At 37.9% G+C, this 72,089-nt stretch overlaps 3 protein-coding genes, 2 long non-coding RNA genes and 1 other non-coding gene across 10 annotated transcripts; all 6 read left to right on the forward strand.

Annotated features, from left to right (window-relative positions):
* Window positions 1-10,787: 10,787 nt before the first annotated feature.
* LOC107780738 (soluble starch synthase 1, chloroplastic/amyloplastic) lies at window positions 10,788-22,194 on the forward strand. Of its 5 annotated transcripts, none has more exons than XM_016601319.2 (16): window positions 10,788-11,075; window positions 11,260-11,547; window positions 12,782-13,149; window positions 13,525-13,602; window positions 13,700-13,824; window positions 17,645-17,726; window positions 18,502-18,675; window positions 18,881-18,962; window positions 19,213-19,304; window positions 19,598-19,660; window positions 19,743-19,832; window positions 20,440-20,564; window positions 20,649-20,757; window positions 20,838-20,893; window positions 21,644-21,683; window positions 21,770-22,194. In XM_016601319.2, the coding sequence occupies exons 2-16, from the start codon at window positions 11,274-11,276 to the stop codon at window positions 21,926-21,928; spliced, it is 1,917 nt and encodes a 638-aa protein (XP_016456805.1). In that variant the 5' UTR covers window positions 10,788-11,075; window positions 11,260-11,273; the 3' UTR covers window positions 21,929-22,194. The 5 variants fall into 5 exon arrangements, with proteins under 5 accessions (XP_016456805.1, XP_016456804.1, XP_075104702.1 ...); XM_016601318.2 differs by having other exon boundaries at window positions 10,854-11,075; window positions 11,257-11,547; XM_075248601.1 differs by lacking the exon at window positions 13,700-13,824 and having other exon boundaries at window positions 10,854-11,075; window positions 13,502-13,602.
* Window positions 22,195-23,558: 1,364 nt separating this feature from the next.
* LOC142178848 (U4 spliceosomal RNA) lies at window positions 23,559-23,710 on the forward strand. The gene has a single exon (XR_012707065.1). It is a non-coding gene; the product is annotated as a U4 spliceosomal RNA (small nuclear RNA).
* A 4,186-nt stretch (window positions 23,711-27,896) lies between these two features.
* Window positions 27,897-29,692, forward strand: LOC142178844 (uncharacterized). The gene is made up of 3 exons (XR_012707061.1): window positions 27,897-28,062; window positions 28,234-28,300; window positions 29,393-29,692. It is a non-coding gene; the product is annotated as an uncharacterized LOC142178844 (long non-coding RNA).
* A 1,577-nt stretch (window positions 29,693-31,269) lies between these two features.
* Window positions 31,270-32,793, forward strand: LOC142178843 (uncharacterized). Its single transcript, XM_075248594.1, has 3 exons — window positions 31,270-32,208; window positions 32,335-32,656; window positions 32,705-32,793. Exons 1-3 carry the CDS (start codon window positions 31,270-31,272, stop codon window positions 32,791-32,793), a joined length of 1,350 nt encoding a protein of 449 aa, XP_075104695.1.
* Window positions 32,794-35,210: 2,417 nt separating this feature from the next.
* LOC107780741 (uncharacterized) lies at window positions 35,211-37,062 on the forward strand. Its single transcript, XR_001646885.2, has 3 exons — window positions 35,211-35,416; window positions 35,961-36,047; window positions 36,750-37,062. It is a non-coding gene; the product is annotated as an uncharacterized LOC107780741 (long non-coding RNA).
* Window positions 37,063-53,038: 15,976 nt separating this feature from the next.
* Window positions 53,039-54,621, forward strand: LOC107780739 (phytolongin Phyl2.2-like). Its single transcript, XM_016601321.2, has one exon. It carries the CDS (start codon window positions 53,386-53,388, stop codon window positions 54,217-54,219), a length of 834 nt encoding a protein of 277 aa, XP_016456807.1. The 5' UTR covers window positions 53,039-53,385; the 3' UTR covers window positions 54,220-54,621.
* The last annotated feature ends 17,468 nt before the right edge of the window (window positions 54,622-72,089 follow it).

Here is a 72,089-nt window from a genome sequence, read left to right on the forward strand (position 1 = left end):
AATCCTTTCCTCTGCGTTTCTTATAAATTTTTCTAAGTTTTCTCTACCGATCATGAGCGCTCTGAGTGTTGTAATTCTCTCCCGAGTACCTACCATAATTTACTAGACATATTCTTCCGAATTACGCTAGCTGGCACTAAGTACGGCTCACTCGGATCGCACCATGATTTCGTTATTCTTAATCTCACCTTTAAACCCTCCGTATTGATCCCTCATATACATTAGGAGTGATGTTGTTCAACAACTACCTAAATATGCACTCTCTTCCGAGTAATACACACTAAATAGGCACAGTTGATTGAGAGCTCTTCAACCAACCACAATAATAACGTAGTTGAACAAATAGAGAAAATACTACGGCAAATCTATATTAACGTAACAGGAAAATCATCCTCCAATAGGTTCCATCAAAACCCTAGATTAGGAGTTTAGCTATTCATACTCATAGTAACAATATCCCAAATATTTTGCATAACTAAATTACAAAGTAAAGATGAAAGGATGTAGAAATCGATGATTCTATCTCCCAACTGGTATTCCACGAGCTATTCTTGCCTCTTGTATAACAACCCCTTCAAAAGTGGTGTTTAATGTCTATCTATATGTGTAGGAAAAGACCTAAACGACATAGCCCAAGTCCTAATCAAACAAGGAGACGAAATAAGCCTTCAAAATCTGGATCAGACTCGCCTCAGACCGTGCCTCGTGAAGTAAAACGCGGGATGAACCTCTCCCCAGACCATGCGACGCCTTCCTCCATGCGAGCTCAACCTCGCCTCATCCCTCGCATCGCCTGCTCCCACGCGAGCTCAAAGGCTCGCCTCGCCAGCTCTAATGCGAGCTCAATAGCTCGCTTCGCCAACTTCCTCATTTTTCCGCTGCTCACTTCTTTCTTTCTTCTTTTCAACTGTTTTCGAGCACGCTTTAGACTTTAAATATTCCTTTTGCTCTACTTTCATCTCCGATGTACCTACACATAAAATTAGACTCCATTACGTACAAATACAGTGTAGTTTAATATTAAAGCACATAAAATGTAAGGTAGATAATGTACTAAAATATAAAATTATAGCCACGCATCAATACCCCACACTTAAACATTGATCTCCTCGAGCAATCAAACTACACTTATATACACGGCCTTTTTAAGCAATTCCCTTAACTCGTCACACCGAGAATATTTAAAATAGACTAGGCACAAAGGTGTAACATCCTCACCTCAAGATTTGACTCACAAATACCATGCCTTATTCACAATTCACTTACTTACTCTAACATGGAGGTCAATGACATTACCTTTCCGTTATGAATCACGTGCCCTCACCCAACACGAGCTTAGTTCCACACATAATAAATTTTAAGAACGTAGGAACTCAAGATAGGAAAAATTCACTCGCTCTGAGAAATAACATTCATATGCCACAAATGATGCACCATAGGCTTGCCCGTAGTGTAATACTCTACTAATCGAGCTCGTTCAGTCTAGGATCAAGTAAGACTTTAATTGGTTGTAATGTAGGCTACGGGTCGGGTAGGATACATTTGGATATGAGTGACTACACCTCCCTTAAGCACTTTAATACATATACTTTAATACTACATCCCATACTTATGTCAAACCAAAACTCCACCCCTTCACTTCAATTTATATTACCCCATACTTCTTTAAGCACAAGTATATCACTAGCCACCACCATCAAAAATTATTTTTCACACAATACAACTATTTTTCTTCTTCTTCTTCTCTCTTTTTTTTTTCTTTTTCTTTTTTTCTTTCAATCCAAGTGGCTTTTATTGACATTTTGTTTCTTTCTTTCAAACGGTGCACCTTTCTCCTTATTTTATTTGTTCCACTCAAAAGCCAAACCACCACCCCACATGTTAATTTTAATATAATTTATCGCAATTCAAGTGCTCATAACAGGTGACTAAGATACATAACAATTAGGCGGGTAAAATATATATATTTGGCTCAATAAAGAAATGCCTATATCACTTCGCAGACTGAACAAGACTACTATTTCGCTTTGCACACACACGGGGCAAGTTCTAGACATCAAATGTAATGCACAGAATACATACAAACCTCACACAGACATGACACATAACTCACTCAGGATTGGTTTAATCACGACACTCCAGTCAAAGCAGTTAAGCACATTTAAGAATCTATGATTTAAGGTTCTTATACTAGAGTCAATGTGATGACCTAAAATATCATCTTTAAATTTAATAAGTAATTTTGTGTTCTAAGACCTCAAAAAGCACCATTTATCCTTCCTCGACTTGTGTGCGTAGTCCGTAAAATTTTTTGGAAAGTTTTCATGTGAAAAATGAATGAAAATGTGAAATAGGGTTTTAAAACTCAAGTGAGTTGACTTTGGTCAATATTTTTAGCAAACAGACTCGAATCAGTATTTTGACAGTTCCGGTAGCTCCGTATCGTGATTTGGGACTTGGGCGTATGCCCGAAATTTAATTTGAAGGTCCCTAGCTTAAGTTATGACCATTTAACGGAACTAGCAATTTAATGGCTAAAGATTTTCAAGTTTGACCACAGGGTTGACTTTTTGATATCGGGGTCGGAATCCGATTCAAAAAATTGAAATAGCTCCGTTATGTCATTTATGACTTGTGTGCCAAATTTAAAGTCATTCCGGATTCATTTAACATGTGTTTGGCACAAGATTTGTAAATTGAAAAGTTTGGAAACTCAAAAGATCGAATCGAGGTGTGAATTGTAATTTCAGTATCGTTTGACGTGATATCAGACCCCGAGTAAGTCTGTATAATGTTTTAGGACTTGTTGGTATATTTGGTTGAGATCTCGAGGGTCTCAGATAGTCAACGGAATTTAATTTTGGCATTTCAAGAACGTTCGACGTCGTTTCTTCAAGAATAAGTGGTATCCCATTAAGAAAATTAATTTCCAATTCAGTTTTGATGGAATCATTAGATCCGTATTGAAATTTTGGAGCCACAGCAAAAAGAATCGTCGAATTCGGACATCGTATGAGAGAGTTATGCCCATTTTTGTGTCGGGAAAGATTTTTCGTAGCCGCCAATGCCCAGGGTAGCGTGGGGCGCTAGCCCTGGCGCTGGGAATTATTGGTGTTCTGTAAAGTGCGCCACAAGAAGCGCCCCACGCTACCTGTGGCGCTCGAAAATGCCAGAAACCCCATAAAACATGGAGTTTAGCCATTTTACTCATTTTTGAGTTTGGGGAGCTCGATTTAGGCGATTTTTGGGCGATTTTTACGGGAAAAAATTGGGGTAAGTATTCCTTATCCTATATTAATTGTATTTCATGATTCCATACTCATTTACATCATGAATCTATGAATTTATGGAAGAAAAATTAGATTTTTACAAAACCTTCCAAAAATGTAAAACAAAGATTCGAAGGTCAATGCTTGTTGTTTTAAAATTTTATATTCATTATTGTATTTATTGGGGAAATTTATTCTATAAGAATCGGTAAATGAATATATTGGAGGAGCGGGTTGCGCGCCGCAACAGAGTTGATTGAAATAAATATATTAGAGGATCGGGTTGCACGCCGCAACAGACTTGTTTAAAAGTCCATATTGGAGGATCGGGTTACACGCCGCAACAGACTTGTTTAAAAGTCCATATTGGAGGATCGGGTTGCACGCCGCAACAGACTCTACTGGAGGATCGGATTGCACGCCGCAACAGACTTGTTTAAAAGTCCATACTGGAGGATCGGATTGCACGCCGCAACAGACTTGTTTAAAAGTCCATATTGGAGGATCGGGTTACACGCCGCAACAGATTTGTTAAAAAGTCCGTACTAGAGGATCGGGTTGCACGCCGCAACAGGCCTATTTAAAAGTCCTTATTGGAGGATCGGGTTGCACACCGCAACAGATTTATTTAAAAGTCCATACTGGAGGATCGGGTTGCACGCCGCAACAGACTTGTTTAAAAGTCCATACTGGAGGATCGGGTTGCACGCCGCAACAGACTTGTTTAAAAGTCCATACTTGAGGATCGGGTTGCACGCCGTAACAGACTTGTTTAAAAGTCTATATTGGAGGATCAAGTTGCACGCCGCAACAGACTTGTTTAAAAGTCCATATTGGAGGATCGGGTTGCATGCCGCAACAGACTTGTTTAAAAGTTAATATTGGAGGATCGGGTTGCACGCCGCAACAGACTTGTTAAAAAGTTAATGTTGGAGGATCGGGTTGCACGCCGCAATAGACTTATTGAAAATCAATATTGGGGGATCGGATTGCATGCCGCAACAGACTTATTTAAAAGTCTATATATATACTTGATTGAAATAAATATATGACATACTTGATTAAAAGAAAAATATTGGGAGAGCGGGTTGCACGCTGCAACAGAATTGAATGTGATTATATTGTGAGAGTGGGTTGCACGCTGCAACATAATTGAATGTGATTATATTATGAGAGCGGGTTGCACGCTGCAAAAGAATTGATGAAAATGATAATTGGTTATAACTGCTGAGTTGGCTTCAACCATTATAAATGAGTTACCTGATTTATTTCTATTATTGATGTTGTTACTAATATTGCGTACAGGTTAATGTAAGTGAACTGCCTTAGCCTCGTCACTACTTCGTCGAGGTTAGGCTCAACACTTACCAGTATATGGGGTCGGTTGTACTGATACTACACTCTGCACTTCTTGTGCAGATTTCGGAGTTGGTCCCAACGGCATACCATAGACTTGCTCGAATTTCAGCTATTCAGAGGAGACTTGAGGTATAATTGCACGACGTTCGCAGTTCTGAAGTCCCTATCTATTTTACTTTAGCTGTGTGTTCATTTCCAGACAGCTTCATTTTATTCAGACCTTTATTTATATTATTCTAGAAGCTCGTGCACTTGTGATACTAATTCTGGGATGGTATTTAGACACCGTTATTTTTTTGGATTATTCACTATATTTCGAACTTTGCTTCCGCATTTGTTTCTTTGATTATTAAAATTTGTTTAAAATTTGGTTAATATTATTCTAACATTGGCTTGTCTAGCAAGTAAAATATTAGGCGCCATCACGGTTCGAAGGTGAAAATTTCGGATCGTGACAGTTGGTATCAGAGCAGTAGGTTATATAGGTCTCACGAGTCACGAGCAAGCTTAGTAGAGTCTGAAGGATCGGTACGGAGACGTCTGTACTTATCTCTCAGAGGCTATGAAGTTTAGGAACAATATCACCTCTTATCTCTCAGGGTAGCGTGGGGCACTAGCCGTGGCGCTGGGAATTATTGGTGTTCTGGAAAGTGCGCCACAGGCAGCGCCCCACGCTACCTGTAGCGCTCGAAAACGCCAGAAACCCCATAAAACAGGGAGTTTAGCCATTTTACTCATTTTTGAGTTTGGGGAGCTCGATTTAGGCGATTTTGGGCGATTTTTACGAGAAAAAATTGGGGTAAGTGTTCCTTATCCTATATTGAATATATTTCATGATTCCATACTCATTTACATCATGAATCCATGAATTTATGGAAGAAAAATCAGATTTTTACAAAACCTTCCAAAAATATAAAACGAAGATTCGAAGGTCAATCCGATGTCGGAATTTGATAATTTTTTTATGGTTGGACTCGTCTCGGAATGGGTGTTCGGATTTCGTACGTTTTTCCGAGATTTGAGATGTGGGCTCCACTATCAAATCTTAAAGTGAATTTCGGATTTTTATCCGAAAAATTAGTAAATTCATATGGAATTAATTCCTACGATTTGTATTGAGTATATCGAATTATTTGTGAATAGATTTGAAGCTTTTGGAGATAAATTTAAAAGAAAAAGCTGTGGTCGAGTAATTTATTGGAATTTGCATAGCGAGGTAAGTGTCGTGGTTAACCTTGACTTGAGAGAATAGAACCCTTAAATTATTTATTATGTGAAATGCATGTGAACGACGTATAGGCTAGGTGACGAGTATCTATACGTCGTCAAATTAATTATTTGCATAATTATTTGAAAATCATAAATTGTTCTAAGACACGAATTAATTGTTAGAATGATTATTTCTTTCCTATTCCTTGACAAATATTAATTCTTAAATTCCTGCAATAATTGTTACATGCTATTTGATTTATGTGTATTAATTGCTACTTGACATTTAGCATATTAAATATTAGACTGTCTATTTTCTCCCCGATTTTTATAATAAATTGCTAATTATCATTGCTTGTTTCATAATTAAATCATAACTATTGAATGCTTGTTGTTTTAAAATTTTATATTAATTGTTGCATTTATTGGGGTAATTTATTCTATAAGAATTGATAAATGAATATATTGGAGGAGCGAGTTGCGCGCCGCAACAGAGTTGATTGAAATAAATATATTGGAGTATCGGGTTGCACGCCGCAACAGACTTGTTTAAAAGTCCATACTGGAGGATCGGGTTGCACACCGCAACAGATTTATTTAAAAGTCCATATTGGAGGATCGGGTTGCACGCCGCAACAGACTTGTTTAAAAGTCCATACTGGAGGATCGGGTTGCACGCCGCAACAGACTTGTTTAAAAGTCCTTATTGGAGGATCGGGTTGCACGCCGCAACAGACTTGTTTAAAAGTCCATACTGGAGGATCGGGTTGCACGCCGCAACAGACTTGTTTAAAAGTCCATACTGAAGGATCGGGTTGTAAAAGTCCATATTGGAGGATCGGGTTGCACGCCGCAACAGACTTGTTTAAAAGTCCATATTGGAGGATCGGGTTGCACGCCACAACAGACTTGTTTAAAAGTCCATATTGGAGGATCGGGTTGCACGCCGCAACAGATTTGTTAAAAAGTCCATATTGGAGGATCGGGTTGCACGCCGCAATAGACTTATTGAAAAGTCAATATTGGGGGATCGGATTGCACGCCGCAACAGACTTATTTAAAAGTCTATATATATACTTGATTGAAATAAATATATGACATACTTGATTAAAAGAAAAATATTGGGAGAGCGGGTTGCACGCTGCAACAGAATTGAATGTGATTATATTGTGAGAGCGGGTTGCACGCTGCAACAGAATTGAATGTGATTATATTGTGAGAGTGGATTGCACGCTGTAACAAAATTAATGGAAATAATAACTGGTTATAACTACTGAGTTGGCTTCAACCATTATAAATGAGTTACCTGATTTATTTCTATTATTGATGTTGTTACTAATATTGCGTACAGGTTAATGTAAGTGAACCGCCTTAGCCCCGTCACTACTTCGTCGAGGTTAGGCTCAGTACTTACCAGTACATGGGGTCGGTTGTACTGATACTACACTCTGCACTTTTTGTGCAGATTTCGGAGTTGGTCCTAATGGAGTACCATAGACTTGCTCGGATTTCAGCTACTCAGAGGAGACTTGAGGTATAACTGTACGGCGTTCACAGTTCTGAAGTCCCTATCTATTTTACTTTAACTGTGTGTTCATTTTCAGACAGCTTCATTTTATTCAGACCTTTATTTGTATTATTCTAGAAGCTCGTGTATTTGTGACACCAATTCTGGGATGGTATTTAGACATTATTTTTTTTTATGGATTATTCACTATATTTCGAACTTTGCTTCCGTATTTATTTCTTTGATTATTAAAAATTGTTTAAAAATTGGTTAATATTATTCTAACATTGGCTTGCCTAACAAGTAAAATATTAGGCGCCATCACGGTTCGAAGGTAGAAATTTCGGGTCGTGACAGTCAAAAACTGAGCCTAAGCGTCACAACCAGAGTACTCATTATTCTCAAGGTATAACAAAGTTAAAAGATATCGCTGCAATTCAATTCCTAGCCCAGTGGTTTCTACTCCTACAAATTAAAACTAACTACACCCGGTTCAACTAAAAACCCTTGGAAAAGAACCGCGGCCCAAAGAAAAACTAAGGGGGAATTACTACACTACCTACAAGAAAATCTTTTTGGTTTATTTTTAGACTTAATTCCCTCAAGAAAATTGTCTAGGAGATCTATCTTCGGGAAGAGATTATTTTCTTTTCCTAAAAGGCTAAGACGACCTAACTAAAAAAAAAAAACCTAAAAAAAATATAACTAAAACAAGACTAATATTTACAAGTTACCACCCCACACTTATTTCATGCAATGTCCTCAGTGCATATACAAATTGACAAAATAAGAGAAAAATGAGTAGGGTATAGGAAAACTCCCTGATCAAGCCGCGTCATCGCCTTCCTCCTCTGAGGCTGCCCACTCCTCATCTTGTGCTTCCTCTTCCTCATCATCATAATCCTTATCATCTGACTGCTCCAGTTCGGCCTCAGACTACTCAGGTGTGTTGACATCCTCATCATCTAGGAGTCTGTATCCATCACCAAGCCCAACCAGCTGCTGAGCATAAGCATTGAGTGGGAACCGCTCACCTAATATGGCCCTCTCCTCTGTAAAGGCCGGCCGTCCCCCGGTCCGAAACTGCAAATCTGTCATCCCATATAAATGGGCCATAAAACTATCATCACGAGCATTGTGCTCGGCACCTGTCAACGATGGCATAACAGTTTCCTCCTTAACCCGGATACTTATGATGTCCATTAGTCTTAGGGGCTAATCAATGATGTGATCGAAAGCTGGTTCCTCTTCAACCTCTTCTTGTCTCAAGAACTGAGCTAACATATTTGCAAATGGCATTCGATCGATCCTCTTGCTAGTTCTTACTAGAGACATCTGGTAGCGGATCAAATGACCCACATTCACCTTCTGACCAGTCATAAGGAAATATAGTACACACGTCCTCTCACGGCTAATAAGCGTATCATGATTGCAAGGTAGGAGCCGTGTATTAATCAGTTTTAGCCATACTTAAGCCTCTGCCCTCATCTTCTTCTTGGGGAATTTCCTGTGCTGATTTGTTTTCTTATCTCGAACCCAAGCTGCTACAGAATTGACACCACAAAGAGTGTGTCTCAGCTCTCGATTTGTAGGACGGGCTATGAAGTAGTCCAATGGCTCCTGAGGAACATCCGGAGCACCTAAGAAATTACATATCTCTAACGCGAGCTCAATAGCTCGCTTCGTCAGCTTCCTCATTTTTCCGTTGCTCACTTCTTTCTTTCTTTCTTCTTTTCAACTGTTTTCGAGCACGCTTTAGACTTTAAATATTTCTTTTGCTCTACTTTCATCTTCGATATACCTACACATAAAATAGACTCCATTACGCTCAAATAAAGTGTAGTTTAACATTAAAGCACATAAAACGTAAGGTAGATAATATACTAAGATATGGAATTATAGCCACACATCATGGTTCATATTTATTGACCTTAAATAGTGGGTTGTATGTTCACTTTCTTATCAAGTGTTACTGAAATATGTCTATCTCTTTGTTCTTCTATATTCATATCATATGTTAAGATCTATTAAATTCTTATATCTTTTTCGAATGTGAAGTGATTATTAATATTTAGGTATCATATTGATTTTTATATTTAATTACAAAATTCGGTTAACCTGAAAGTGTGCATCAACGAAAAATTATTGTTAGAAGACTTAAAAAATAACTATTACGTGTTACTAATAGAATTCTCCCATAAGAATTTTTTAATCGATAATATGTTTGTCAATTTTTTATATTTTTACTAAATATATATTTACTTATCAAATATTTAACAAAGTAAGATTGAAATAATATTTAAGTAACAAAAAATCCGAAAATTCGAAAAATCCGACAAAATCGAACCATTCCAAACCGATATAGTTGGTTTGGTTTGGTTTTGATAAAAACCGAATTAACCCGGTTCATGTACACCCCTGACCACGACCGTTAATATGAGAGTGAGGGAGTAGAAAAGAGTGGGAGATATAGAGGAAAAAGGAAAAAGAAAATGTACCCCTGCAGTAATTATGGAAAGCTAACCAATGCGCGTTAGACAATACACGCCAAAGAATACTAACCGTAGTGGCAAAGAATCTGACGAAGCTTTTTTATTTTTCTCTTGACAGCGTGAAAAATAAAATTAACCAAGAGTAATTTTGGTTTAACCAGTTTATGTTTATACTCTAAAATAATCTTTATACAATTAGGTTGATTATAAACTAAGTAGTATAAGTAATTGGAGTTAATAAACATGTGAATTAACAATTTGCAAATGATGATAAGTACCAATTTAATTTAATTATCAAGATTTTTTAAAAAGGTATCTTCTCAATTACTACTCAAACGTAGAAACAACAGTATTAACTAAAAGCTTGTTTGGGTGATTGTTATGTATCGTTTCATAATGTATTATATAATATTGTATTGTATCATTTTGATGTATATAATATTTGGATAGATTGCATTGTTTGTCGTCGTTTCATGATCTCATATACTAACAATATGAAGAATAAACTTATAATATCATAAAAAAAAAGTAAGGTATAAGGTAAAATTATTATATAAAAGGTATATTTTTTAAAAAACAATTCTCTCTATATATAGAGAAAGATTAGTCGACAAGACCTTGCAATCTAGCTAGTTGGAGAACATAGAGAGGAGTTTAACTTATATTCTATACTGTATAAAAAGTTGGGTAAATGATAAAATTAGATTATTTAATAATAATGAAGGGTAAGACGAGAGAAAAAAAAGGTAATAACGGGACTATATCAAATTGATCGTTCCATAAAGTAATATTTTTTATCATTACATAATGACAGATTTAACGATACGATACAATAAAATTTAAATAACAATCAAAACAAATATTACATTTAAAGAATTGTTACGATACAACACATATAATAACCCTCCAAACAAGTTGTAAGGTGTGAGTAGCTTGATTTACTGATTTTCTAATTGATGAAATGAACACCAATTGAATTTCTTAAATATGTAAACCGTATATAATTTCAGATTCTTTAAACCAATGGAACATGAGTGGCACAGGTGAGATAGTAACGGGGATATTTATCGGGGGTTTCTGGTTATCAATGAACACCGCCCCGTGATGGGGTTTGCTACCTTTTGGAGGAATCCCCTACTTGTCGGTCCCCCAAGATTTTTCGCGCTAACTGTCCATTAATATAGTACTTAGCTCTCCCAAGCTCAAACGCTGTCGTTTTGTGTACTGCCGACCTCCTAGGTACTTGTGTTTTCATCATCAGATGCTATAACACTACTGTAGTATTCTTTTGAGTGTCCAATACTACTACTACTAATAAAATTTCCTTTCACTTTTTTCCTTTTTTAGATTTTCTTTTTCTAATCTTTTTTTTGTCCCTTACATTATTATCTCATTCTTTGCATGATTGTTGATCTTACAGCAGGCGCCGGTACCCAAATGGGGTCACTGCAAACATCAGCAAATCTTTCTTGTTTATGTGTATCAGTTAGAGGAGGTGTACAGGGTTTTAGTACTGTAGTAAGGCAAGTGGGGTTCAATTCTTGGTTATTGCAGGGGCGAATTAGAAGCAGAAAGATCCAATCTTTATGTGTTAGAAGTTCTTTTAATAATGCTGGTGGTAGTAGTTCTTCAGAGGAGAAGGGTCTTCTTTTGGGTGCTGAGAGGGATAGCTCTGGCTCTGTTGTTGGTTTTCAATTGATTCCCCATTCTGGTACTTCCCTTTAGTTTTTTCTTTGAATTTAAAGTTAGGCATTCAGTAATTTCTTTGTATGTGTTCTGTTAATTTTATCTGGATTTGGTTTTCAAGTTGATCAAAACTGGTAAATATCACATCTTCAATATAACATAATCCATAGTTCTCCATTTGATTATACAATGCCCATTTCCTACCTAAAAAGTGGGTGGTCAGAGTTACTCGGTCGGTACTTGTGCTGGTGGTAAGTAGCACGTATCCAGTTGAATAGTTGAGTGGGTGCAAGTTGGCCCGGACTCCACCGTCATCAACAAAAGAAAAAAGGAAGAAGAGAAGTGTGTGCGTGGAAGTTGAGAAGATTTGCTAAATGGAAAGAGTTCCACTGTGTAGTTTGGACAAATGATCATTACTGCTGATGGCTAAGTTGATTGATATGACTTTGTTTATGCCAAAGTTTGTATTTGATGAAGTGAACAACGGCCGGGGACATTTACCTTCATAATTACACTGTATGAGCTCTGTTGAAATGTTCGGGGACAATGTTAGAATTCAACAATACGGTTATGATTAATACTATTGTTAGACTTGTGGATCAGCATCTCTGTATAGTAATTTGTTTTTTAGAGTGTAAGCCTGATGTAATCTGCGAGTTCGATGAGTTGGTCTTTCAATATGACAGAAAGGATGCTCAGCTATTTTCACATTTGCGGTGATATTAAGCCTGATGTTCTGGAACTTTACTTCATTGGCTAGCTAAGTTGTCATCCATAAATACTGCCATGCTGATGTTTGTTACTGTTAAAAAAAGATGTCTATACTTATTGACTAGTGCTATTAGGGGTCAAAGACTTAGCGTCTTGCTGCTACAAAAGGTTACAGTTCGTGGGACAATAAGGGGTGTCTGGTCAATATAAGTTGGGGTTTTGACTGGAGTGTGATTGAGGATAATGGGGTCATGAGCTCGACTCAACTATGACATTGCCTTTGTATGTGTGTGTATCTTTTGGTAGTTTTTCTCTTGGTTTCCACCGTATGAAGCTGAAGATAGGGTCCTTTTTTTTTTCTTTAATAAAATGATTTCTGTGAAGTAACGTGGGAATTTTTAATTCATTTACGCTGTTGATTCAGGCTCTTAACTAATTGTTTTTACACCTGATGTATTTCTGTCTCAGAATATGTAATGATAGTTTTATTGTCTACTCCATTTTTCTAGTTTCCGTTCAAAGAAAATGAAATGGTGTACTCAATTCAGTTACAGGTGATGCAACAATCGTTGAATCTCATGATATTGTAGCTGATGATAGAGATGACTTAAGTGAGGATGCTGAACAGAAGGAGAAACCCCCAACCAAATTAACATTCAATATCATTTTTGTTACTGCTGAAGCAGCTCCGTATTCTAAGACCGGTGGCTTAGGAGATGTTTGTGGCTCTTTGCCTGTAGCACTAGCTTCTCGGGGTCATCGTGTAATGGTCGTCTCACCCAGGTATCTGAATGGAGGTCCTTCCGATGAAAAGTATGCTAATACTGTTGACCTTGATGTGCGGGCTACAATCCATTGTTTTGGTGGTCCGCAGGAAGTAGCCTTCTACCATGAATACAGAGCAGGAGTTGACTGGGTAAGAACGTTTTGCGTACTTCCTTTTTCTTTTGGGGTGGGTGGGGTGGATAATGTACTTCTTGGTGCTTATTCTTCAGCTTTATTTCTGTTCCTCTCTCTCTCTAATGATTAACTGGCTGCTTCAAGCAAAGGACTGTCTGACTAAAGGATGATTTACGCAAACAACTTAAACTTCACTATTGTTATTAGGACGTCAAGCTGACTGATTCGAGGATGGTTGCAAACAACTTAATGTCCACTATGGTTATTAGGATGTCAGCCTGCTTCATTAATGAATAATTAGTTGAATGTGTCTGTACTTTAGTTAACAGAAAATGTTTCTTGTTAATATTATAATTTAAATGTTACAGAAGTACACTGCTCTTGCTATCAGGTATTTGTGGACCACCCTTCTTATCGCAGACCTGGAACGCCATATGGTGATATTTATGGTGCATTTGGTGATAATCAGGTAATATGTTACTCTTTTTTCATGCATGATGATCACATCTCCATATGGTTTAATGCGATGGCTAGTGATAATACTTCCCTATCTTTTTGGTAAGCAGTTTCGCTTCACTTTGCTTTGTCACGCAGCATGTGAAGCACCATTGATTCTTCCACTGGGAGGGTTCACTTACGGAGAGAAGTGCTTGTTTCTTGCTAATGATTGGCACGCTGCCCTGGTTCCTTTGTATGTGAACAAAATATTCTGACTTATCTCTATTTTTTATGTAACCTATTTTGATCTTTAACTGAATGCCAAGCATCTCAATGGTACTTTTGCTTGTGACATTTTTAGCATCCTTACAGTGGCATTAAAAAGTTCCTTACAAAGGCGTAACCTGTAGATGTATTGCTGTACATCAAAAAGAAAGAATTGTAGGTGCATTGCACAATAATGCTTCTGTGTTGGTATTGCAACTGTTACTATCAACTTTGTGTTGCTGCAACTTTGTCTAATAACTAGTATTAGTACCCGCGCATCGGTTAATATCAAAAGGAACTAATTATAGCATATTGGTATTCATATCTTATTTATTATATCATATCAAAATTAATGCTTTAATATTTTTTGTTGAGATCATTTATTTTATAGTATTTCTATTACTCCTACACATGAAAAATATATTAAAGGTTGTTAAAGTGATTCTTTAACATGCTTTCAAGCTAAGAAAATAGAAGAAAGCTTTGGAATCTTATTTTATAGTCAATTTATATTACAAATATTATTTCTAATAATTTATCCGTTCCCATCAATATAAATATTCTTTGAAAAAATATTATATAAATATTTTTCTCTTTTTCAAATTATCACTTTTATCATATTTTCTCTTTATACTAAAAATATTAAAATAATTATTTTTAATTAAAAAATAAACTAACCAAACTCAATCTAAAAAGTTTATCTTTCAAATGAAATTCAAAAAATAAACACACTCAATTGAAAAATTAACTACATTTTATGTTATTACATTGCCTATTAATATTGTCCGAAAATTGCCATGTGAATTTTTAATAATTTGTCACTTGACTAAATATATTGTTCATTACATAACTTCCCATCATCACTCTATTTCTATCTTCTCTTTGGAGATTTCAAATAATGTTAGTCCCTTCCTAGAGAAAATTAATAGAAAATCAACGATGGACCCAGGGGCGGCCCAAGGGTCAAGCCACTAAAGCAAAGGCTTTAGGCCCCCAAATTTTGAGGGCCCCAAATTTTTCTTTTGTTTTTCTACTTGTATATGTATTTAGACCCCGACTAATCTAGATTCGTACCGCGTAAGGCCTAGTAAAAGAGAGAACACGTTTTAACATGATTTTTTTAAACCGCAGGACTCGAACCCAATATATTTAATTAAGGTAAGTTGGATCAAATACATCTCACAACAATCTTTAGGGTAGGGTCTAAATATATTGGGTATGTTAAAATAAAAAATAAAATATTTTATAAAAAGTCAAGATAACTTTTAATTTAGTAGTGATGTAACCGTTTGAGCAAAAAATGCAGAAAGAGAATCACTCTTCCTAAACCCTTGTCGCGAATATAAAACTTTTCATTATTTAAATTTTACGAGTGACATCATTAGTGAGGTATCTATATGAATTTGGTTCTATTATCTAAGATCAACAATATCTTAGGAGAGACTAAATTATTTATAAAAGAAACTATTAACAACTGATGTTATGCCAAAATTCTATACTTTTAGCACATTACTCGCCCTATATTTTGTTGGTTTAAGTGAGTTATTGTGCGACAATTGCGCTAAATTGTGTTGTTCTATATGTAGGAACATCGGAATGAATCATCGATGTTATGATAATTTTTTTTTTTCCTTCTGAAACGCCCCAAATTAAAAATTGGCTTTAGGCCACCAATCTTCTTGGGCCGCCCTGGATGGACCGTCAATGTAAAAACCAAATGAATGAGCCTGCAGTGAAAAAAGTATAATGAATATTATTATGTATTCTTCATTAAATTATTATAGTTTCTAGTTTCAATATCTTATTTTCTTTACTTAGATCTTATATTCTGTGATTTTTTCTTCTATTCCAATAATATTCACTATTGATTAACACTTGTTCTCTCACTCTTTTCCCATATCTTTGAGAGAAAATACATATTCCTTCTTTATACATACAAATTCCGCTCTATTTCAATGCTACTTTTGCTTGTGACATTTTAGCATCCTTACAATGGCACTTCTAAAAAAGTTCCTTACAAAGGCGCAATCTGTAGATGTATTGCTGTGCATCAAAAAGAAAGAAGTATAGATGCATTGCACAATAATGCTTCTGTGTTGGTATTGCAACTGTTACTATCAACTTTGTGTTGCTGCAATTTTATCTAATAATAATGCCATCTTAGCTTCCATCTTTTTGATGAAGTAAGTGAATATCATTAACAAAAGGCATCAACAAGATGCAGAGGTTACAAAGAAACAGAAAGTATCAGCCCAAAAATATCATCAGACTAAGTAGCTGATAAATTCCAAAAAGGATTCAGGGTTATAAACAGGGGTAAGATTAACCGAGCTAAAAAGATTAACTAAACATTTGGCTTTAAGAGAATGATTGGCAGCTGAGACCCCATCAAAGCATCTCTGATTCCTTTCGGTCGATATACACCACAAAATACAAGCAGGAACCATAGTTCAGATCCTTTTGATGGTTTTATCAACTTTCCATGAGCACCAACTCACAAAAGCCTCCCTGACACTACATGGCATAGACCAATGCAGACCAAAAAGAGTTAGGAACATGTTCCACATGTCTGTTGCAACTGAGCAGTGAAGAAACAAATGGTTAATTGTCTCAGACTTGCAGAGGCACATGTAACACCTATTAGGTAGTTGAAAATTTCTCCTGATGAGATTGTCCTGTGTTAAGCAAGAGCCTTTTAGAGTGATCCAGATAAAACAGATGCAGCTTAGTTCTCCAGATTAATTTCCAAGGCCATTGATCAATCATTTCTTTATTGGAGCTCAGGCTATTTGACTGAGTAAGTACCCTCTTTGCTGTTGCCCCATTTAAGCCTGTCTCTTCCCTGGTTGGCGATTATGTTGTTGTGCAGGCTTCCAAGAAGTGAAGCCAGATCTTCTATCTCTCAATCATTAAGATCCCTTCTTAGGTTTAGATTCCATGTATTGTACTCCCTGTTTTGAGCAATAGTAGAGTCTGGATTGGTTGCACTTAGGAATAATCTTGGGTAGACCTCCTTTAGTATAGTGTGCCCCAACCATTTGTTCTTCCAAAATTGGATGTGTGCCCCATTTCCCACTTGCAGTGATGTGTTTCTTGAGAAATCCTCCCACAGTTTCATGATACTCTTCCACAGCACAGTTCCATATGGTGTTCTAACCACATTAGTGCACCAGTGACTAGAAGTCCCATACTTTGCTTGGATGATCTCTTTCCAGAACCCAGCTTCCTCCTGGTTATACCTCCAGTGCCACTTCATAAGCATGCTTTTGTTGTGAAGTGCCAGATCTTTAACTCCAAGGCCCCAAGTGTTTTGGGCATTGTAACTTTGGAACATTTGACTAAGTGTAACTTATTCTCTTTACCGTTACCTTACCTTAGCTTCCATCTTTAGCCTTTTGATAATCTATAAGGTAATGTATTAGTACGTAATATACTTTTCTGAAAATTAAAAGAAAAAGAAAAATGTAGACTAGTAGTCATCTGTTCCTTGAAGTGCTTCATGTTTAAACATTCATATCGTGGTTAACTGATACTATCAGTGACTGCCATCTGATTGTTATGCTTTATTTTGAATGTTCGGACTTGAGTGAGGGGTTATTGTACGGTCCTCTAGTGCGTGTCTGGATATTTGTACACACCATCATGTAACTATGTCATGCTATATCAATAGTAGCCTTGGTAACACTTCCCTCCATTCACCTGCAGCACCTTAACGTGCTGCGGAATATCTTAATTCTGGTTATATGTGCTATGGACCAGTTTATGACAGAATCCTTCTGCTGATCTCCGAGTGTTCTATGGTGCAGACTTTTAGCAGCCAAGTATCGTCCTTATGGTGTTTACAAGGATGCTCGTAGTATTGTCTTAATACACAACATTGCACATCAGGTACTTTCCTAGTTTACTTCTCCCTATTTCTGTGACAAGGAGGTATAGCTGCCTGCAAGTTTTGCATCTGTCTGAATGTCTCCTGTTTTGATGACTCTGAGTTACAGGCTTATATTTTCTGGTCAGACTGTAACATCCTCATGGTTTTCTTTTAATTCTTAGTCATCGGAATGTTTGTTCTTGGTTTGAATTTGATGTCTTTAATCACTCAACTCATGTTCACTTCCTGAATCTGTGAGTCTATTAGAACATGGGATTAGCTCAAACTGTTGATTCTCGGTCCACAAAGATGTGATTTGATTTACGATTCACAATTCCTGGGGACTGGTTGCTGCAGGAATATAAATGTCTCTCCTTTGGTGGAAATTTGATGTTTGATACTCGAAGCTGCTATTTGATAAAATCTTCTAGGCACCTTCCGTAGGTAGGAAAGTTAAAGAGAAACTAACCTAATCTTGTTAGCTCAGTTTGTTATTTTGGAATTATTCTGATTGGTTGAGAGAAAGTTAGTGGGTAATCACGAGGTGGATTCTACACTCCAAATGTCTGATTTCATTGCTTGTTGGTACTAGGATAGTTCATCATCTACCTTGTATTTGGTCTATCTCAACCATATGTCGTGACCTGTGGTTCATAATTATTTATTGATTGCTTGATGGAATTTTCTTGTACAACTAAGTTGTCCAGTGGCTTGTATTGAATTATCTGCACCTTGAGGTTATTAGTGTTTTATGTTATATCGTCATACATTGTCTTTTGTTTGATATTTTCATAGGGAGTGGAGCCTGCAGCAACCTACCATAATCTGGGATTGCCTCCAGAATGGTATGGAGCACTTGAATGGATATTTCCCACGTGGGCAAGGGCGCATGCGCTTGACACTGGTGAAACAGTCAATGTTTTGAAAGGGGCAGTCGCAATTGCTGATCGGATACTGACAGTTAGCCAGGTCTATACAAAAATTTCCACTTATGTATACTAATAGAAAAATACTACTGTAGGAATCATATCTCACTGATTATGGTTCATGAATTTCTTATGAGAAATCGACATGACTTCATGGTAAATTGTTGAACATTGTTATCGAATATATTAAAAAATTGCATTTTGTCTGTCTTTTTTTCTTTGTAGTTACCTTTTTTTTTGGGTGGCAGGGGTACTCATGGGAAATAACAACTCCTGAAGGGGGATATGGATTACATGAGCTGTTGAGCAGTAGAAAGTCAGTTCTTAATGGTACGCCTGTTAGTTGGTTACTTATGAGTTCTTTCTAATATTCTTTTCCGCTTATTCTAATCCTAGTTTGGTAAGATATATGTTGATTGAAGAGGCATCTTTACAAGCATTATCTTCATGTTAATCAAGTCCTTATTTTTGTTAAACGTCAAGACCAAAGCCAAGTCTAAGTGTAGTAATGACCTTAACATGGATTCCATTTTCTCTGAACTTTAGAATTACTAGTTAATCTATCTGAACTTTTATGCAGGAATTACTAATGGAATCGATGTTAGTGATTGGAACCCATCGACAGATGAGCATACTGCTTCACATTACTCCATCCGTGACCTCTCTGGAAAGGTAATTTAAGCTTCTCAGTTTCACAATTTTACTACTTCAGTGATAAGTTTTGCCATGAGAAAAGGACTGTCTACAAAACCTTCGTAACTGCTATGAAATTTGATCCAAATGAGGGTTCTTGAGGATTGTCCATAAACTTTAAAAAGGGAACAAACCGATTGGCATCAACATTAGTACTTTATTTCTTTTCATGTTTATTCTATATCCAGCTGTGCACAAGCGCACTCTCACTCACTCTCTTCCTTGTGATAACACTGCACAAACTGTCTGTGCTAACTTCCTTTTTTATTCAGGTTAAGTGCAAGACTGCTCTGCAAAAGGAGTTGGGCCTTCCAATTCGACCTGATTGTCCGCTGGTGAGAGTTTTGTTGTTTCTTTGAATTATGAAGAAAATTTCTTCCTTCTCTAACCAGAAAATTTGAAATGTTAATAATGCAGATTGGATTTATTGGAAGGCTGGACTATCAGAAAGGTGTTGACATAATCCTGTCAGCAATTCCAGAACTTATGCAGGATGATGTCCAATTTGTAGGATTTTCTACCCACATCTTTTTTTATATCGTTATTAATGCAGCTTGTTTGAGTCTGATTAGTAAACTTTTGGTAGATCCTAGTCCTTCCAATTGTTCATTAACGGTATTCGCTTTTGGACATGAGTTGACTCAAATTTCGTTGTCTGAGATTGTTTATGACATTTATGTTTTTGCCTTCTTGTTTTACTACGCACTTTGGATCTACAATCCTCTTCCTTCATGCCCCCTTACTCAGTAATGTGTTGATAATACTGAATTTTATTCGAATGAATGTGTTCAAATTGAAATTTTGTTACGGGTGTAATTATACAGTTTATAGAGAGAATTCCTAAAAGGGAACTGAAAATTTGAGCTTCAACTAGGTAGGGAGAACTTCTGAAACGGGTAGGGAACTGGAATTCAAAGTTCAGGTTACCCTTTTAGGAATTATCCCTTATTTTTTTCGTCATTACATGAAAAACTTGTTCATTTGATGTTGCAAATTATAAAATTATATCCAGGATTTGTTCTGGAGCATTTGTTTAGTCATCCTGTTTTTCTAGTATAAGTTTCTGCAAATTGTTTTAGTTTGGGGTTGAATTTATTATCTATTCCTTATCCAGGTAATGCTTGGATCTGGTGAGAAACAATATGAAGATTGGATGAGACATACAGAAAATCTCTTCAAAGACAAATTCCGCGGTTGGGTTGGATTTAATGTTCCAGTTTCTCATAGGATAACAGCAGGGTAATTCTAAATTTCATATGGTGGATTTAAATGCTTAAGTTAATAGTAATCAGTATGCTAACTTATTTATACTGTATTGTGCAGCTGCGACATACTATTGATGCCCTCAAGATTCGAACCTTGTGGTTTAAACCAGTTGTATGCAATGAGATATGGCACCATACCTGTCGTTCATAGCACTGGGGGCCTAAGAGTGAGTTGATTTCCGTATATAGAAATGGCTTTTCAAATGAAAAAAGCTCATGCGTTATACTTTCTCTTCCTTATCTTTAGGACACGGTGAAGGATTTTAATCCATATGCTCAAGAAGGAGAAGGTGAAGGTACCGGGTATGTGTTTTTCCTAGAAATGCTGTTGATATTTATGATGTACTGTGATGTTGCTGCTCATTAAGAAACTGGAAATAAATTAAACTGGTACTACCGCATAAAGTAGCTCCAAGGATTGTGCTTGTAGGGAGAATCACCTTGTCTTAACTACCATCTCTTGCTTCTTCATTTTTAGGACAGAATAGAATTTCACTCTTGAATGGAAATTTAGGGAGATTAAGATATGTTAAACTAGATAGCTTTGTACTTGTGCGCGGCCTGCAAATCCTTGTACCAAATTTTTTCCTTTGAATTCAAGTGGGTTTTGTGATGTCCACATAAGGAGGTCAATGCTCATTGCTTAAGAGTTAGAAACATATATGGCACCCAAGGGTGTGTCCTAGTGGTCAATGAAGTGGTGAGAACCATAAGGTCTCTGGTTCAAATCCAAACACTAGGAGATTTTTTCTCATTTATCCAAACCTTGGTGGATAGAGTTACATGATACTTGTTGCTGTGGTGGTAGGTGGCAGGTATCCTGTGCAATTAGTCGAGGTGCGCGCAAGCTGGTCCGGACACCACGGTTATTAAAAAAAAAAGAGTTAGAAACATATATGTACTGTAGTCAATGATCTGGCTCTGATCCTTCTTGGAGCTTGGTTCTTTTAATTTTTAGATATCCAACTACCAATAAAAGACAAGAATATTTTCCACTCTTATTGCTGAATTATTATGCACTTGTGCTAACTTTCGGTTTATGAAATTTAACAGGTGGACATTTTCTCCTCTATCGAGAGAAAAGTTGCTTGATGTAAGTTTCCCCATGATAGATACTAATTTTTTCTGTTTTGTTCGTGGACCATACTATAATTTTACTGTTATTTTAACTGTTTGCAGACACTGAAGGTAGCGATTAGCACTTACATAGAACATAAGTCATCTTGGGAGGGGTTGATGAAAAGAGGAATGGAAAGGGACTATTCCTGGGAAAATGCGGCCATTCAGTACGAGCAAGTATTTGAATGGGCATTTATAGATCCTCCATATGTCAGATGATTTATCAAGAAAGAATATAGTATTATTGAACAAAAGGGAAAAAGATACCAGAATACACTGAGCTTTTGGTGATATTAGCTGTGGCTTATGTTAGTGTGTAATGTTCACTTATCATTTTTTATTTTTGCTGAGAAACCAAGTTAGTTCTAAAGACATAGATGATCTATGAGGGAGAGAAAATGACAGAAACCAAGAACTGCCACTTTGGGAGAATAGTGGAGACATGTACAAAGAATTTTGAATTTAAATTAAGGTCCATTATATCCTCTTTTGCGTGTGAGGAGAGGCCAATTGATTAATATTGGTTCTCATCTTTTTAATATCTCATTTGGAGTATCATTATTGTTGTTATTACTTTGGCACAAAGGTATATTGAGTTGGTGGCTTCATTAAGCATGATTTTATTCACGGTTGATATGAGATACTCTTATATATTGTATTCAAATTGAACATGATTAGCTTGAAAAAAATGAAGATAATTATCGGAAATGGTTTCAATCAAAGTAAGCGAGAAAAAAATTGTAGCTTGGCGATAACCTTTTAATAGAAAATTGGTTAACCCATGGATTATATGGATACCTATATTATTTATGACTTCTCGAATGTGGTCACTTTTGAGAGAATTTTTAATCTCTCAAATTTGAGGAACCCTCAATTTGAGTCTTTGCAAATGTAAAAGTTAAAACTCATTGGTTGTACATTAAGTATTTATTTTTTAAGTAGATAATATGGATCTTATTCATATTGTACCCATTTTGAAATGGTTCATTATGCAACTTATTTTTAGTGGATAATATTGATGAATAGTTATTTTTTGTAATGTATTTTGCCATCACTGAGTGGGCGTTTGGACATAAGAATTGTAAAATTCCAAAATAGGGGGAAAATTTTTTTCAAGTGAAAATGATAGTTGAAATGTAAAGTTGTGTTTGGACATAAATATATTTTTGGGTTGTTTTGAAGTTTTGCGACTGATTTGAGTGAAAATTTTGAAAAATTATTTTTTGAAGTTTTTTAAATTTTCGAAAATTTTTAAAATGTATCTTCAAGTAAAAATTAAAAATTTTATGAGCAAAACGCTGATTTAAAAAAAAAGTGAATTTTTTTTTAGAAAAAAGAAAAAATTTCTTATGTCCAAAACGGACTCTAAATGTGAGCAACAAGGATTAATAATTTCTTGATAAAAATGGGGATATTTGAAACTTGAGATGCGTGACTATTTTTTCCCAATAACGACTCGTGGCTTCTTGAAAGGGTCATATGACATGACCAAAAACAAAAAAGGGTCATATCAAGCTCATTATTCCAGATGCTAATCAGCCAATAGGAATTTGGGGCTGAGTTGTATAGTTATGGGAAGCATCCCACCGACCCATTTCTCTGTACTCAATCATCTCATTGGGTTTGATCAGTTTTATTTTATCAAAGAAAGAACAATCAGAAAAGGCAAAGTAAAGTTAGTGAGGCGTAGGTGGGCACATGGGGCAAAGTAGTTAAACGCAAAAGAAATACTCCTTCCTCCTATTGATTCTTGTGTCGGTTGCTTCGATTCGTCCCACATCGACAGCAGGTTAAAGAGAGTGTACAATAGGCAAATTATAAAACGGGAAGGAGGCACTTGAAGTAAAGCATCTTTGCGCTTGGGGCAATGACGCAGCTAGTGAGGTATTAACCGAGGCGCGTCTATTGCTGGTTGAAAACTATTTCCAAACTCCCTCTTTGGCCTGGGTTCTGCCTTGGCCGTTGAGAATTTTTGAAAGGGCTTCCCTTATTGGTAAAGCCCTACAATTCTAGTTCTAAATTTCTTTTTTGAGATCTTAAAATTATGTTGAATTGCTTAATCGGGCTAGTGATTAATTATATCGCTTCTATAACAAAATAATTAAGGTTTGGATTAGTGTCATTTAAGTTTCAGCTTTACTTATATTCAATTTTTTATTTCACAATCATATATTGGCTCAGAGGTTTCAAGACAAAAGAAGTCCCGAAAAAGGGTCAAAAATACCACTATCATACCACTAATCTTGACACCATTAAATCACCATGCTTTTACCAAAAATCAAACTGAATCGAAAATTTTGATTTTTGGATTTCATTTTCCAATTTGATTTCAGTTTTTTTTTTTTTTTTTTTTTTTATGATTCCAAGTTTCTTAATACATCCACAGTAACATAAATATTTAGTCTTTTACTAGTACATATAATAAGCAAAGAGCTTCTGAACAATACTTAATTAAAGCTTAGAGATAGGAATAATCAAAGAGTATTACTAATTCTACACTAGTTACCATATTCTTAGATTCTTCATTGAGATTAGGTGTCTGTTTTCTTGTTGAATTATCCAATTTTTAAAGAATTTTTCTCCTTCTGTGTCTTCATATGTTCACACGAGAACGACAACAAATTGGAGGGCAAAGCAGAATATTCCCCGAGCTAAAACCCAATTATAGTCGACCTTTCCAACTTCAGTTTATTTTGGCGAGGCTTTTTCAGAGAGTGAGGAGCTTTAGCTGCCTCATCCTGTTGATTATTTTTCTGCTTCTTATCAATGTAAAGATCCTCCGTGTCCTGCTTCTCCATCTCCATCGCCGTGTTTTATTTGATTCAAATCATTTGTTGGAAAAGTATAGTTCATAAAAAAGCAAATTTTCGATTCAGTTTAATTTTTTGTGAAAGAATGGTGATTTGATGGTGTCAAGACTAGTGATCTGATAGTGGTGGAAGAATAGGTGCGTGATAAAGAAGTTGGCGGTGGTTGGGTAAAGATGGATGTGGTGTGGAAGAAGTAGGGGAAGGGTATAATGGGTGCAATGAGGTGGATGCCACAGCAATATATTAGGCCACATGGGATAATATTGGCATGGTGGAGAGTCCTAACGACAAAAGGGTATTTTTACACCAATTCTATGACGCCGGAGGCTGTAGTTGACCAATAGTATAAAGAGGGTATAAATGAGTATTTTTGATTAGTGAGGAGTATATTTTACCCTTTTTCGTTTTTAAAATTATTAAGATGTGCACTTAGAGATTTTTGTGCATATACTTTATCCATCCGATCCCCTTTAATTGACTTTTTTGGTTTCTTTCATATATTTGATAAGATTAACCTTTATTATCTCTTTAACTAAAAGAAAATATAACAAATACACTAAGTCTCTTTATTCTAAGGCCATCTTTGATAAAAGAAAGTAAATTTTTCTTGATATTAGAAATATTTAAATATTATGAACCACAAAAGACCAAAAATTAATTAAAATGGATAGGAAGAAGAATCTTTTACCACCATTATGTTTGTTATCATCGCCAACCATCAATATTTATCCACTACTTCCACAATCCACCATCATTACGAGCTAACTCCATAATCTACAACCATTATCAATCACTTCACATGTTTCTGCGATACAACTACAACTTTCAATTGTATCCTTCAACAACCACAATCATCATTATTGTGGATTACTTTCGTCATCGTAGCTACCACAACCGCTAGTTTTCCAAGTATGGTTCATAAAAAAAATATTATACGATATCATAAATTTATTTCTCCTAGCAATCTAGTCTGTTCTAAAAAGTTTGTACTACATTTGATTTAATATAAATATTTATCTAATATTACGTGAACATAATATTTATTACTAATTTTTAATAAACAATATACATATTCAATTGCTAAAAAAATATATTAATTATTTAGGTGTATAGAGTAAAATCGGTTCATATTGAATACTCGTATAATAGAGCGATATGTGAAACCAGAGATAGACGAAAAGTGAGACAGGTGGAAACCAAGACCGGGGGCAGCAACTTCGGTTAGCATCGGAGAGCCCCCAAAGGGAATATTGCTAATGAAGACAAACGAGTGCCTGCCACCCGGTAGCATTCAATGAAGAATATTCCGCAATAATAAATACACAGTCAGTTATAGAGACTTATGGCATTCATAGCCTACCGTTATACATTTTTCAATGGCCCCCATAATTATCATTTAAAAGGGGCTTGATCCTAGGACTTTGTTCCCTAGGTGCAACTATAAATAGTGATTTCAACGGCCATTGTCCAAATTTTCTGACAAACTTATGCTATATACTATTCAAAAGCTCAATAATACTTTATTTCTTGCCCACAAGTCTTGTAATTTATTTAATTTATTTATCATTTTGGGATCAAATCGATTCGCTTGTCTATAAATCACGAACAAATTCAAATGTATCGTGTTACGGGTAAACACTAGATTCATATTTAAATGCACTATCTTAATAATTAGATAGTCGATTTAAAACAAGATAAGTTCGAGAATCAACTTACCATGATTTTTAGCCTTCCACCCGTATTTAAGGGCCAGTTCTTTCCACTGGCGGGTCTCAGGCTTTGATGATGTCCAAAATCTTCTGGACCCATTGGTACAAGCTTTCAACCCTTGGTGGTGTCCATCGAGTTACTGAAATAATGAAAAGAGATGGATCAGTAATAACATGAAACAACCTTTAATCAGAAAAAAATGGACGTTGAACTTATGTATACAATTTCATGACTCAGGAAAAGATCGAGTTGTAGCCGCGATGATATCCTTGGTAGCAATTACAATGAACCGCTCCACCCATCCAAGCTCATTGTCATCATCCATGCTGGTGAGCAAAGCATGGTGACCACGTTTACTGAAGTTTATCATTCCCCCATGAAAAATCTTGGGGGAGTAAAGGTTCATCATTCGAGCCAGGGAGAGCTCTTCCCCCGTCTCCTGGCATAATCGCCAAAGACACGCTACCATCCGCCACACAGAAGGGCTCACCTGTGCCAAGCAGACTTGATAGCGGAAGCAAAATTCCAAGATTACGGAGTCAAGTTCCCCACTCAATGAGAATGGGCCCAAAGTGAAGGGATACATGTAAACATATGTAAAACGCTTCTTGGGGAAAGTTACACGCTCCGCCAGATTGGGAGCAATGATGTTCAAGTCATGGCAATCACAGTCTTTCTTCACAGCAGGAATGCTAGAAGGACGGATGGAAGAAAGGTACACACCAACAGCCAATGTGTAGGAGTTAGCAGGAGGAAATTTCTCCTCAAAATCCTTGGTTGTATTGAGCTTTCTGGGGATAATGACGCTCACTGTAGGAGGAGCAACATCATTGGTGCTTTCTTTATTTTTTGAAGAGCTGGATTTCTTGGAGGAGGAAACCATGGTTAGCAGATGGAAGTATGAGTTCCTTGAAGAGGAAGAATAAAGAAGAATGAAAGCTAGGAAAAGTTGGATGCAAAGAAGTTGAGAGAGTTTTGAAAAATTATGAAGTGTAAAAGAAGGAGTGTGAGGCGTATAATTAAAGGAATAGGCGGCTAAAATCGTGGCCATGATTATCTTGAAAATCGGTAAAAGTACTTCTAAATCGTACAGTGACGTGTATTCGGGGCATTAAATACGGAGAGACGTGCGTCTAATCAAGCGTCAGAAAATTTTCAGAGGAGATCAAAACATTTTCCGCCAAGAAAGGTATCTTCACCAACTTCCCGATGACACAAGAATGTGCCACCGGAAAGCAGGGGGCTATCTTTATAGGGTAAAATCGGTTCATATTAAATACTCGTATAATAGAGCGACACGTGGAACCAGAGATAGACGGAAAGTAAGACAGGTGGAAATGTAACACCCCAAATTTTTACTATTATTTGAATTTTCGATTGAGCATATTTGTAATGAGAAAATATTTTTATTTCGCACTTCCTAAACGTGAAATTTACAATACATAAAAATTTCTTACTCTAGGTTGTATTAATACTGACAAAGAAGTTCCATGGTGTTGCTATGCGTAACACTTAATATTATTTTGATGAATTGTTGTTAAATACATTATAATTAAGGTTTTGGGTTGTCACTCTTTTGTATTTATCTAAGTATATTTAGTAGTTGGGCAACTATTTATATTTTATATTTATCCAAAATTCTTAAAGACAACTTTGATTGACTTAGTCTTCCATAAACTCTCCATTTTCATTCTTTCAAGAAAAAGAAAAAAACACCCCTACCCTCTCTCTTTCTTATCACCTGAAAACTTTATGAAAGCCACCATAAATTTTCACTAAACCAACCAGCAAAATTCGTTCTTGGTGAAGCTCAAGTTGCTCCTCTTTTTTGTGGTAAGTTACTAAACCCGTTTTTACACTAGATAACTATTAGTGTTTTTTCATATCTTTTTATATAAAGATCTGTTTTAAGTGATGTAAGACTTTCTGGAAAGCTATTTCATAGATCTATAACTCTTATAAAGGAACTAAAACCTGGTTTGTCTTTTATTTACCCGAAAATAGGTAATGAAGTACAGGGCGGGTGCTGCCCAGATTTTCTGCTTTACAAACCCTCCTTGTACTACTGTTAGTAAGTTTAGCATAACTTTTTATACAAAATTGATATTGGGGTGATTCAAAATGTTCTGAAATGCTAAGACATATATCTACAACTATAAAGAAGACCACACAGTCTAGTTTGTCTTTTTTCATCTTCAAATCTGAGGCACAACACGAAGCAGTGATACTGTCCAGAATTTCTGTTTCAAACATTTTGGGTAATTTTCACCAATATCATGTTTAGTTTGACATGTTAAATCACTGAACTTATATAGATATTTTATTATGTATTAAGGTATATATATCCTTCTAAAAGCTAAGGGGAAGTGTTTAAGGAAGTGGACGGATTTGGTTTGTCTAGGGCGTAGACGATTCGAACGTCCTCAAGTTATGGTTGAACTAGTTTGTGGTAAAACACCAATGTTTGTGTATAAACTTTGTACTTTTTTTACTTTCTGGAATATTTTAAAATAACCTGATATTTTGTTTTTCTTCTCTTCAATTAATAGCATTGTATTCGTGTTATATCAAGTATTGCAAGATATTTGCTAAATCGCCCACTCGTACGGATTGTTTGATCATTCTGCATTTTTGTTGGGACTTTGTCCTTCTTATGGCAGTGACTTTGTTACTCATCTTGGCATGCCTCTTGATTTGGATCTTTTGCCATCTTGACTTTGGATTTGTAGTTCGTCTTAAATTATGGAACTTGTCCGTGTCAAGTACGAATTAGGAAGCCATTTTAATATGGTTCTTGATTCTCTTGACTATTGGGTTTTGACCCTACTTGATTTTGGATTTTGGTCCATCTTGATATCTAATTTTGCTTAGTGTGATGGCATGGCGTACATATTGGGCGAAAAATGGATATTTGACAAGCTTTCTTGGATTGATAGTATACGCTTTCTCAACTCTTGAATCTTGAACATAGTTATTGATAATTGAAAACACTTCAAGGGTTGATATTTGATACTTTTGATATATTTGTTCACTTGTTTTAAATTATATTTTATTTGAGCTACTTATGACTAAAAATGAGAATTGGAGAAGTTAATGGCTCCAAGCCCCCAAAGTTTATATGCCACTAAGCTTTATGCTTAGCGATAGTTATTTTCTATCGTAGGTAATGTACGAGATGGAATTTGAAGACGTCCTTATGAAGTAGTCTTTTTTTTGGGAGCACTTATGGAGATCACATTTGCATATGCAGTATGGTTTTGTATAGTTTTGGGACTTGTACATGATATATATGTCACACTTATGTATATTATTTGGAGTCTTGGATATTAAGACCAAAATCTTATAACTTGAATTTGGTAACTTATTTTGTTGTTTTAAGGTGTGTTAATAACTCAAGTCTTGTAATATGTTAAATTTACATTTTGTCTTATATATATGTACAAAGGAGAAAACTAGTTTTCCTTTTTATACTTGATAGTTTGAAATTTATGTACAATACAAACTTGCAGTGATGTCGAATGAAAGTATAATTTTGTTAAGAAGTTGCTTTAACGTGTTGATTATTCAAGAAGGGTTATATCACCTTATGTTGAAATTTTGACATTGTATTTCATTTAAAAAAAATAAAAATAAAAATTATGAAGAGTATTTTCGAAAATAAAAATATTGCACTTTGGACCTCATCGCATGGGCCTATTTCCGCTACTAAATTATTCTGAGTATTTTTTAAATTAATATCTTCTTAATGTTGTAAGTAGTAAATTAGATTTGTTTCGTAAGTAGCACCCTCCCAAAGGGGTTGCTATAAGTTTTAGTATCAGAGCCTAGGTTTGTGATTCTAGGATTCTTGTTGTGATCGTACCTAATATTTTTGTTATTTTTTTAAAAAAATAACTTGGAGATTATAAATTTTTGCATACTTGTTTAATGTAATTTGATGTATTACTTGTGCATATGCATCATGTACATATCCCTAATGCAGTGTGATCTTATCTTTTATAGGAATTTAATATGGCCTCTTCTTCGAATAGAGCTATTGAATCCGTTGATGAAAGTCAGGCCCATTATAATGCCCCACCTCACCTCCAAGAAGGATATGAGGTACCCTTGCCTAACCTAAATCATCATCGTATTAGTGAAAATGAAGTGGATAATAATCCAAGAGCAATGAGTCATAGTACTTCTATTATGACTCCTCAATTTCAGCAGATGGCTGAGTTCTTTCGTTACTTGGCTGGGACAATATCGGAACCTAGTGAAATAAATTTTGAGAAGATGAGGAAAATGGGTGGAGTTGAATTTGAAGGCACTACTGATCCCATGGTAGCTGAACAATGGCTCGAGTGTATGGAGAGAGTCTTTGAACAACTAGAGTGTACTAATGCTGCCAAATTTAAGTATGTTATCTCTCTTTTACAAAAAGATGCCTATGATTGGTGTGTAAGTGTGCTAAATGCAAAAGCAAAACCTCCAGTGCTGACTTGGGATGACTTTGTAAAAGCATTTCGTGCGAAATATGTCCCTCCTGTCTACTGTGATGCAAAGAAAAAAAAGTTTCTGAATTTAAGACAAGGGAGTGTGTCTATTGCAGAGTATCAACAAATATTTCTTAGGCTTTCTCGCTATGCTGGAGGTATTATTGATGGTGAAAGAGACAAGTGCAGAAGATTTGAAGAAGGTTTGAATGGTTATATTCGAAAATCTGTGGCAATCTTTCAACTTGAGAATTTTTTCAAGTTAATTTCAGCTGCTCTTACTTGGGAAAGAATTGACAAGGAAGAAGCTAGTAGGAGAGAAAACAAGTTTAGGAAGGGTAATTCAGATTATGGCGGTCCATCCAAGAAGAAAAAGTTTGACTATTCCAAGACTGAAAGTGCACAAAAGTCATCATATCATAAGCAGAATAAGCCAAATTTCTCTACTGCTAGTACTCCAAGTTATGGCCAAGGCAAAACTTATACACCTACTTGTGCATAGCGCGAAAAGAATCACTATGGTGTCTGCAGAAGAGCTTCTGGTGATTTTTTTAATTGTGGAAGCATGGATCATAAAGTGAAGGATTGTCCTAATCCTAATCCTCTCTCTTATACGCATACAGAGGGCTCAGTTCAAAATCCTATCACTACTCATTCTCAAGCTAATAGTGGTGCAAGACTTAGAAATATACAAACGGCGGGTTCGGATGGAGCTAATCAGGCTAGTGGGTCGAGATCTACTGCACGAGTCTATGCTATGAGACAGAAGAATGACCAAGATGGCCCGGACGTGGTTGTTGGTAAATTTCACTTATTTGGCATATCTGTTGTTACATTATTTGATCCTGGATCTTCGCACTCTTATGTTTGCTCATCACTTGCATTTCCTGATACTGTTAAATCTGTAAGACTTGACTTTGATATGCTGGTCATGAATCCATTAGGTCATCAGGCTGTTGTTAACAGGATTTACCGAGATTGTCTATTCATGATTCAAAATCTGGTCTTCCCTGCAGACTTGCTTGAAATGCCCTTCCAAGACTATGATGTTATTGTTGGTATGGATTGGCTCCATAGACATCATGCATTGGTTGATTGTAGGTTTAAGCAAGTGACTTTTAGAACTTTTGCATACTCACACATAGTAGTTCAAGGGGAAAGATCATTGACATCTAATATTATTTCTACGGTCTTGGCAAGGAAGATGATTTGTCAAGGTTGTGATGCCTATCTTGCTCATATAGTCGATACACGATTGGGGAGTCCTAGTCTTAAGGACATACCAACCGTGTGCGACTTTCCTGCTGTATTTCCTGATGATCTTCCTGGGTTGCCTCCAGAAAGGGAGATTGAATTTCCTATAGAGCTTGTCCCTGGAACTACTCCTATTTCTATCGCTCCTTATAGAATGTCTCCAGCTGAATTAAAAGAATTGAAGGATCAATTGCAAGAACTTCTTGATAAAGGTTTTATCCGTCCCAGTATTTTGCCTTGGGGAGCTCATGTTTTATTTGTGAAAAAGAAATATGGCACTCTTAGGCTTTGCATTGATTACCGGCAGCTGAACAAGGTAATAATCAAGAACAAATATCCACTTCCTAGAATCGATGACTTGTTTGACTAACTGAAGGGTGCCAGCTTGTTCTCAAAAATTGACTTGAGGTCGGGATATTATCAATTGCGCGTGAGGGAGCAAGATGTTCCTAAAACTGCTTTTAGGACCAGGTATGGACATTATGAATTTTTGGTAATGCCATTTGGTTTGACAAATGCTCTTGATGCATTTATGGATCTAATGAACCGTGTATTCAAGCCTTATCTTGATCAATTTGTGGTGGTGTTTATTGATGACACTTTAGTCTATTCCAAGAATAGAGAAGATCATGATAAGCATCTCCGGATTGTCATGCAAATTCTGAAAGAGAGGCAACTCTACGCGAAGCTTTCCAAATGTGAATTTTGGTTGAGTGAAGTGGCATTTTTGGGGCATATTGTATCAGCTGAAGATGTGAAGGTTGATCCTAGTAAGATTCAAGCTATTATTGATTGGAAACCTCCTAAAACTCTAACTGAGATAAGAAGTTTCTAGGGTTTAGCAGGATATTATAGGAGGTTCGCGAAGGGCTTTTCTATTATAGCTTCTCCTTTGACCAAACTTTCGGGGAAAGACGCCAAATTTGTGTGGGATGACAAGTGTCAAGAGAGCTTTGAAAAGCTCAAATCCTTGTTGACACAAGCTCCAATACTTTTTTTGCCAGCTGAAGGGAAAGATTATGTGGTATACAGTGATGCATCTCACCGTGGCTTGGGTTGTGTTTTGATGCAAGAAGGGAAAGTAATTGCTTATGCCTCTCGAAAGTTGAAATCGCATGAGTTGAATTATCCCACTCACGATCTCGAATTTGCTGCCATTATTTTTGCCTTAAAAATTTGGAGGCATTACTTGTACGGGGAGAAATGTCACATATTTACTGATCACCAGAGTTTGAAGTACTTGGGTACACAAAAAGAGTTAAACTTGAGACAACGTAGATGGCTTGAACTCATCAAAGATTATGATTGCACGATTGATTGTCATCCTGGTAAAGCTAATGTGGTTGCAGATGCATTGAGTCGCAATTCCCTTGCAAGTTTAACTCTAAGTCCTTTGCCCTTGCTTCTTGAATTAAGAGCCATGAATATTTATCTTTCATTTAATTCTAATGGTTCTATCATTGCTAATTTGCAAGTCAAGCCAGTCTTACTTGAGCAGGTCCAAGAAGCGCAGAAGTTAGATGAGAAACTTGTGAAACGAGTTGAAGAAGTCCAAAATGGAAGAGAATCAAATTTTACATTGAAGAAAGATGATACATTATTTTATAAAAGTAGGTTGTGTGTTCCTAATGATGATGAATTGAGGAAGCATATCTTGATTGAAGCACAAAGTTCGACTTATGCAATGCATCCTGGAGGTACTAAAATGTTCCGGACCATCAAGGAGCACTACTGGTGGAGTGGTATGAAGAAAGACATTGCAGAGTTCATTTCTAAATGCTTGGTATGTCAACAAATAAAAGCTGAGCATCAAGTCCCAGCTGGTCCTACTACAACCCTTGTCAATACCTGAGTGGAAATGGGAAAGGATAACGATGGACTTTGTTTCTGGACTTCCAAGCACTCAAAGGAATCATGATGCAATTTGGGTCATTGTAGATAGATTAACTAAGAGTGCTCATTTCTTGGCAATCAGAATGGACTACTCACTGGAACGTTTGGCAGAATTATACATTAATGAGATTGTGAGGCTGCATGGAATCCCTGTTTCTATTTTGTCTAATAGAGATCCAAGGTTTACATCCAGATTTTGGTCTAGCTTGCAAGAAGCTTTGGGTTCTAGGTTGAATTTTATTACCGCTTTTTATCCACAAACAGACGGCCAGTCTGAGAGGGTAATACAAATCTTGGAGGATATGCTTCGAGCCTGCATTATTGAGTTTGAGGGTAGTTGGGACAAACACTTAGCCCTGATAGAATTTGCTTACAATAATAGCTACCAATCAAGTATAGGCATGTCTCCTTATGAAACTTTGTATGGGAGAAAATGCAGAACGCCTCTTTGTTGGAACGAGGTTGGTGAAAGTAAATTGGCGGGTCCTGAGATTGTTCGACAAATTGAAGATAAGGTAAAAATCATCAAGGATCGCTTAAAAATTGCCTCAGACAGACAAAAATCTTATGCCGATCTTAAGAGGCGTGAAATTGAGTATAAAGCGGGTGATAAGGTATTTTTAAAGGCTTCTCCATGGAAGAAGATTATGAGATTTGGCCAAAAAGGTAAACTTAGTCCATGATTTATTGGACTTTATGAAGTGCTTGGGAGAGTTAGCCCAGTTTCTTATAAACTAGCTCTTCCACCAGAGTTAGACAAGATCCACAACATCTTTCATATTTCTATGCTCAGAAGATACCGCTCAGATCCATCTCATGTTCTTCCTATTGAATCTATAGAGGTCAATCCTGATTTGACATATGGAGAAGAACCAATCCAAATCTTAGCGCGTGAGTTAAAGAAGCTTAGAAACAAGAGCATCCCCTTAGTGAAAGTTCTTTGGAAAAATCATTCTGGTGAAGAAGCTACCTCGGAGCGAGAAGAGGATATACGAATTCAATATCTACATTTGTTTAGGGACTAGTACCAGGTAAATTTTGGGACGAAATTTATTTAAGGGGGAGAGAGTTGTAACACCCTAAATTTTTACTATTATTTGCATTTTCGATTGAGCATCTTTATAATGAGAAAATATTTTTACTTCGCACTTCCTAAATGTGAAATTTACAATACATAAAAATTCCTTACTCTAGGTTGTATTAATACTGATAAAGAAGTTCCATGGTGTTGCTATACGTAACACTTAATATTATTTTGATAAATTATTGTTAAATATATTATAATTAAATTTTTGGGTTGTCACTCTTTTGTATTTATCTAAGGATATTTAGTAGTTGGGCAGCTATTTATATTTTATATTTATCCAAAATTCTTAAAGACAACTTTGATTGACTTAGTCTTCCATAAACTCCCCATTTTCATTCTTTCAAGAAAAAGAAAAAAACACCCCTACCCTCTCTCCTTCTTATTACCTGAAAACTTCATGAAAACCACCATAAATTTCTACTAAATCAACCAGCAAAATTCATTCTTTGTGAAGCTCAAGTTGCTCCTCTCTTTTGTGGTAAGTTACTAAACCCGTTTTTACACTAGATAACTATTAGTTTTTTCTTCATATCTTTTTGTATAAAGCTCTGTTTTAAGTGATCTAAGACTTTCTGGAAAGCTATTTCATAGATCTATAACTCTTATGAAGGAACCAAAACCTGATTTGTCCTTTAGTTACCCGAAAATAGGTGATGAAGTACAGGGCGGGTGCTGCCCAGATTTTCTATTTTACAAACCCTCATTGTACTACTGTTAGTAAGTTTAACATAACGTTTTGTATAAAATTGATATGGGGGTGATTAAAAATTTTCTGAAATGCTAAGACATATATGTACAACTGTAAAGAAGACCACACAGTCTAGTTTGTCCTTTTTAATTTTTAAAAATGAGTCACAACACGAGGCAGTGATACTGTCCAGAATTTCTGTTTCAAATATTTTGGGTAATTTTCACCAATATCATATTTAGTTTGACATGTTAAATTATTGAACTTATATAGATATTTTACTATGTATTTAAGGTATATATATCCTTGTAAAAGCTAAGGGGAAATGTTTCAGGAAGTGGAAGGATTTGGTTTGTCTAGGGCGTAGACGATTCGAACGTCCTGAAGTGGTGGTTGAACTATTTTGTGGTAAAACACCAAGGTTTGTGTATAAACTTTGCACTCTTTTTACTTTCTGAAATATTTTGAAATAACCTGATATTTTATTTTTCTTCTCTTTAATTAATAGCATTGTATTCGTTTTATATTAAGTATTGCAAAATAATTGCTAAATCGCCCACTAGTACGGATTGTTTGATCATTCTGCATTCTTGTTAGGACTTTGTCCTTCTTGTGGCGGTGACTTTGTCACTTATTTTGGCATGCCTCTTGATTTGGATCTTTTACCATCTTTACTTTGGATTTGTAGTTCGTCTTAAATTATGAAACTTGTCCGTGTTAAGTATAAACTAGGAAGCCATTTTTAATATGGTTCTTGATTCTCTTGACTATTGGGTTTTGACCCTACTTGATTTTGGGTTTCGATCCATCTTGATATCTGATTTTACTTAGTGTGATGGCATGGCGTTCATATTGGGCGAAAAATAAATATTTGACAAGCTTTCTTGGATTGATAGTATACGCTTTCTCAACTCTTATATCTTGAACATAGTTATTGATAATTGGAAACACTTCAAGGGTTGATATTTGAAACTTTTGATATATTTGTTCACTTGTTTTAAATTATATTTTATTTGAGCTACCTATGACTAAAAATGAGAATTGGAGAAGTTAATGGCTCCAAGCCCCCAAAGTTTATACGCCACTAAGCTTTATGCTTAGCGATAGTTGTTTTCTATTGTAGGTAATGTACGGGATGGAATTTGAAGACGGCCTTATGAAGTAGTCTTTTTTTTGGGAGTACTTATGGAGATCACATTTGCATATGCACCATGGTTTTGTATAGTTTTGGGACTTGTACATGATATATATGTCACACTTGTGTATGTTATTTGGAGGCTTGGATATTAAGACCAAAATCTTGTAACTTGAATTTGGTAACTTATTTTGTTGTTTTAAGGTGTGTTAATAACTCAAGTCTTGTAATATATTAAATTTTCACTTTGTCTTATATATATGTACAAAGGAAAAAAATTAGTTTTCCTTTTTATACCTAATAGTTTGAAATTTATGTACAATATAAATTTGCAGTGATGTCGAATGAAAGTATAATTTTGTTAAGAAGTTGCTTTAACGTGTTGATTATTCAAGAAGGGTTATATCACCTTATGTTGAAATTTTGACATTGTATTTTATTTTTTAAAAAATAAAATAAAAATTATGAAGAATATTTTCGAAAATAAAAATATTGCACTTTGGACCTCATCACATGTGCCTATTTCTGCTATTAAATTATTCTGAATATTTTTTTAATTAATATCTTCTTAATGTTGTAAGTAGTAAATTAGATTTTTTTCGTAAGTAGCACCCTCCCAAAGGGGTTGCTACAGGAAATCGCCCCCGATGTCATAGAATTGGTGCAAAAATACCCCTCCGCCGTTAGGACCCTCTACCATGCCAATATTATCCCATGTGGCCTGATATATTACTGAGGTGGATGCCATGTGGCATTCCACCTCATCGCATCTATCCCATTTTATCCTTCCCTTACTTCTTCCACCACCACGTTCCTCTTTACCCAACCACCACCAACATTACATTCTCCTTTGCCACACACCTATTTTTCCACCACAATCAGACCATTAATCTTGACACCATTAAATCACCATGCTTTCACTAAAAATCAAGCTGAGTTAAAATTTTTTATTTTTAGATTTCATTCTCCAATTTGATTTCAGGTTTTTTTATGATTCCAAGTTTCTTAGTACATCCACGGTAACATAAATATTTGATCTTTTACTAGTACATATAATAAGCAAAGAGCTTATGAACAATAGTTAATTAAGCGTAGAGATAGGAATAATCAAAGAGTATTACTAATTCTACACTAGTTACCATATCCTTAGATTCTTCATTGAGATTAGGCGTTTGTTTTCTTGTTGAAGTATCCAACTTTTAAAGAGTTTTTCTCCTTCCATGTCTTCATATGTTCACACGAGAATGACAACAAATTGGAGGGAAAAGCAGTTCTTGAGCTAAAACCCAATTATAGTCGACCTTTTCCAACTTCAGTTTATTTTGGCGAGGCTTTTTCAGAGACTGGGGAGCTTTAGCTTACTCATTCTGTTGATTATCTGTTTTATGCTTCTTATCAATATAAAGATCCTCTGTTTTCTGCTTCTCCATCTCCATCGCCGTGTTTTATTTGATTTCAAATGATTTGTTGGAAAAGTACACTTCATAAGAAAATAAAATTTAGATTCAGTTTAATTTTTTGTGAAATAATGGTGATTTGATGGTGTCAAGACTAGTGGTCTGATAGTGGTGGAAAGGTGTGTGGTAAAGGAGTTGGCGGTGGTTCGGTAAAGAGGGAGGTGGTGTGGAAGAAATAGGGGAAGGGTAAAATGGGATAGATGCAATAAGGTGGCATGCCACGTGGAATCCACCTCAGCAATATATTAGTCCACATGGGATAATATTGACTTGGTGGAGAGTCCTAACGGCATATGGGTATTTTAACATCGATTTTATGACACTGGGGGCTGTAGTGGACCAATAGTATAAGGAGGGTATAAATCAGTATTTTAAAAGACATATGTGTAAGGCAAGGCATTTTACATATGCCTCAGCGAGGATAAGCCCCATAAGTATTTAATTTTTAATATTTTATAAAATAATATAATTACAGTAAATATTTATAAACAGGTAAAATTGCATAAAAATTGAAGAAAACTATAAATATGTGAAATATATATATATATATATGATCCATTCCCACAAAAAATTAGTATATATATATATATATATATATGCTCCATACCCACAAAAAACTAGTCAAAATAATCTATTATACGATGCTTACAAACATAAGTAACTTGAGTCGAAAAGAATAATATTTTCTATATGGAGGAATAAAAATGATGACTAACCTACAATTTGAACTTTGAACTTGCTGCTATGAAGGAGAATGAAGTTCTTTTTATATTTGTAAAAAAAAAATGAATATCCGTTGCTTTTGGGAGATATTAGCAGACTAGCGTACAAGATAAAGAATTAGGAAAGACCACAAATTAAGGCTTCAATCAATAAAAAAGGTCTTGACTTTTAAATTTAATACATTTCAGTTTCTTTTTAAAACTTTTGAATAATTACAAGCTGTTTTTTGAGAATTTGGGTATTATATGAAAGACTTATTCAACAAATTTTATTTTTTGAAAAAGTCTCAGAAGCATACGCCTCACTACAAAAACGCGCCTCAAATGCCCGGACGTACGCCTCTTAAGACTTTCGCCCCAAAGCATCGCCTCGGGGCATTTTTGGTGCGCCTCGCCTCAGGGCTCGCGCCCAAAAATGCCTTTTAAAACACTGGTATAAATGAACATTTTCGAATAGTGAAGGGTATTTTTGACCCTTTTCTGTTTTTAAAATTATTAAGATGTGCACTTAGAGATTCTTGTGCATATACTTCATCCATCCGATTCACTTTAATTAGTTTTTTGGTTGCTTTCACACATATTTGATAATATTAATCTTTAACTATAAGAAAATATAACATATGCTCTAAGTCTCTTTATTCTAAAGCCAACTTTGATAAAAGAAGTTAATTTCTTCTTGATATTGAAAAAATTTAAACATTATGAACCACACAAAAGCCAAAAATCAATTAAAATGGATCGGAGGAAAATATTTTACCACCATTCTGTTTGTTATCATCGTCAACCATCAATATTTATCCACTACTTCCACAATCCACCATCATTAGGAGCTAGCTCCATAATCTACAACCATTATCAATCACTTCACAAGTTTCTGCGATACAACTACAACTTTCAATCGCCTATCACTTCCACGATTAGCCGCTACCATCTGCCTTAATTGCAAAAACTATCGGTACCACTAATTTTTAACAAACAATATACATATTCAATTGCTAAAAAAAATGTTAATTATTTAGGTGTATAGGGTAAAATCGGTTCATATTGAATACTCATATAGTAGAGCGACACGTGAAATCAGAGATAGATAAAAAGTGAGACAGGTGAAAACAAAGACCGGGGACAGCAATTTCGATTAGCACCGTAGAGCCCCCGAAGGGAATATTGCTAATGAAAACAAACGAGTGCCTGCCACCCGGTAGCATTTAATGAAGAATATTCTGCAATATTAATTATACAGTCAGTTATAGAGACTTATGGCATTCATAGCCTGTCGTTACACATTCTTCAATGACCCCATAATTGTCATTTAAAAGGGGCTTGATCCTAGGACCTTGTTCTCTAGGTGCAACTATAAATAATGATTTTAACAGCCATTGTAAGGACACAAATTTTCTCACAAACTTATGTTATATACTATTCAAAAGCTCAATAATACTTTATTTCTTGCATACTAATACTTGTATTACTGCCTCCGGAAGCTCTGCTCCCAGAACCAAAGCTATCTGCTGCTTTATCTCGATTTCAATGCTAAGTCTTGCATTTTATTTAATTTATTTATTATTTTGGGATCAAATCGATTCGCTTATCTATAAACCACGAACAAATTCAACTGTACCGTTTTATGGGTAAACACTAGGTTCATATTTAAATGCACCATCTTAATAATTAGTTATGCAGTCGATTTAAAACAAGATAAGTTCGAGAATCAACTTACCATGATTTTTGGCCTTTCACCCATATTTAAGGGCCAGTTCTTTCCACCGGCGGGTCTGAGGCGTAGTGACGTCTAAAATCTTCTGGACCCACTGGTCCAAGCCTTCAACCCTTAGTAGTGTCTATCGAATTGCTGAAATAATGAAAAGAGGAGGATCAATTATAGCATGGAACAACCTTTAATTAGAAAAAAGACGGACGTTGAACTTACGTGTATGATTTCATGACTCAGGAAAAGATGGAGTTGTAGCCGTGATGATATCCTTGGTAGCAATTATAATGAACCGCTCCATCCATCCACGGTCACTGTCAATATCCATGTTGGTGAGCAAAGCATGGTGATCACATTTGCTGAAGTTTATCATTCCCCTACGGAAAATCTTGGGGGAGAAAAGGTTCATTATTCGAGCTAGGGAGAGCTCTTCCCCTGTCTCCTGGTATAACCGCCGAAGACAGGCTATCGTCCGCCACACAGAAGGGCTCACTTGTGCCAAAAAGACTTGATAGCATAAACAAAACTCAAGGATTACGGTCAAGTCCCTCGCTCAATAAGAATGGGCCCAAAGTGATGGGATACATATAAACATATGTAAAATGCTTCTTGGGGAAAGTTACTCGCTCCGCCAGATTGGGAGTAATGATATTCAAGTCATGGCAATCACAGTCTTCCTTCACAGCAGGAATGCTAGAATGACGGTTGGAAGAAGGGTACACACCAACAGCCTATGTGTGGTAGTTAGCAGAAGAAAATTTCTCTTCAAAATCCTTGGTTGTATTGAGCTTTCTGGGGATAATGATACTTACTGCAGGAGAAGCATCATCATCGGTGCTTTCTTTGTTTTTTGAAGAGCTGGATTTCTTGGAGGAGGAATCCATGGTTAGCAGATGGAAGTAGGAGTTCTTTGAAGAAGAAGAATAAAGAGGAGTGAAAGCTAGGAAAAGTTGAATGTAAAGAAGTTGAGAGAGTTTTTAAAAATTATGAAGTGTAAAAGAAGAAGTGTGAGGCGTATAAGTAAAAGAATAGACGGCTAAAATCGTGGCCATAATTATCTCGAGAATCAGCGAAAGTACTGCTAAATCATAGAGTGATGCCTGTTTGGGGCATTAAATACGGAGATACGTGCGTCTAATCAAGCGTCAGAAACTCTTTCAGAGGAGATCAAAAAATTTTCCGCCAAAAAGGTATCTTTACCAACTTCCCGATGACACAAGGATGTGCCATCGAAAAGCTAGGGGACTATCTGTATAGGGTAAAATCGGTTCATATTAAATACTCGTATAATAGAGCGACACGTGAAACTAGAGATAGACGAAAAATAAGACAGGTAGAAACCAAAACCAGAGGAATCAGCTTCGGCTAGCGCTGGAGAGCCCCCGAAGGGAATATTGCTAATGAAGACAAACGAGTACCTGTTACCCGGTAGCATTCAATGAAACATATTCTGCAATATTAAATACACAGTCCGTTATAGAGAATTATGGCATTCATAGCCTGCCGTTACACATTCTTCAATGGCCTCCATAATTGTCATTTAAGAGGGGCTTGATCCTAAGACCTTGTTCCCTATGTGCAACTATAAATAATGATTTTAATAAGCATCGTAAGGACACGAATTTTCTGATAAACTTATGCTATATACTATTCAAAATCTAAGTCTTGCATTTTACTTAATTTATTTATCATTTTGGGATCAAATGGATTCGCTTGTCTATAAACCACGAACAAATTCAATTCTACTATTTTATGGGTAAACAGTTTGGCGCCCACCGTGGGACTTAGACAATTGCGTAATTGGGTTGATCCTTGCATTTATTACTAACCTATTTAATTCTATGCTTCTTTGCAAAAATCATAAAAAAATAGAATATAACGATGTCAACATTATGCACAACGTTGACGCTCTAGGAAATCAACCTCAACACGAATATTCGTTCATCGATACCCGCAACGAGGAGGGCGTAGCCACGCCGGTCCATGGCGGACAATTTCCACAACACGTTCGAGAGGCAACTCATGATAATGCCGAGGACGAGCACATCGTGGAAACGGTGAGAATCTTAAGGGAGCAACAAAGGGTTATTATGGGCCATCTCTCAAGACAAGATCAGGTTATGACAGAATTGAAGCAAGCATTGTCGGGTTCTTCCAACAACACGAATAGTAGAGGTCCAGTTCCTCCCCGTTCTCCCGCAAATCAAACAGCACAAAGTGTTGATAATAACACCTCGAGGGGTGAGGTCAGTTTTGACAGAGCCGGGGGAACGGTGGCAGATCAGGTAATAACAACGAGAATGATCCCTTTAAAACCGAACTCATGTAGTTTATGAGGGAAATAAATGTCCGAATGGATCAAATCCAGGGTGCACCGTCGATGTTGAAAGGACCAGACTCAAAAGAGTACACCCAGTTTCCATTCAAACCAAGCGGGGCACCGGAGTTGATCCCAAAGCGGTTCAAAATTCCGGACGTGCCAAAATATGATGGATTTTGGATCCTTAAGAGTACATCACCACCTAAACAACAATGGTGAAAGTAAACGACTTGGCTCTGCACGAGAATGAATTGGTCTTATTGAAGAAGTTCGGGGAGACCCTCACGAAAGGGGCCCTAATATGGTATTCACTTTTATCCGAGCACTCAATAGATTCCTTCGAGATGCTCGCGAATTCTTTTATCAAGGCCCATGCAGGGGCCAGGAAGTATAAGACCGAAAATCTGACATATTCAGAATTGCACAAGGAGAGTCCGAATTGCTGCGGGAGTTCGTGACCAGATTTCAGAAGGAAAGGATGCTGCTACCGGCCGTGCCAGACAAATGGGCAGCTGAGGCATTTATGAAAGGGTTGAATCCGAGGAGTTCAGAAGCTTCTCGGAAACTGAAAGAAAGTTTGCGCGAGTTTTAGGCAACAACATGGGAAAATGTCCCCAACCGCTATGATTCAAAGATAAGAATAGAGGATGACCAGTTTAATTTCCCGGCATTAACCAAGGGTCGAGATCGAGAAAAGAACAAGGAAAAGTTGAAGGATGATCTCGACGCAGATCTACGGTCTTCTAGAGGTCGGGTTTTGCCCTACAAAAGGGCCACAGGACGCGACAAAGATTTTTGATCGGCGGATGGATTTGCTACCAATAGGAGAGCTGATCGTGGTCGGAATAACGTATCATTGCAGGATAAAGAGGTATCAGGCTCTTGGGACTCCACCTACCCTAAGCTGTCAGAGTACAATTTCAACATCAGCGTGTTGGAACTGGTATCGGCAATGAGAAATATTACGGAATCACGGTTCTCGAGGCCGTTGAGATCTGACCCCAGTTAGAAGGATCCTAATCCATAGTGCGAGTACCATAGGACCAACGGCTACCGGACTGGGGACTGCCGACATATACGCGAAGAGGTGGCAACATTGCTAAAAAATGCCCATCACAGAGAATTCTTAAGCGACCGGGCTAAGAACAGCTATTGACGCAATCGGGACAACACAGAACCCTCAAAAGCTGGAGAAGGTCCTCCTCGTCTAACGATCAACATGATTTTCGGGGGGAACAAGATTAATGGTGTAACATTTTCAGCAACGAAAAAGACAAAGGCATCAGTGACCCATAGCAAGAGACTCTGGGAAGTCTCCGAGGATGACATCACCTTCACGGAGGAGGATGCAGATGGACTCCTACTATCGCATAACGATACCCTGGTAATTTCTCTTAATGTATTAGATTTTAAAATTAAACGTGTTTTGGTGGACCCAGGAAGTTCAGCCAATATTATCCCATGGAGAGTGCTGGAATAAGACAAGCTGACCGGAAGTATCATTCCGGTCACAAAGCTTCTCGCCGGGTTCAATATAGCAAGCGTGACAACCCGATAGGAGATTTTGCTGCCCACGAATGCCGAAGGGGTAATGAAGAAGACCTTTTTTGAAGTAGTAGACGGTGATATGTGCTATAATATTATTCCTGGAAGACCACAGCTACGCGAAATGAAGGTTGTGCCATCAACATACCATCAACTTCTGAAATTCCCAACTCTAGAGGGAATTAAACAAATAAGAGGAGATCAACCAGCGATAAGGGAGATGAACACGATCTCAGTTTCTATTAGCAAAGGAAATGAGCATGCGGCATAAAAATTATAGAAATCGACTCCTGCTCCCGAGCCGAACAAAGACAACAAGGGGGAGGATTCATTGGAATCCTATCAGGTACCAAGATATTTCCATGTACCAGAAGAAACGAAAGCAACCAAATCCACAATGGAAGAACTCGGACAAGTCATATTGTTTGAAGAATTCTTGGAGAGGAAGTTCCACTAGGAGACAAGATTGAACCACGAGCTCAGGTCAGTATTAATAGAATTTCTTAAGTTTAACGTTGATTGTTTTGCATGGTCACACACGGATATGACAGGCGCTCTACCAGACATGGCCGTGCATAAATTAAGCCTGGATCCTAACATCCCTCCGGTAAGGCAGAAGAAATGCCCTATTACTGAGGTCAGAAACAAATTTGTCAAAGAAGAGGTAACTCTATTGCTTGATATTGGTTCAATCCAGGAGGTAAAGTACCCTGACTGGCTAGCTAATGTAGTAGTAGTTTCAAAAAAGAATAATAAATTTTGCATGTGCATAGATTATAAGAATTTGAATAAGGCGTGCCCAAAAGACTCGTTCCTATTGCCAACATTGATCAAATGATTTATGCGACGTCCGAGCACGAGTTTATGAGTTTCCTCGATGCCTATTCCAGATACAACCAAATTAAAATGAACCCGGAGGATCAGGAAAAAACTTCATTCATAATGAACTTTGGCACATATTGCTGTAATGTAATGCCTTTCGGGCTTAAGAATGCCGGAGCCACTTATCAAAGGCTCGTGAACAAAATGTTTGAAAAACAAATAGGAAAAATAATGGAAGTTTACATAGTTGATATGCTGGTTAAGTCTTTGAAAGCAGATGATCATCTGAAACACCTCCAAGAAACCTTTGACATCCTAAGAAAGCACAACATGAAGCTTAACCCCAAAAATGTGCATTCAGAGTCAGCTCTGGTAAGTTCTTAGGGTTCCTGGTGTCGCAAAGGGGGATCGAAGTCAATCCTGATAAAATTAAAGCCATCGAAGTTATTTCCTACCAATTGTTGAATGTGAAAGAGGTTCAGAGGTAAACAGGAAGACTGGCTACTTTGAGCAGGTTCATTTCTGGGTCTTCAGAAAAGTGGCATCACTTCTTCTCACTTTTGAAGAAGAAGAACAACTTCGAATGGACTCCAAAGTGCCACAGGCGCTAAAAGATTTGAAAAGGTATTTATCGAGCCCTCCATTACTATCGAAACCAGAGGAAGGCGAAGAGTTGCTGATTTAATTAGCGGTCTCTGAGGTAGAGATAAGTGCCATTTTAGTCCATGAAAATGAAGGTACGCAATCTCCTATTTATTATGGTAGTAAAATTTTAACGGGAGCAGAGACTCGCTATCCATACCTTGAAAAATTGGCCTTGGCTTTCGTAGTCGCCGCTTGAAAGCTTAGACCTTATTTTCAATATCACCCGATAGCCGTGGTGACAACTTTTCCCCTGCGGAATATCCTTCACAAACTTGAACTTTTAGGTCGACTGGCCAAATGGGCAGTCGAAATGAGTGAATTTGACATAGAGTATAAAGCTAGGACTGCGATCAAGTCACAAGTTTTGGTCGACTTTGTGGCCAATTTCAGTTTGGGACTGCTGCCTTTGGCCACCAAAAAAGCGGCGATGGTGTCAGAATCGACATTGGGATTCCGGACCTTGTTCACGGATGGAGCTTTCAACATGAAAGGGTCCAGGCTCGGGGTAGTACTAATCACGCCTTCGGGAGAAACCTGAGGCATACCATAAAAATTGTTCCCTTGACTAACAAAGAAACGGAGTATGAGGCCTTGATTGCAGGACTCGATCTAGCCCGGGGACTAGACTTTGAGGTCATAGAAATCAAATGTGATTCTCAACTAGTGGTAAATCAGGTCTACAGGATCTTCGACGCCAAAGAGGAATGCATGCAACAATATGTAGTGAAAGTCCAGACTCTGCTCGCACAGTTTAGGGAATTGTCAATCACCCACATCCCGAGGGAAGAAAAAGTGGAAGTAGACGCACTAGCCAACCAAGGCTCGTCCACGGAAATGAAGGGATCAGACTCCGGTACGATCGTGCAGCTTATGCATTCGGTATTAGATATTGACGGTTATTATGAAGTAAACACGACCAATTTGGTATGGGACTAGAGGAATGAGATCATTGATTACCTCGAGCACGAAAAACTTCCCGAAGATCCCAAGGCATCCCGGGCGCTACACACTAAAGCAGTCCGATACTGCTTCAGGGGAGGACAATTGTATAGAAAAGCTTTCCAAGGTCTGTTGGCTCGATGTTTAGGAGCCTCCAAAGCTAATTACGTGATGAGAGAAGTTCACGAGGGAATCTGCGAAAATCACTCGGGTGCAGACTCATTGGTATTAAAGCTAATTAGGGTAGGATACTACTGGCCCCGGATGGAACAAGACGCTAAGACTTATGTTCAGAAATACGATAAGTGTCAACGCCATGCACGGTTGGTGCATAAACCAGCAGAGCTATTGCACTCGGTTTTGTCGCCCTGGCCATTCATGAAATAGGGGATGCACATAGTTGGTCCGCTGCTGTCGGATCCCGGGAAGGTAAGATTTCTTTTGATTTTAACTGACTACTTTTCTAAGTGGGTTGAAGCAGGTCCTTACCAGAAAATTGGCGAGCACGAAGTGGTCGGTTTCTTGTGGGAGAACATAATTTGCAGGTTTGAGATACCAAAAGAGATAACCTGCAACAATGGGCCACAATTTATAGGCGCAAAGGTCACAAAATTACTTGAAGACCTGAAAATAAAAAAAAATCACATCATCGCCATACCACCCCAGCGGAGAGCAGAATTGACGAACAAGGTGATTATTCAGAATCTCAAAAAGGCAAATGTCCTGAAGAGTTACTAGGAGTGATATAGGCGTACCAAACAACGGCCAAATCAAGCACGGGGGAGATGCCTTTCTCTCTCTTATACAAAGCAGAAGCCCTAATCCTGGTGGAAGTGGGAGAACCTACAATGAGATACTTCCGGGTGGACGAAAAAGCAAACAACAAAGCACTGTTGGTCAGATTGGAGTTGCTCGACGAACGCAGGGACTTGGCGCATATAAAGATGGCAGCCCAAAAACAAAGAATGGAAAGATATTACAATCGAAGAGCCAATCTCCGTCAATTCAAAGTGGGAGACTTAGTTTTAAGAAAAGTGACTCAAACTACCCGAGAGCTCAACGCAGGAAGGCTGGGTCTAACGTAGGAAGGCCCCTACCGGGCTTCAGCAGTCATGGGGAATACGAATTGAAAAATCAAGATGGAGTAAAATTGCCGAGCAACTAGAATGTGGCACACCTCAAAAGATACTATTGTTGATGAGCACCGCATATATTGAAAGTATGTGCTGTACTCTTTTTTCCTTCGTCCAGTTTTTGTCCCAATTGGGTTTTTCTAGCAAGGTTTTTAACGAGGTAGCAACGGAAAACATACTACGGAGAAAGCACCGTCAGCAAAAACAAGACCTTTAAATGACAAGGCATGGAAGCAATGAGCCACTACGGGACGGTTAGATAGTCTTTTGCTCGATAGCAAAGTTCCTACTGGGAAATAAAGCTTGCTATCGGGTCAAAGGTTACCCGACCGTTCACGAATGCAAGCCATTGAGGGTTGGCTAGATAATCTTTGGCTCTATAGCAAAGTTCCTAACGGGAAGTGAAGCTTGCTATCGGACCAAAGACTATCCAACCATTCACTAGTGAGATCTTCAAAGGAGCAAGACTTCTAGTGTTCAAATTTGCATTCTTCGTATTCGAATACTGGGGGGGGGGAATGATATAAGAATACGGTAACATGACTACCACATAAACTGAGACTATAAAATTCGGGAATAAAGTTGCATCGTCGGGACCAGGGACTATGCGGCAAGCCCCGTAGAAATAAGTTGTACAAATTAGCCCCAAGTAATGGCAATTTCTTTCTAGCACAACGAATCTTTAGTACTTTTGAAAATAGAAGGAATAAAGTAAAGTCCTTTTATTTTTTATCTTGTTTCTTGTCCGAACGATGAATTAATTTTATCATTTGAAAGTTAAACAAGTACTTCAAATTCTAGTGTCGGAATGAACATGATACGTCCTCTTCAAGAGAACCGTAAACATAATAGGGCCCTCTCTTATGAAACCCTCACACTAAAGGGTTGGTTCCGGAAGAGTTTATGCCCAGAACCCAAATGCTATCGGGGAAAAATGCACCTGAAGCCTTGCATAATTCGATGCAAAAGAGCAAACTTTACGCAATGCTTAAATGAAAAAGCACTTTTATATAACAAACGTACCAGACAACACAAGTACAAAAGTATGAAATGAAAAAAAAATAGGAAAAAACTAAACTACTACATCCCCGGAACTCGTGGGAAGAGAAGCGTATACGCTCCCAGGAGAAGTAGGTGGATCTGCCGCCGGCCTGGATCTTGACCTTCATCATCATCCCCTTCAAGTTCTTCCTCAGTTCCCAAGAAATCAGAATCGGAACCAAAAGATTCAGTAGCAACAGGTTGGACCAGGAGACCTCTTCGAGCAGTTGACTCTAGCTCACGGGCCTTGGCGATCTTGGCATCAAAATCAATGATGCCCACTTTGGCCTCTTCCAAGATTTTTCTCCTCATGCTATACATAGAATATATTTTTTCAACAATGAGGGAAGCCGCTCGGTGCTGAAGCTTTTCCTTAAGATGGCCAGCCTCGATCGAAAGGTTATTCTGCTCGGATCTAGCGGCCTGAAGGCTAACGTCAAGGTCACGGATAGTGGAGTTATAAAATTTATTGTGCTCCATGACATTCCTATACTTCTCTTGCTTCTCTCAGCAACAACATCCTATTTAGATTTGGAGTTCAAGGCTGCCTCCAAATTATTCAGTCTTTCAGTAGAGGCAGCCCCACGATTGGCAGCAGCAAGAACAACATTTTGGACCTTGGAACACTTTACCTTGGCCTCTTGAAATTGTACCCTTAATAGGGAAGCCTCTTGCTGAGGGTCACCACCTTTTGCTCGCTCTACTGCAACCGAGCCTCCAACTCAACGGCCTCGGCAACTTGTGCTTCCAGTGCCGGGAGGCGAGAAACAATTTGATCCTACTCGGCCAATATTTGATCCCGCTCGGATGTGAGTTTCTCTTTATCAAGGATCAACTTTTGAAGGCCCTAGGAAGAAAGAAAGTTAGACTGCAAAGCAATAGTTCAAATCAAAAATCGTGTCATAGCAAAGCTAGAAGAAACAATAAAGGGAACAAATATCGTGCCGCTGCTGCGTTGTGCATGGCATTGTTTATCATACACTCCCTCGAGAGAGAATGTATTTTATTCTTATCTTTATCTGAAGCCAGAGACTTCATGTAATTAGCAAGTTTCACCGGTCGGAACAACAGATGGCACCCGGTAGAGACCGAGAGGAAAACGCTCCTCCTCCTTTGAGGATCTTCGGAGGGCGGCGAATAGTTATGCCCCAAATTCCCATGGACTGGGGACTGGGGAGGAGGGACATCCTCCTCTCGGGTGTCTGCGGCCGGTGGAGATGATGTAGCAGTTGGTGGTGGAGAAGGCATGGTTGGCGAAGAAGGAGATGAAACTGATAGTGCTGTGGGTTGAGAAACTGTTGCGACAAAAGCAGTGCTAGTTATTGGTTGCTCATCAACCGAAGACGGAAGAGGATCGGTACCCAGCCTTATGGTACCGGGAGCAATGACTGGGGCTCGGAAGCAAGAGTTGGCATCCTTCACTATATCATACTCTCTCCAGAGCGCTTGGCATCGTCATCGGTTGGTGTTATTAGCTCAGCAGATTGAGCAATATTTTGAGCTGATGATGGTCGTCGTCTCCTCTATAGGGAAGCCTCTTCATCGTTGGCTCCCCCATCATCATCGATCAGCACAATGGTTGCGGCTGGCTTGGACGTGACGTTCTTCACCCTTTTACTTTTACCCTCATCCATAGAGGAACATCGCCTTTTTTGTTGCTTGTTCTCCGGTCGAGGACTCCAAGAGGAAGCACATGCCTCGGAAGTAGGTCCGAGGACACCCGTTCGGGCGAAGGCCTCCTACAACAACCTCACCGCATCTGTGGCATCAACCAAAACGTCCTCCTCGGGGATCGTAACAGAGCCCTGCGGAAGACCTGAATTCAACAAAAAGTGAAGTTAGTCAATTCTCTTATATGTGAGATTAAAACAAGATAAGTTCGAGAATCAACTTACCATGATTTTTGGCCTTCCACCCGTATTTAAGGGCCAGTTCTTTCCACCGGTGGGTCTCAGGCGTGGTGACATCCAAAATCTTCTGGACCCACTGGTCCAAGCCTTCAACCCTTGGTGATGTCCACCGAGTTGCTGAAATAATGAAAAGAAAAGGATCAGTAATAGCATGGAACAACCTTTAATCAGAAAAAAGACGGATGTTGAACTTACGTGTACGATTCCATCACTCAAGAAAAGATGGAGTTGTAGCCGGGATGATATCCTTGGTGCAATTACAACGAACCGCTCCATCCATCCACGGTCATTGTGATCATCCATGCTGGTGAGCAAAGCATGGTGACCACGTTTGCTGAAGTTTATCATTCCCCCACAGAAAATCTTGGGGGAGTAAAGGTTCATCATTCGAGCCAGGGAGAGCTCTTCCCCCGTCTCCTGGCATAACCACCGAAGACAGGGTACCGTCCGCCACACAGAAGGGCTCACCTATGCCAAGCAGACTTGATAGCGGAAGCAAAACTCAAAGATTAAGGAGTCAAGTCTCCCGCTCAATGAGAAAGGGCCCAAAGTGAAGGGATACATGTAAACATATGTAAAGCGCTTCTTGGGGTAGTTACTCACTCCGCCAGATTGGGATCAATGATGTTCAAGTCATGACAATCACAGTCTTCCTTCACAACAAGAATGCCAGAAGGACGGATAGAAGAAGGGTACACACCAACAGCCCATGTGCGAGAGTTAGCAGAAGGAAATTTCTCCTTAAAATCCTTGGTTGTATTGAGATTTCTGGGGATAATGGTGCTCACTATAGGAGGAGCAACGTCATCGGTGCTTTCTTTATTTTTTGAAGAGCTGGATTTCTTGGAGGAGGAAGCCATGGTTAGCAGATGGAAGTAGGAGTTCTTTGAAGAAGAAGAATAAAGAGGAGTGAAAGTTAGGAAAAGTTGGATGCAAAGAAGTTGAGAGAGTTTTGAAAAATTATGAAGTGTAAAAGAAGGAGTGTGAGGCGTTTAAGTAAAGGAATAGGCGGCTAAAATCGTGGCTATGATTATCTCTAGAATCGGCGAAAGTACTGCTAAATCGTGGAGTGACGCGTGTTCAGAGCATTAAATGCGGAGATACATGCATCTAATTAAGCGTCATAAACTTTTCAGAGGAGATCAGAAAACTTCCCGCCAAGAAAGGTATCTTCACCAACTTCCCGATGACACAAGGATATGCCACCGGAAAGTAGGGGGACTATCTGTATAGGGTAAAATTGGTTCATATTAAATACTCGTATAATAGAGCGACATGTGGAACCAGAGATAGACGGAAAGTACGACAGGTGAAAACCAAGACCAGGGGCAGCAACGTCGGTTAGCTTCGGAGAGCCCCAAAAAGGGAATATTGCTAGTGAAGACAAACGAGTGCCTGCTACCCGGTAGCATTCAATGAAGAATATTTTGCAATATTAAATACACAGTCCGTTATAGAGAATTATGACATTCATAGCCTGCCGTTACACATTCTTCAATGGCCTCCATAATTGTCATTTAAGAGGGGCTTGATCCTAGGACCTTGTTCCCTATGTGCAACTATAAATAGTGATTTCAACAGCCATTGTAAGGACACAAATTTTCTGACAAACTTATGCTATATATTATTCAAAAGCTCAATAATACTTTATTTCTTGCCCACTAATACTTGTATTGTTGCCTCCGGAAGTTCTGCCCCCGGAACCAAAGCTATCTGCTGCTTTATCTCGATTTCAATGCTAAGTCTTGCATTTTACTTAATTTATTTATTATTTTGGGATCAAATCAATTCGCTTGTCGATAAACTACGAACAAATTCAACTATACCGTTTTACAGGTAAACACTAGGTTTATATTTAAATGCACTATCTTAATAATTAGATATGTACTCGATTTAAGGCCTAAAATGAGAGAGGTCAGCTTTGCTAAAAAATCAACTTCCCCTCCAACTGTTTTTGAATAATAGAGGCAAATAAACTTGAATGTAAATGCAAAAAAGATAAAAGAGATAATTAAAGAAGAACAATAATCTAGTACCATCCTTCTTATTTCCAAATAATCTAATCCCTTCTTTTGGTGAAATAAAAGTTTGATTACGGGTTGTTCTCTCTCCTCTCTCCCTCTCTCCTCTCTCCCATGGCCGAGAGAACAATCCCTGCTTTCCCTTTCCCTCCCAAACCCTAACTCTCCCTGATCTTTCTCTCACCTCCCAATAATCTGCAATCAAAATCTCTATGTTCTCTCCTTTCTATAGATTTCTCTAGATTTACATACATATCTGCTATTTTGTATCTATTTATTTCAACTGATATATTTACATTTCCTCTCCTTGGATGTTTCGGATCCGATTGATTTGGATGTTTAATTATTTGGGGTCACCTAAATGATGATTCCGGATCCGAATTTGGTCTACTACGCTTGTGTTGCTAAAGGAACAATCATCCTTGCTGAAATCAATTCAAAGGATGCCGATCTTGGTTCCATTGCCTTAAAATGCCTTGAAAAGACTCCACCTTTACATACCTTTTTCACCCACACCGTCCGCAACAGGACGTACACTTTCTTAATCGAAAACGCATTTGTGTTTTTCGCCATTTTTTCTGAAAAGATTGATAAGTCTGATGGGTTAGCGTTTTTAAGCAGGGTTAAAGGCGCGTTTCGCGAAGTGATGGACCGATCATCTGGGAGGAAGAGATTGGATAAACTCCATTCGCATTGCTTTCAGGGTGAGCTGAACCCGGTTTTTCACCAGCTGTTGGATTCGAGTATCAATGATGTGGATGAGGGTGATGTGGATGAGGGTGAAGGTTCCCATTCGACGAGGAGTGAGCTGGAGGATCATGGGCGGAGCTCGAGTTTGGATTCTGTTAAAGGGAAGAAAATGGGGTCAATGCCGTTGCTTGCTGATGCTGCTAATAGTTTGAAACAGAAAAAGAAGAGGTTTTTCGGGCAGTTTAAGAAGAGGCAGGAAGAGGTTAGTGAGAAGAATGTGAATGTGGATATTCGTGATGACCATGGGATCAAATTGAGCAGAGAATTTTCAGTTGTTATGCAAAAGAATGGTGGATTGGTTCATGGAGAAGTGGGGCATCAAAAGGCCAAGAAAGTGTGGAAGAAGCAAGTTTGGGTGGTCTTATCGTTGGATTTAATCGTCTGCACCATTTTGTTCATAGTTTGGTTGTGTGTTTGCAGGGGCTTCAAATGCATTGATGGTTGATTGATACTACTACTTATGTTACTGTGTTTTTTCATCTATCGTTGCGATAGATGTTTCCACTGAGTTGGAGGATTAAATGCTTCGCATGTTCGCCAATGTCACACTCGAGCTACTTCTGTCAAATTTGAAGTCTATTTTCTCAGTACGGAGCTGATTTGATATCTTTCTCAAACGACTTTTACTTATGTTGATGTTTTTAAGTTGTGCATATCTATATATGTGTGGATATTATGACATATGCAAACTTTTCTTTTAAGATATTTGTGTTATCTTGGAGAAAGAACCATTATAAATTGTATGATACTTGCTGGTAAGGAAGGAGAAGACATTCTTTCCGTGTAGTATATGTTTTAATTTTAATCTGTATCAAGATGACGACAACCAGGATTTGAACTATTGAGCTTACTGCTGTCTTGGAAGTGTTCCTTTTTATTGGTGTGATTGTTCCCTTTTTTTTGGGTCAAATGAAGTAGAGTTTCTATCGTGATTGACAATATCTATCTAGGGGATAATGATTATGCTTCAGTGAACCTTGTAAAATTTTCTAGGAAGTAACCTATAGTTGACTTTTCCCTTTTATTATGTTACATCAAAGGGAAACAAAGTGTGAGTGAATTTGGAACAAGAGAAGCTTGCATGATCTAGGCACTTCTCTGATTGTGAGCCTGCTCTGGTTTCTTTTTTTTTTTTTTTTTTTGCTTGTAGTTCTTTCGCTTCAGATTCAATAATAGCTACGGGATGTGATATATTAGCGTTTTATGGTGTCTCTAGCTTCTACATACAATTCGCTTCAGCTTTTTTGAAGTTCTGAGTGAAGAGGCAATTAGTCGCTTGATGGTATGTACAAATTTTTAGGAGATGTTAGCTCTCTGCTATTTGAATCTACTATCCCTTTGTTTGAATAAAAAGTTGCAAACTAATTATGCATTAAAAAGTAGTCTCTTAAACAATACTGAGGGTACAATGGAAAATTAGCATCTGATACAATGGATAGCTTCTACTTTTGGGCCTTAGTGAGTTAACTTTTCTACACGAGTGGATGGAGCTGGAACCACCAGTAAGAGCTTTGAAAACATGTACAGCACATCACAATTTGCTGTAGGATATGGCGCTTCTCCTTGGTGGCTGATGATGTAAGTGATTCCAGATTGTTATTTACTAGATTTCTTTGCTTTGTGGCATCAGCTAGTAGCTACTGCCATGCTGGAGAGATCACTTTCTGGTCTCGGACAGCTTATTTTAGGGATGAATTACCTTTCTGTACTATGAATATTGGTTAGATTTCATGGATTAGTATTTATACAAATGCGAAGGTTGCAAAATGATGATACTTCTCATCAGGGTTTCTTTGGCTTGCTCTGTTAGGCTTCAAGTTACTCAAAACTATACTAATATATTTCTGATACATGCTCTAGATAATACCATATAAATGTGTACACACACACACACACATATGTAAAGTGGCTATTTGTTAGTGGATGCTTAATGACCTTAAGGTGAATATATTTGTGAATTCTTTCTTTTGGAGTACTGAAAGAAGATTGTACCACTGTTGCTAAACTAGCCTGCTCATTTTCTTGCCTGCAGCCCTGCACAAAACCTTTACACGAAAAAGCACAATTTTGTATGAATACAATGTGAAATTCTCTGGTCTGGGCTAGGACGGGTTAGATCTGAAGGTTTATATTTCTGTGAATAGGGTGAGCATGTATTGCATATTCAAGGCCGTTCCTTAATGTTGAGCTTATTAGATGCCATCAGCAGTTATATTATGGATTGCCATATTGAGCGCTCTACCTTGGGCCATCAACATCATATGCCCTACTGAAATAGATTTCACGCGATAAACCAGCTTATATCATATCTAACAGGGTATCTTCTGTGCTTTAATGGCCGAGAAAGATGAATTTACCGAGTCCAACCTTCACCAGCCATATTTCTGTTTACTTGATATCCTCTTCCCCAAGCTAAGTGCTGTTTGTTTCCCTTGATCTTCTTTTCAGATATCTCTTTCCTTTCTCTTCTTTCTATTCTCCACTTTACCATTCGCCACTGTGTTCCTTTGTTCTTCACATTTTTCTTAGAGTTATTAGACCTTGGAGGTTATTTCTGTTAACTATGAACTGTGTGAATACTATTTAGGATTAAATTAGCGGGCACTGGAAAGTTTTAGAGATGGAGAATTATGCAATTGAGTTATATCTGGAGGGAGAAAAGTAAAACAGAAAAGAAAATAAGAGTACACTGAGCTTCAACATCAGGGAAGTGTACATTTGCTGAAATGGTGGAAACAACAAGGATTAATGGAACCTACTACTTTTAGCGTACCCGTCAAAAGAGCTGCATGAAGTAGAGGGACTAGATGTTCTAGCATGTTCGGTCGTGCTACTAAAATTAGCTTATTTTGAAAAGTATTTTTCAAAAAATTATTTTTAATGAGAATCAATATTTAGAGTCTGTTTGGCCAAGCTTCTAGGACGCCAAAAGTATTTTTTTTGTCAAAAAAAGTACTTTTTGAAAAATATAGTGTTTGGCCAAAATTAAATAGTACTTTTGAGCAACATGAGAAATAGTTTTTCTGCTTTTAGGGAGAAGTTACAATTTCTACCTTCTTCCAAGAAGTAGAAGTAGAAGCAGAAAATTAATTTATTCAAGACAAAAATAATCTTACAATAAATTTATATTTTCAAATTATCCCTCATTAATTTAATTTTTTTTTGTATTCCTTTTATTTCTACTATACATTTCTTTTTTTATTTTAATTATATTTTTATTCACTTTCTCCTATTCTTAAGAGTGGATTTTAAATTTATATTCAATGATGTATTTTGACGTATTTAAATTATCATGTACACGATAAGTAATAACAAATACGCAATGTTATTACTTTGGAATAACAATATTTTATATTGACTGGAATTTTTAATTTATATTTTTGCTTTACGTTTTATATTTTACATTAAAAAAATTATAATAAATGTTTAAGTTTATTTTCTTTTTCTAAATAATACTAATCGCAAAATTAAGCCTTTACTGTCTTTTTTCGCAATTTGATGGTTAAAAGTATTTTTTTAAAGATTGGCCAAACGAATTGACCAAGCACAAAATGTTATTTTGCAAAAGTACTTTTCCAACAAGCACTTTGAAACAAAAGCACTTTTCAAAATGAGCATTTTTTGGCAGCTTGGCCAAAAGGGCTTTTAGCCAAACTTTTAAAAAGCATTTTTAGGTATAATTTTTTCAAAAGTGCCTTTCAAAAAAATATTTTTGGGGAGAAATTATTGTTTCTGCTTCTGCTCAGAAATACTTTGTTTCCTTCTAAAAGCTTGGTTAGACACTTTAACTTTTGAAAAAAATGTTTTTGGCCCCAAAAAAAAAAAAAACCTAAAAGAAGCATGGTCAAACATGCTAGAAATTAAATGCAAGTTGTCTTGCCTATGTGATTTTAGTCATTTCTATTTTTTTTTGGTTGATAAGGTACGATAATTTGGATGCACCTCGATTATTCATTGGGTAATAGTTATTTCCCTCTAGCATAGTTATCAGATAACTTTGTCCACCGAAATATATAACTCAACTTAGAAAAATAGTAAGAATTTAACTACTAGTAATATTTTTGTCGTCTCAACCCATCTCATTGACCATTAGATCACACGTCTAGCCTTCTACCTTTCTGATGGTATTCATATTTTATAATCGTGGTGATTAAACAATTAGTCACTTATTTTCAATTTGAAGGTACAACTTGTCCCGATCTACTTAGGCCCTGTCGCCTTCTTTTTGTCATTTACTAATGTGGATTGAACTATCAATGGTTCGGTTCGATCGGTTATGTTATAAAATTTGTATTATATTAATTTTTCGATTATTTTATTATACATAGCCAAAATTTGACTTTTTAAAACCGTCCCAATCATATCGGTTTCCCTTCGATATCGGTACGATTCAGTTAATTTTCGATATTTTTTTTTAAATATCATGTAAAAGACACTAGTAGAAAGTAAAATGCAATAACATACGTACATTTATAGGAATTCGTAAAACTCTCTAGACATTTTTACTGCTTAAAAGGTGATGAATTAAGAAAACATGAAAGATGACCAGAGTATAGATCCATCAACTATTCTACAGCAGCATAAAAGAAACTAAGCAAAGATAAAGAAAATATAAATCACACGAATAAAAAGATATTAGCCAAGTTGGGACTCAAGAATAAAATCTATGAAAAATTCAACACTCAACAAGATAAATCTAAATCATACGAAAGGTATTGCAGTTTGCGACACATAATCACTAGAATACCTTGTGTCTTGCTAGTGAATATGTTGGAAATAATTTAGTGTCAATATGAGTAGCATAATAGATTTGAAAATTAAGATTTTGAGTTTAATTACTGGTTGACTTGTAACCATTTTTACAATTCCAAGGCCAATGTTTTATTATTTTTAAACTTAATATATAAATATATTTTCTACATGTAAATTTATTCGGTGCGGTTCGGTATTTTTTTGGTTTATTTTTACAAAATAAAAACCCTAACTATTGGTACGATTATAGATTTAAATAAAAGCCTACAATTTTATTAAAAGAAACCTGAAAATCGGTTCGGTACGGTATGATTCGGTCGGTTTTTAAATATCTGTCTTACTAGGATTAAAGAAATATGTGGAGCATAAATTTTACGTTTTGTGCTATGAAGACTGAAGAAAAAAAATCCGAAAAATCCGAGATTAAAAAATCCGACTTTTATTGGTTTGGTTTGGTATTTGGATTTAATAACCCGATACAATTAGTTTGATTTATAAATTAGAAAATCCGAACCAATCCGACTCATATACCCCCTAGTTGTCGCCTTCTTTTTTTCATTTACTAATGGGGTTTGAACTCTGTCTTTATGGTGCATTTCAACTTCATTGACTCACACCCGTGAATGCGTTACATATTTTCTTTTAACTATAACAAAGGGCAATATAGATTAACATATTTCGATTATCCAATGATAGAGAGTCGATGCAAAAGTAATCATTTATGTGAGAAAACACAAGATATACTAACCTCTATTGCCTACATTTTATATAAATTGGAAGCTAGCGAGATACTAAGCTATAGTCCTACTACCAAAGACTAATGTAAACCTCAGTCGTAGTGTAGTAGTAGATTTCATGATTCTATTCAATTCAGGTGTCAAAATTTAAATGGGAAGTCACAATTAAATACTATTACCACTTACTAGCAGATATTTGAGATTAGCGGTGCTAATGTGATTTTCGCTGGGAAAATAAAATTTGCGGGGACATAATGCCTCTTGGAGGTGTAAAACAGGTACTCATAATGCCTCAAAACTCAAATATCTGTTAAAGCAATTGATTAAAATAGTCATGTTTTAATTTAAAACTAAAACTTGCTTCCCTTCTCTTTTCAATCACTAATTACAATAACAATCTTAGATATCATTAGCAAGCCCTTTTTATATATTAGTCAAACACTAGAGCTTATTTTCTAAATCAAATTATCCCAAATAGGAAAGAAACAAGAGAATGTCCCTAATAGAAACCATGTTTCAGAGTAACTTAGCTTGTAAGCAAAATTCAAGAGAACTTTAGATATTAGAATAAATCACTTCATAATCATGGCAAAGAGTCATAACTGTGTTTAGAAATGTAAAATAACAAAAAATAGAGATTAGAAAAGGAAAGAAAACAGTCAAAACAATGTAAAGAAAACGGAGAATAGGCAAGGAGAGAGTTCAATATATTATTATCAATTTCATTCACTCAAGGTCTGCTTTTAAAAAGAAAGAAAATGAAAACACTAATAAATTACTTCTTCTATCCCTATTTGTTAGTCCCTTTTCACTTATTAAAGGTTAATTTGACCAAAGTTGAATCAGGGATATTAATAGACTTCTATAAAAATAACATTTAATTATATAGAAACAAAGCCAGAGTATATCAGAACCAAATATAAACAAATTTAAAGAGCAGTAATTTGAACCAAAACTCGGGAAATGACAATTATTTTGAAACTTGTAGAGCAGTAATTTGAAACAAATTAAAGGAATTGTGATGAGTTTTAAAATATCAGAACCAAATGTAAAAACAAGATTTAAAAATCAAAATTTAAAAGAAAAATTGAGAAGAGAAAAAATATTTAAAGAAACAACTAAAACCCAACAACAACAATAACAACCCAATGTAATTTCACAAGTGAGGTCTAGAGAGAATAGAATGTACGCAGCCTTACTCCTACCCTGGAAGGGCAGAGAGACTGTTTCCGAGAAACTAAAACCCTTCTCAAGGAATTGCAAGTGAAACACACTCTCAATACTAAGGGGTTGTTTGGTAGGGTGCATAAGAATAATGCTGAATATGGTGTATTAATAAGAGATTTTTTCGTTCTTATATACTATTTGAAACTTTATTATCAAAAACGTCCACGTTTAGTTATTTACCTGACCTAAATAAGTTTTATCTACAAAATATATACATTTATTTAAACTAGAATCCTTTCTGCGGTAGTCTTCCTTATTTAGACGTGAGATTTTGGGATCGCGTATATTTCTTCAGAGATTTTACTGATGCAATCATCGCACTTTAATCAAGCCAATGTATTTGTAGAATCCTGTTATTATGCCGATTTTCTCTGATTATCATCGCACCATTATCAAGTTCTATTATCTGGTTTTCTCTGGTTTCCATAAACGAAGGTTTTAAAATTTTTTTTTGCAAACAATTAGCTACAAGTTTATTGAATTTCACGATATAATATCAAAATTAGCGATTATGTTTCAGCTAAATAGTCACTGGGATAGTATCTAATAATCGATACCTCCGCAAAAATCATCGAAATCAAATACACTGTCAAGGAACGTTGTCCTCCAATAAAAATTTGGAACGATATGGGAGTTCGAGTATATATGGAGACGAAAAAGGAAAACAAAAACTTCGGAATGTATCCGCTGTGTATAACAATGCATGGTTTCGATTTGGAATGCAGTATCTCTAATTCGAGCACAATTGCAGGTTTGCTCTATTTTTTCAGTGCTGATGTTTTGTCAATTTCATGTGTTCTATAATTTTACTATAACTTATCTACAATAATACTACATAATACATGTAGTTCAACTTTTATGTCTCTTAAAGTATTCTGTCAAATACTGAACACATAAATATACAGAGGTCTGAATTATAGATACTTTTAATTGAGTGCAGGTTCATCTGATTATCATATGTCTAACGTGGTACAATTGTCAAGCAATTGTATCACAATTAGAGAAGTATCAGGAACAATAAAGTTGATTGATAGGCCAACATCTCCGACAATTGTGGAATATGAAAGTATCATCATAACAGAACATACGCCAAATGTTATTGAAGTAGGCCAAGTTTACCAAGACAAGCAAATAATTGTCAGTGCAATGAAGCACTATTCTGTCATGAATAGTTTTTAATTTAGGGTGAAAAGGTCTGGTGCAAGAAAGTAGGAACATTTCATTTGTCAAATTCATATTTTTGTATAATCTGTAGTTTATATTGTTTAATATAAGATTTTTGTGCTTAAACAGCCTCGTATTTTGTAGCTACATTTTTCATAATATTTTTGAATTATTTTTATTCTGTAGCTACTGCCTCGTATGTGTTGGGGACAATTGTACATGGCACTTTAAGTCCACCAGCAAACGAATTAGCATTGTTCAAGGTTCCAAAATTCAACAGCTTGCACACATGCTCTTTGATGGACAACACATACATACAACGCAAACCTACTGCCATGGTAGTTAGCAGCATGGTGATACCAAAACATGCGGATCCTAAGACAATATATACACCAAAATATATGCAAACTGATATATTGTCGGATCATGGTGTGAACTTAACATACATGCAAGCTTGGAGAATAAAGGAAAAGGCTTTGGAATTTTTGAGAGGTCATCCTGCTGATTCCTACAGTCGCTTGCCGAATTATTTGTATATTCTGGAGAAGACTTATCCGGGGTCGGTAGTGAAATTATAGAAGACTGAAGATGACTATTTCTTGTACACATTTGTTGCACTTAGTACGTCCATCAATGGTTGGGAGTATTGTAGGCCAGTTGTAGTAGTTGATGGAACCTTCTTGAAATCGGTATATAGGGAAATTATGTTAATAGCTAGCACAATGGATGCAACAGGTATTGTAGATTAATTGTAGAAATATTGTTATAAAGTTATTTTTCAGTATGTGTTTTTTATACTCTCAAGTTTTATTACAGAAATTGAATTTCTTTTTGACACCTGTGTGATAGGTAGCATATTACCACTGACATACACTGTTGTTGATTCAGAAAATGACGCATCATGGAGGTGGTTTCTGAGCAATTCAAACATGCATATGGTGAAAAACCAAATATGTGTGTTGTTTCGGACCAGAATGAGAGTATCTTGAAGGCAACATCTACTATTTATACCGGCATGCCATATTATGCTTGCATGTGGCATATTTGGACAAATGTAAGGTCAAAGTTCAAGAAGGGTCATCTAAAGTTAAGCGAATTGTACTTTGTCATGACACGATCATACACTCTTGATGAATTTAATGAAAGAATGTCAAAGATTGAAGAGATTGACACGCGTGTTAAAGCATACCTATACAATATTGGCTATCACAGATGGTCTCGGGTACATGCTACGGTGAACAAAACGTGGACGATGACATCAAACATTGTAGAGTCATTGAATGCGGTAACAAAAGATGCAAGAGAGCTGCCCGTAGTAGAACAATTAGAGTACATAAGGACTGTTCTTGAACGTTGGACTAATGAAAAGTTATTGAATACAAAGGGTACGTTCACATACCTTTGAAAATAATACAACAAAGAGTTGGAGGACAACAAGATATTATCACAGAAGATGAGAGTAAGCTATAGCCAGTAACATCAGATCATTGATTCCATCAAACTAAATATATATTATTAATTATAGAAAAATTATTGTATAATTGTATTTATTTTATTTTTGTATCTGTTGCTGACAACTTATTGTGTGTTTGTAATGAAATTGTAGGTGAGGGATTCCACAGATCACATCCATACTGTGATAGATGGTGTGAAGCGCTTCATTGTTTGCCTTCAAAATAAGAGATGTAGTTGTGGACAATTCTAGCTTGATGAACTTCCTTGTGCACATGCTTTGGCGACTTTGAGGCATAGGAACGAGTCTTATGAAAATTATTGTTCTACTTATTACACGAGGGAGAGCCTTTTGCAGACTTATGAAATACCAGTAGACCCGTTGCTTGGCGAAAGCAAATAGAATGTGCCACAACATATAGCTGAAGAAGTTGTAATGACACCTACTGGGAAAACACAGCCAGGGAGACCTCAAAAATAAATATACAAACCATATGATGAAGTAAATTCAAAGAAGTACAAGGTTTCATGTGGCAACTGCGGACTAGAAGGGCATAACAAAAGATCTTGTAGGAATGCTCTCAAAAGGAAATAAAAATTGATACAGTCACAAGATATTTTTTCCCCCTAAGTATTGTTGATGATAATATGTCCTTTAAGACATATGGAGTTGTATTTATTCTATTCTGGAAAATTATAGTTGAGGTGTAATTGTGTTGCTAATTTGAATAAAGACTGTCTCCTATAATGAAATGTTTGATAAAAAGATTTCAACTCTGTAACGACATGGCCGGTCATTTTGAGTGTATTAGCCCTGATCCCCTATTTAATACTTTTTCCGTATCTGTTTTTACTTATATGACTTACCGGGAGGTCTTGTTTTTGGTTTCAGAGTGTTTTGGGACACTTAGTCCCTACAACGGAAGTTTAAGTCTTAGGAGTTTGATCGTAGTCAGAATTGTATGAAGACGACTCTGGAATGGAGTTCTGTCGGTTTTGTTAGCTTAGTTGGGTATTTTGGACTTAGGAACGTGTCCGGACGGTGAATCTGAGGTCTGTAGCTAATTTAGGTTTGAAATGACGAAAGTTAAATTTTTGAAAAGTTTGACCGGGGGATTGACTTTTGATATCGGGATCAGATTCTGATTACGGAAGTTGGAGTAGGTTCGTAATGTTGAATATGACTTGTGTGCAAAATTTAAGGTCAATCAGACGTGGTTTGGTATGATTTGACATCGTTTATAGAATTTAGAAATTTCGAAGTTTATTAAGTTTGGATTGGAGGGTGATTTGTGTTTTTGTTGTTGTTTGACATGTTTTGAGGGCTCGACTAAGTTTGTATGGTATTTTAGGACTTGTTGGTATATTTGGTTGAGGTCCCGGGGGCCTCGGGTGTGTTTCGGATGCTTAACGGTTTGAATTTGGACTTAGGCAAATGGCTGAAGCCTTCTGATATCTGGTGGTTTTGCACATGCAGTGGGGTGACCGCAGGTGCGTACTCGCACGTGCGGATGAAGGAGCGCAGAAGCGGGAGTTGAGGAGATGGCCAGGAGTCGCAGGTGCGCGGGCATTTATGCATCTGCGATCCCACATATGCGCTCAAAGATCCGCAGATGCGGAGAATGAGATGGAGGGGAAGATCGCAGAAACAGACTTTTGTCCGCAGGTGTGCACATGCAGGTGCGGCCACTTGCTCGCAGATGCGGACCCAATACCTTAAGTAACTTCCGCACCTGCGAGGGAAATTCCGCTGGTGCGGCGTTGAAGGTGCGACAAGGGGTCCGCTGATGCGGAAGAACTGGGCAGAAAATGGGATTTCGAGGGTTTGATTCCTATTTCGATTTTGGGACTTTGAGAGCTCGGTGTGAGGCGATGTTTTGAGGTTTCTTCAAGAATATTGTTGGGGTAAGTGATTCTAACTCGGATTGGACTATATTTAATGAATCTATTGCTATTTTCTTCATCTAATTATGGATTTGAGTTGTAAATTTGGGGAAAAATAGTAGAAACTTCATAGGCTAAAATTTCAAGTTTTGGAAGCTGATTTGAGGTTGGATTCGAGTAATTCTTGTATGGTTGGACTCGTGAGTGGATGGGTGTTCACATTTTGTGACTTTTGTCGGATTTCGATATGTGGGCCTGGGGGCTGGTTTGAGCGTATTTCAGATTTTGGCTTATAATTTCATGTTTTTCTTGTGGAATTGATCCTTTTATCCTATATTAATTATGTCATACTACTTGTGGCTAGATTTGGGGCATTTGGAGATTGATTCGAGGGGCAAAGGCATTGCGGAGTAGGATTTTGTGCGATTTGAGGTAAGTAACAGTTTTAAATCTGGTCCTGAGGGTATGAAACCCCAGATTTTGGTATGATGTGATTATTTTGGAGCTGACGCACATGCTAGGTGACGGGCGTGTGGGCGTGCACCGTGTGGGATTGGGACTTGGTATGTCATGTGAGACTGTAAAGTCGAATAGCTTATTGTTAATTACATGTTCCCTCTGTCTTCTAGAAATTTGGCTACCATTCATGTTAAAAACCATGCTTAGGCCATATGTTACCACTGTTGGGACCCACAACGATCGAGTACTAGTTGATTAACTGCTATTTGCTGTCTTGAACTCAGTCACAGTGCTACTTGCGAGTCATATCTTCGTTTCCTTTTGTTTTCTTGTTGACACTTATTATTATCTCTTTTGGCTGATTTGTATGATTTCCGAAAGCCCGAGAGGGCTGGAAAGGTTAGTGACTGAGATAGGGCCTGAGTGCCGAGCTATGAGCTATGTGAGGGTATATGGATCGGGTTTCACGCTACAACTAGCCTTATGGCTATTTATGGACTTTGGATCGGGTTGCACGCCGTAACGAGCCTTATGGATACTTATATGATTGGGTCGGGCTGCACGCCGTAACGATATAATGCTTGGGCTGAAAGGAGCCCCTCCGTAGTCTGCACACCCCCAGTGAGCGCATGTACCTATTGAGTGTGAGTACTGAGGGCTGAGAGCCGAGTGATTGAGTTGTTGTGACGAGTTGAGTGACTGCTGCCCTGAGAGACTGTACTTGTTTTTCATTTGTTGATGCACTTAGCTACTATCTATCGTTGTTGTGAAATTTCTGAAAGATTCTATATCCTGATTACCTACACTTTAACTGTGTAAAACTGATTTGACTTAAACTGTCGGATTTGAAAGCATGTCTATTCTTTGCTGAAATTATTAAAAATGAATTGTATTTGTACAGCTCGTCACTACCTTCTCAATTCCTTATTTATTTTTGTTACTTACTGAGTTGTTTATACTCACGCTACACCCTGCACTTCATGTGCAGTTCCAGGTGTTCCCGGTCGTAGCAGGTGTTGATATTTGAGCAGCTGATTTCGGAGACTATCGAGGTCGCTGCATAGTGTTCGTAGGCCTTGGCTCTCCTTCATTATCTTATTTGCATTTCAGTTCTTATTCCTTAGATATTGTATTCGACTGCTCCTGATATAGATGCTCATGTCCTCAGTGACACCCCGATGTCGGGCTATTTTTCCGCACTTATACTTTGGGTTTTACGCCATTTTTATGAAAAACTCCGGTTATTTTAAATATCTTGATTCATTTCTGTTAAATGTTGAAAGTGTTTGGAAAGATCGGCTTTCCTAGTATCACGATAGGCGCCATCACGATGTGTTAGGTTTTGGGTCATGACAAGTTGGTATCAGAGCCTAGGTTACATAGGTCTCACGAGTCATGAGCAGGTTTAGTAGAGTCTTGCGGATCGGTACAGAGACGTCTGTACTTATCTTCGAGAGGCTGCCGAACCCTTAGAAAATTTCACATTCTTGAATTTTTGTCTTGCGAATCTTTTGATTCTGGTAACTAAATTTCTGTCGTTCTAATTCTCTCACAGATGGTGAGGACGTGTACTTTGGGGCAGGATAGACAGCCACTAGTACCACCAGTCAGGGCTACGAGAGGCCGAGGTCGCGGTAGGGGCAGAGGTGTAGCTCGTACCGCAGCTAGGACAGCACCTGCAAATCCGCCAGTTGCCCCAGTTCAGGAGCAGACTCCAGTTGTGGATGAGCCTATGGGACCGGCTCAGGCACCACCTGTGCCTATTATGATTCCAGGCCTTCAGTAGGCCTTAGCTCAGATCCTGACCGCGTGTACCAGTTTTGCTCAGGCAGTCTCTGCTCCGGCCGGGAGAGGTTCTCAAACTCCCGCCGCGCGCACACACTAGAGCAGGTGGTACAGGGATTACAGACACTGGGGGCACCACCAGCCCAACGAGTTGCAGCTGCTCAGGACTATGTGGTTCCTGTCATGCCTGATGATGAGCAGTATCGATTGGAGAGGTTTGGGAGACTCCAGCCTCTATCTTTCAGTGGTGCCGAGGGATAGGATGCACAAGGCTTCTTGGACAGGTGTTAGAGGATACTCCGTACAACAGGTATTCTAGAGGCCAGTAGGGTCTCGTTCACTACTTTTTAGTTTTCTAGGGCTACCTTCAATTGGTGGGAGGCTTACGAGAGGCGTAGGCCGGTTGGCGCATCACCCTTTACATGGCAACAATTCTCCTGTCTATTCCTGGAGAATTTCGTGCCACAGTCCCGTAGAGAGGAGCTGCGCAGGCAGTTCGAGCAGCTTCGTCAGGGTGATATATCCGTGATGCAGTATGAGATAAGATTTTCATAGTTGGCCCATCATGCTATCTGGTTGGTTCCTACAGACAGAGAGAGGATTAGAAGGTTCATATATGGCCTCACTTTTCAGCTACGATTGCTTATGACTAGAGAGAGAGTGTCTCGTGCTACCTTTGATAAGGTTGTCAACATTTCTCGTCAGATTGAGATGGTTCACAGCCAGGAGCGGGTCGAGAGGGAGGTTAAGAGGCCTCGTGGTCAGGGTGGATTTAGCAGTGTTCTTTCTGATGGTCAGTTCCACCACGGTAAAGGTCGTCCTTTTAGACATGCTCAGACGGCTCGCCCAGTTCACCGTGGTGCATCATCTGGCCATGGTTTACACAGTTATCAGCAGGGCCATTCATCTCTCAGTGCTCTCCCAGCTTAGAGTTCATCCCGTGCTCCATCGGGTCAGGGCTCATCTATGCCAGGTCCTTCTACCAGTTATCCCGGTGCCCCGGGCTCCCTTCAGTCCCGAGAACCAGCACTGGGGAGTTTCTATGAGTGTGGAGAGTTTGGTCACATGAGGAGGCAATGCCCCCGCCTAGTGGGAGGTCCAGCTTAGCAGATGAGCCAGTCTATAACATCAACACCAGTTTCTTCACCACCCGCTCAGCCAGCTCGGGGTGGAGCCCAGTCAGCTAGGGGCCACCCGATCAGGGGAGGCCAGGCCCATTTCTATGCTCTTCCTACCAGACCAGATGTCATTGCTTCGGATGCTGTGATTACAGGTATTGTCTCAGTTTTCCATAGAGATGCCTCTTTATTATTTGACCCTGGTTCTACTTATTCATATGTGTCCTCGTATTTCGCTCATTATCTGGATATGCCACGTGAGTCTCTAGTTTTACCTGTTCATGTGTCTACGCCAGTGGGCGATACTGTCATTGTGGACCATATATATCGGTCATGTGTGGTGATTATTGGGAGTCTAGAGACTAGAGTAAATCTCTTGTTGCTTAGTATGGTCGATTTTGACGTGATATTGGGTATGGATTGGTTGTCTCCATGTCATGATGTTCTAGATTGTTACGCTAAGACTATGACGTTGGCGATGCCGGGGTTGCCGAGGGTTGAGTGGAGCAGATCTATAGAACATGTTCCCAGTAGTGTGATTTCATACTTGAAGGCTCATCGGATGGTTAAGAAGGGTTGTTTATCTTATCCGGCATTTGTGAGGGATGTTAGTGCAGAGACCCCTACTATTGATTTTGTTCTGATGGTGCGAGATTTCCCGAATGTGTTTTCTGTAGACCTACCGGGTATGCCGCCCGATAGGGATATTGATTTCGGTATTGATTTGGTATCGGACACTCAGCCCATTTCTATTCCACCGTATTGTATGGCACCAACGGAGTTGAAGGAATTGAAGGAGCAACTTCAGGAACTCCTTGATAAGGGGTTTATCCAGCCTAGTGTGTCACCTTGGGGTGCACCAGTTCTATTTGTAAAGAAGAAGAATGGTACTATGAGAATGTGCATTGATTACAGGCAGTTGAACAGGGTCACAATTAAGATTAGGTATCCATTGCTGCGTATTGATGATTTGTTTGACCAGCTTCAGGGAGTGATGGTGTTTCCAAGATTGATTTGAGGTCAGGATATCACCAGCTGAAGATTTGGGACTCAGATATTCTTAAGACAGCTTTCAGGACCCGATATGGCCATTATGAGTTCTTTGTGATGTCTTTTGGGCTGACCAACACCCCAACAACGTTCATGCATCTGATGAACAGTGTGTTTCAGCTTTATCTTGACTTGTTCGTTATTGTATTCATTGACGACATCCTGATGTACTCTCGTAGCCAGGAGGAGCATGCCCAGCATATGAGGATTGTGTTATAGCGGTTGAGGGAGGAGAATCTTTATGCAAAGTTCTCCAAGTGTGAGTTTTGGCTTAGTTCAGTGGCGTTCTTGGGACATGTGGTGTCCAGTAAGGGTATTCAGGTAGACCCGAAGAAGATAGAGGCGTTTCAGAGTTGGCCCAGACCGTCCTCAGCCACGAAGATTCAGAGTTTGCTTGGTTTGGCTGGTTATTACCGTTGTTTTGTGGAGGGCTTCTCATCTATCGCATCGCCCTTGACTAAACTGACCCAAAAGGGTGCTCCTTTCAGGTGGTCGGAGGAGTGCAAGGAGAGCTTTTAGAAGCTCAAGACTTCTTTGACCATGACTCCAGTTTTAGTTCTATCATCAGCTTCTGGTTCTTACACAGTGTATTGTGATGCCTCGCGGATCAGTATTGGGTGTGTTCTGATGTAGGAGGGTAGAGTGATTGCTTATGCTTCGCGCCAGTTAAAGCCCCATGAGAAGAACTATCCTGTCCATGACCTTGAGTTAATAGCTATTATTTACACCTTGAAGATTTGCCGGCACTATTTGTACGTGGTCCATTGTGAGATTTACACTGATCATCAGAGTTTGCAGCATCTATTCAAACAAAAGGATCTTAACTTGCATCAGCGGAGGTGGCTGGAGCTTCTTAAGGACTATGATATCACCATTTTGTACCATCTCGGGAAGGCCAATGTGGTGGCTGATGCCTTGAGTCGCCGGGCGGAGAGTTTGGGGAGCTTAGCATATCTTCCAGCAGCAGAGAGGCCATTGGCATTAAATGTTCAGGCCTTAGCCAACCAGTTTGTTAGATTGGATATCTCTGAGCCGAGTCGAGTATTGGCTTGTGTGTTCTCTCGGTCTTCTCTTTATTGTCGTATCAGGGAGCGTCAGTATGATGACCCCCATCTGCTTGTCCTTAAGGACACTGTCCAACACGGTGATGCTAAGAATGTCACTATTGGGGATGATGGTGCATTAAGGATGCAGGGCAGGCTATGTGTGCCCAATGTATATGGGTTTCATGAGTTGATTCTCTAGGAGGCTCACAGTTCACGGTGTTCTATTCATCCGGGTGCTGCAAAGATGTATCAGGACTTGAGACAACATTACTGGTGAAGGAGAATAAAGAAGGACATAATGGAGTATGTAGCTCGGTGCCTAAATTACCAGCAGGTGAAGTATGAGCATCAACGACCAGGTGGGTTGCTTCAAAAGTTAGAGATTTCGGAGTAGAAATGGGAGCAGATCACTATAGATTTCATTGTTGGGCTTCCACGGACTCAGCAGAAGTTTGATGCAGTTTGGGTGATTATGGACCGGCTTACCAAGTCAGCTCATTTCATTCTTGTGATGACTACCTATTCTTTCGAGCAGCTGGCTCGAGTGTATATCAGCGAGATCGTCAGGCTTCGTGGCATGTCGGTATCTATCATCTCTGACCGGGGTACATAATTTACATTACAGTTCTGGAGGGCCGTACAGTATGAGTTGGGTACTCGAGTGGAGTTGAGCATAACATTTCACCCTCAGACGGACGGACAGTCCGAGCGCACTATTCAGATATTAGAGGATATGCTCCATGCATGTGTGATGGAGTTTGGGGGTTTGTGGGATCAGTTCTTGCCACTAGTGGAGTTTGCCTACAACAACAGTTATCAGTCGAGCATACAGATGGCACCGTATGAGGATCTGTATGGAAAGGCGGTGTAGGTCTCCAGTGGGCTGGTTCGAGACGGGCGAGGCTAGATTATTGGGTATAGACTTGGTTCAGGATGCTCTAGAGAAGGTTAAGGTGATTCAGGATAGACTACGCACAGCCTAGTCCAGACAGAAGAGTTATGCAGATCGGAAGGTTCACGATGTTGCATTCATGGTTGGAGAGCGGGTCTTGCTCCGGGTGTTACCCATGAAGGGTGTTATGAGGTTCAAAAAAGGGCAAGCTGAGCCCAAGGTTTATCGGTCCATTTGAGGTATTGCGACGTATTGAAGAGGTTGCTTATGAGCTTGCCTTGCCTCCCAGTCAAACATGAGTTCATCAAGTATTCCATGTTTCTATGCTCCGGAAGTATCACGGTGCTCCATCTCACGTGTTGGATTTCGGCTCAGTCTAGTTGGACAAGGATTTATCTTATGTTGAGAAGCTGGTGGCGATCTTAGAGAGGCAGGTTCGAAAGCTGAGGTCAAAGAATATTGCTTCTGTGAAGGTTCAGTGGAGGGGTCAGCCAGTCGAGCAGGCGACTTGGGAGACCGAGAATGATATGCGCAGCCATTATACTCATCTTTTCACCACTTCAGGTATGTCTCTATGCTCGTTCGAGGACGAACGATGGTTTTAAGAGGAGGAGGATGTAACGACCCGATCAGTCATTTTAAGTGTATTAGCCCTGATCCCCTATTTATTGCTTTTCCCGTATCTGTTTCTGCTTATGTGACTTGCTGAGAGGTCTTGTTTTTGGTTTCAGAGTGTTTTGGGACATTTA

The sequence above is a fragment of the Nicotiana tabacum genome, unplaced genomic scaffold (genome assembly GCF_000715075.1).
Source record: "Nicotiana tabacum cultivar K326 unplaced genomic scaffold, ASM71507v2 Un00002, whole genome shotgun sequence".
Lineage (NCBI taxonomy): Eukaryota > Viridiplantae > Streptophyta > Magnoliopsida > Solanales > Solanaceae > Nicotiana > Nicotiana tabacum.

Excerpts from the sequence above, each read along its gene's own strand:
- LOC107780739 (XM_016601321.2), top strand. The coding sequence starts at position 53,386 with ATGATGATTCCGGATCCGAATTTGGTCTACTACGCTTGTGTTGCTAAA.
- LOC142178843 (XM_075248594.1), top strand. The coding sequence starts at position 31,270 with ATGGATCATAAAGTGAAGGATTGTCCTAATCCTAATCCTCTCTCTTAT. Across the intron at positions 32,209-32,334 it reads TTTTGCCTTGGGGAGCTCAT|GGTGCCAGCTTGTTCTCAAA; the intron begins GTTTTATTTGTG and ends GACTAACTGAAG. Across the intron at positions 32,657-32,704 it reads CTACGCGAAGCTTTCCAAAT|CTGAAGATGTGAAGGTTGAT; the intron begins GTGAATTTTGGT and ends ATATTGTATCAG.
- LOC107780738 (XM_016601317.2), top strand. The coding sequence starts at position 11,238 with ATGATTGTTGATCTTACAGCAGGCGCCGGTACCCAAATGGGGTCACTG. Across the intron at positions 20,894-21,643 it reads GGAGAAGGTGAAGGTACCGG|GTGGACATTTTCTCCTCTAT; the intron begins GTATGTGTTTTT and ends GAAATTTAACAG. Across the intron at positions 21,684-21,769 it reads CGAGAGAAAAGTTGCTTGAT|ACACTGAAGGTAGCGATTAG; the intron begins GTAAGTTTCCCC and ends AACTGTTTGCAG.